Source organism: Nicotiana tabacum, chromosome 7, assembly GCF_000715075.1.
Source record: "Nicotiana tabacum cultivar K326 chromosome 7, ASM71507v2, whole genome shotgun sequence".
In the NCBI taxonomy this organism is placed as follows: Eukaryota; Viridiplantae; Streptophyta; class Magnoliopsida; order Solanales; family Solanaceae; genus Nicotiana; species Nicotiana tabacum.
The window spans coordinates 120,370,981-120,443,069 of NC_134086.1; the positions used below are offsets into that span (position 1 = coordinate 120,370,981).

Sequence of the window (72,089 nt, forward strand, 5' to 3'; positions counted from 1 at the left end):
TCCAGTCATCCAACATTTCTAACATGCGAAGCCGCAAGATTCTATTTTCTTCAGCAGTTGCTGATTCGGAAGTTGGGATGGCCGAGATTGAACTCTCTTCGGAAATAGGAATCGTTGGCAAAGGAATTTCTGAAGACATCTCTACACTTCCCTTTGATCTCGTGAAGTAAGTGTGAATACTTCCTCTCGACTTAGTGACGGGCAACCGAACACTTCCTTTCGACCTCATAAAGTATGAATGTGAGGCCAGACCTCCACAAAACCAAACCACCTTTCTAAAAATCTGAACTTAGCAGCAAGCAAACGGTTAGTTTGAAACAAATAACATACAGGTAATCTCACGTTGGGGTGTGATGCACCTATACAATTAAGTGAGTTTCTACATGTTTGCATCGATGGCATGCGTCATTCCGACTTCTCTTTATGCTCTCTTTTTTTTATATTTTTTTTATTTGAAGTGAAAAACGTGACCGGATCTGATGAGGATTGCCTACGTATCACGACGCCGCGTGAATCAGATCATTACGTAGTTCAAGACAAACAAGTGTAGAAACAAAGAAACATTTTTTTTTATTACTAAAACATTCTATTATAAACTAAACATTTTGAAAAGGGGAGAATAACAGACTTGAAATAAATACAAACTCAAAAACTACTGATACACCCTAATGCGAAAAGACAAACAAAAGACGCCAAGATGGAAAATACTGACTCGACCTATAAATACATTAAAGTTTTAAAAATTGGCGCCCGTGGGGCATCATTCGGCCTCGCCGCGGGCTTAGGTGTGAGGTCCCTTTCAAGTTGTTCCAGCTCATACATGGTTCGCTTGACATAAATCATCACTGCCGAGAAGAAGGTAGTGCGGGTCATATCTTCGCACCGTAGACACCTCCTAATGATGGCATGGGCAACGGTCTTAATCTTATCCCTGGTTTGCCACTTTTCTATGAGTAGGCGCTCTATTTGATCATTACAGGCCTTCAAAACCCGAGAATCCTGGAGATGTTGATTCTACCACTATTGAATTTCTACTTCCATCTGGGCCAGCAAATCATAGCAATGTCTATTTTCAGCTTCAAAGGTTCGGGCTTGCTCAGCCGCTCTGTCCTCAAGAGTGGCCACCTTTCTCTTCAAATTGGCAATGGTTTGCTTGTGATCCCTTTTCAACTGCTGCTGGTACTAGTTGCGCTCCTCTATTCTTTTTGCCCAGTGTGCCTCGAGTCCTGCTATGGTATTCTCAAAATTCTCCGACTCACTCCGGCACTCACTAATTTCCATTTTTAAACCTATTATCAGTCGCTCATCTGACCAGCTCCTTTGTTGGTTATCAGCGGCTATCCTCATTTGTTGGATTTGGGCCCTAAGCGTCTCGTTTTCCTGGGCCAACCTGTTCTTTTCTCCCAGATCAGTAGCAACTTGCACGTTGTTCTCAAATTTTAAACCTTTAATTTGTTGTTTCAGCTTGCTGATTTAAGCCCGATAGCCTTTTTCTTTTGCTAACCAATCTCATTGCTCCTGTAATGACTTGGCAAAATTCAGGATATGAGGTTTTTTAGCCGGCCTTTTGTGCTCAAGTTCCCTTTTGTACCACACAAGTTACCCTGGTGCTACTTCACCTTTGGCCCTATCCTGCACGCAAGTATCTGCTTTTAAACATTGGCATTCATTCCAGATTTGGCGGACTTTTGCTTCAGGAAATTGTCCGTCAGGGCTAATCTCAATTGCTTCAGCACTAAGATCTTCCTCGTGTGGCACTATCTGGCATCTCCTGAGTTGTCTCAAAATTCGATAGGGCGCGTAAGGCTGAATGCTCTTAAGTCCCATCAATAGAAAGTGGGTCCTAGCTGCCGACATATATATGACCTCATCAACAGGCAACCATCCCAGTGTCCACTGTATTTGGCTGGCGGTGAGGGTTCGAAAGAATGACGTCCATGCCGTAACTCCCTCGGGTAGACTGACCTCCTTGATTCTCGTGTAAAACTCTTCTATGCAAGTCTTCTTCAAGGAACCATAACTCAAAAGCTCGGAACGGTGGCAGAGATGTTCAGTCATCCATATTTGTAGCAGCAAATTACACCCCAAGAAAAAATTCCCTCTGGCTTTGTAGGCTGTGAGAGCTCGAAAGATATCAGATACTACCATAGGCGCGAGAGTTCTTTCATTTTGAGTGAGCAAAGTACTGACGATCCCGGATATTTTCAGATCAATGTTTCCGTCTTTCCTTGAAAACACCAAAAGGCCCAAAAATGTTATCATGAAAGCCACTCGTCTATGCTCATCCCACTTCTGACGGTTACCTTTGCTGCATAACTTGTTACCCGGATTGTTGAATCCTCCTACATGACCATATCTATCGTATATGAAGAGCGGATTATAGAAACCTGCGGCCAAATCTGGGTTATGGACCGTCCTGGGTATCTTTAATGAATCTAGAAATCGATGCACAGTGACAGCTCTTGGGGCAATCAGGTATTTTTGCCTTAATGGAACTTCAGCATTTCCGATGTACCCGGCTATTTCTTCCAGAGTCGGGGTGAGTTCAAAATCGGAGAAGTGGAAGACATTGTGTGTCGGGTCCCAGTAGGTGACCAAAGCTCTTATGATATTCCCCCAAGGCTGGATTTCCAATAAACCCGTGAGACCTTTCAGATATTTCTTGACCTCATCTTGCCCTTCACCACCTAGATCATCCCACCATAGCCGCAACTTGACAGGGACTTTAGTCATTATCGAAAAGTGTTCATTTTGTATTGTGCTCATCCTGCACATTTATTTAGGTGATTTAAGCAAAAATTATTTGACTCAAAAATGATTTGACTATATTTTAGAAAGAAAGATCCGATTTTCGAACACGGCCTTTCAGCACTTCAGGGATGAAGATTTTAAGGCTGTGAGGGTTGACCGATCAAAACTCTAAAGGATGATCGAAAGTGGCCGTTTATGCAGAGTCAGCCTTCCGCCGTCCCTTTCGGGAATGTTTGGCTGTTTTTGACAAAACAGCATCACTTGATTTATTTATGACTCTTTTTTTGTTTCAAAATAGTGGTCTGACATTGGGAACATGGCCTCACAGAACCTCAGGGACGAGGATTCTAAGGCTATTGGGCAAATTGGTCAAAATTCAAAAAAAATGACCAAAAGCGACTGTTTATGCAAAGTCAGCTTTCAGGCGCATCTCTTTCGGGAACATTCGGCTACATTTGACAAAAGCGGCATCACCCGACTCATTTATGATGAAATTAAAATTCTGACATTTTGGCTATTTCTGAAAAAGGGAGGTTGGACCCGATGAGGGTTGCCTACGTATCTCACACCCTGTGAGAATCAAACTGGCGTAGTTCGGGCTGATAAAACAAACTTCTTTTGAAAACAAGACTCTTTTTATTGGCAAATAAGACCAACTAAAACCCCTTTTTTCTTTTTCTTTTTCCTTTTTTTTTTCTTTTTCTCAAAAATTCGGCAGAGTTTCGACACTACTAGTTTATCAAAGCAGGTGATTTAACTCTTTTTAACCCTCAAACTTCTATCTCTCTTTCCTCAAAATATTCAAAAGTCGGTCAGCATGCAAGTCCGAAGCAAATAAATGCACAAGTAGCAAGTTGGATGCATCAGGATGGTCTTTTGTCATTTTGGTACATCTATCCTAGACAGACCCAACCCCTGTGTTGAGCCTCCAAAGTAAAATGCACATGATGCAAACAAACGTTCCTACTAGGGATCCGGCATGAAGCTGAGTTATTCTAGGTTCGTAACCTGGGTATTTGTTCTAGATTGTGTACCCGAGCGGACAACTCGAGTCGAGGAGGGGGCTACGTACCGGGGACTCGCGAGATCGTCCGGCTTTGTAACTTGTCTAGCCTCTTTTTTTTATTTCAGGGTATGACACTAACAGAATAGGGAGTCTCGACCAGCAAGCACATCCCCGAAGATGAGAAGAGGAGGGTTTTGACACAGTTTATATACGGTTCAGATAATATCAAAGCGGTAAAAGCGGCATTTAGCACATTAGGCTCAACATGTAAAAATCAGATAAAACAAGCCAACTATAACAGTTATTCTATGCTCGAATTCTTGAACCCTGAACCGAAGTTCTGGGTTTGTATCCCCAGTATAGTCGCCAGAGCTGTCACACCTCCTTTTTTCGCGCCTACCCCGAAGGATAAATGCGTGAGGGAGTTTTTCCAATTTAAGTGACAATATTCGAAATGGGATTATTTATTTAATTCAGAGTCGCCACTTGGGAAAGGTTTAGCTTTTGGTGTCCCAAGTCACCGGTTTATCTTGAATCCCAATTCGAGGAAATATTCGACTTTCCAAATGAAGTCTGCGAACCAGAAATTCTAAGTAAGGAATTCTGTTGACCCGAGGGAAGGTGTTAGGCACCCCCGAATCCCGTGGTTCTAGCACGGTCGCTAGACAATGGTGCGGGATCTAGCTAGAGGTGAGGTAGACCCCAATTACATGATTTGGTTCGGTAAAAGGTTTCTGATTCCCGACAGACCTGCTAAGAGACCCCATGTCCAATAATTCACTAGCGACTCGCAGGAGGAGTGTGGCTGGTTGGCAAAAGAAGAAAGCTATAGGGCCAAGATAAGTAAATTAGAGGGACAAATCAGGGACCTCAAATTTGGCAATAGTATCCAAGCAGTCGCGGATGAAGAGGAAAAGAAGAAGCTAACTCAGGAGACCGAAGCCCTCAAAGCTGAAATCCAGAAAATGAGAATAGCTGCTAGAAACCCGGAAAGAAGCCAAGCAGATGAAAGGCTTATAAGCAGTCTAAGAAAGAAAACACTTGATTTTCAAGACGACCTAGAAAAATCTGAGGCCAGTCTAGCAAAAGTTCAAGCACAATTGGCAAAGAATGCAGAAGGGCGGGCAGAGTTTGTGCGACAAATGAAAAGAAAATATGAGGGTACAATCACTAATCTAAAAGGGAAAGCTAACTACCCTTGAAAATGAGGCGGACAAACAGGCTAGGAACTGTAAAATCGATAGGGAATATTGTTATGCTTTGATGGCCCAGATGGAGGAAGATATGTAACAGTTGCAGAATTAAAATCATCATGACACTCAAGTGTTGGAAGATCGGAATCAGCAAATCGGGCGCCTGCTTCAGGAAAAGGGTATTATATGAGAGAGGGTTAGAGCCATTACCGACTACATCATCATGAAATGTTATACATGTGAGGACATGACTCAGACCACTTTCTTAACTACAGTAATGACATTTGTCCGCCAGATAATGAGTAATTTGGAGCGCCTTCAAGGGGATCTCGCACGTAGGCCCGTGGCAAGACCGAATGATGTCCCACGGTCCCCAAGAGTCGAAGCACTTATGTACTCATGATTTTTCATTTATCGAGTCTGTATTTTAGTTTTTAGTTTAGAATTTATTTTTGAGTCTATTTGTAGTTTTAAAATTCAACGTCGTGAAAATGCATCTCGAACCACGTCACAATCAATGCACCCGTGGTTGTCAATACGTTCCGACTCCGTTGAGATTTGGATTTGGGTCACATAAATGCGCACCTGAATTTTAAACATGTAATTTAATTAAAATCACGTCTAAAGAGTCTAACGCGTTATTATCTTTGGGGAAAGCCGCGAAGTTCGCTAAATGGCCACTCCCGAAACTAAAGTAATTATTAACATCTATTGAGGGCCCCGCAGTTTGTGCGTCTTTGTTTGGCGAGGCTCGCCTCATTTATTTTAAAAGGGCAAGCCTAAAGCAACTATAATTTTTTTTATTTTTATATTTTTTTTTGTTTTATCTCTATAAAAAGGAAAATATCTTAATTAAAATGTTTCATGTCTAATACGGGCCAAGAAATGGTTTTAAAATAAACGTGCCAATGGGCTCAAAAGTAAGCCCGAAGAATATAAATTGAAACAACGATCCATTAACGAAAACTGTTCGAGAGCGGGCCTTAAAATTTGCCCAAAACGAGAAAGGTATTTAATAGGCCTGCTTCAAAGCTTTTAATTAGCTACTGATCCTTGATTCTTAGTAAACAAATTTCAAATAAATAAAAAGAAATGACGGCTTGCTCAGTTATTTCACGCTATTGCAATATGCACTTGATAACTGAACGCAGGGAATAATGATGTGTATTTATTTATTCCTACTGGAGATTGATTACTCAGCACAGGCTAAACTAGTTTGATACTAGCTCTAACTAAACTTACTAATCTAATACTTAACTTGGGCTTGACGTATGATAACATAATGAATTACTTCACGCTATTCTAACTGCCTGCTAATTTATTACTAACCATGCAATCGTTTAATGACGAACTACAAAAGAGGATCTAATACTTAACAATCCAATAATTCACATGATCTAGCTAACTCGAAATACATTTTTTCAGTCCAAATACAATCTCATACAGTTCATTCGAATACACTCAGGAACCTACTAAAATCATGCATTACACTTGTCACACCTCCTTTTTCGCCCGCGCCGCCGCAAAGGGGAGCGGAAGGGAGTTTTTCCAATTAAAGGACAATCGAAACGGGATTTATTTATTTATTTCAGATTCGCCACTTGGGAGATTTATGGTGTCCCAAGTCACTGGTTTTAAATCCCGAATCGAGGAAAAGAATGACTCTGTTTAACAGTTTGCGCACCAGAAATCCGGATAAGGAATTCTGTTAACCCGGGAGAAGGTGTTAGGCATTCCCGAGTTCCGTGGTTCTAGCACGGTCGCTCAACTGTCATATTCGGCTTGATTATCTGATTTTATACAATTATGAACTTATGTGCAGATTTTAACTCTTTAGCCGCTTTTATTATTATAATTTTTTTTAAGAATGTGAACATCGTTTAAAACATGTCTTTGGATTGCGTCACATGAAATGCACCCGCAATCCGGAACACATTCATTTTATTCAATGTTATGTGATTTGGATTTGGGCCGCACGAAAGGCACACCTGAGTTTAAGAAGGTAAAATTATTAGAATGCGTGCCTAAAACGACTAGCGCGTGGTTATTTTTGGAAAAAGCCGTGAATTTCACTAAGCGGCCGATCCCTAGTTCTAAGTAATTAATATATACATTTGTGAGGGCCCCGCAATCTATACGTTTTACTAGGCGAGGCTCATCTCATTTTTATTTAATTTACAATCCTAAAATGACTACATTTTCTATTAAAATTAGTTTCTAAAATAAAGAAAGAAAATCCTAATTAATTAGGAGCTTTCAAAAAAAAATTAAGAAAACGTAACATACTAATTTCTAGATTAAGATAAATATTAATGGAAAGGAATTTTACTAAATAAAAAAAACAAATTCGAAATCATAAATAAAATAAGAAATTCGACAACTAATATTCAAAAGAAATCAAATATAGCTAGATTGAAGCTCGCATTGTTATATAAAAAAACTATTGGAATTAATTATTCACAACCATTTGAAACTAGATTTAACCATAATTACTAAAGTTTATTAGAAAGTTTATTAAACTTAAACATTATCTAGTCTTGTTTGGCCTTTAACAAAATTTAGTTATCCATTCATGATTAACCTACTGTTGACTGTATTAAAAACCTTCATAGCTAATGAATTAACCCGTTTTGTCAAGTTGATTCACTAAAGACCAACTTATGTCATTTTTCTCTTATTCCAATTATTAAACAGTAATACATGAAATAGCCTAAATACAATCAGTAAAAGAAATGAAGAAAAAGCGAAACTAAAGCTTCAAAGTTCCATTCTTCATATGTATTCATGCTTTCACATTTTTCAGCTTACAATATCGACAAGGTTACAGCCATGTACCTGGTATTTAATACAAAAGAAGAGGAAGATGAGAATCAGCAGCAGTAGTAACAATACAGCACAGCAACAACAGTCCAGCAACACAGGAATAGACCAGTAACAGAGTTTACAAACCGGTGTGGTAACCCAAGAAAAGAAACTTCAAGCTTCGATGAAACAATAGCAATTAATGATGATTTCAAACAATGAAGGAAAGTAGAAGATTTTTTTTTTTAGTTTTGTTCTCTCTCTCCCTCCTTGATATTTTCGGAATTGTTCTCTCTCTTCAATATTCAGCTCCCTCTTTTTTTCTCTATCTTTTCTCTGTCCTATCTTTTTTTTTTAATCTGATCAAGTCTCCCTATTTATTACCATCTTTCAGTATTTTTAAACATAAAACCCACTATCTTCCCACTCATCCCCCTTTTAATCCCACTACCTAATATTTTGTCCCCCACTACATTAAACAAATACTCAATTATATCTTGTCCTCCATGCTTATATTAATCAATTGTATTATTCTCCACCATTATATCTTGTCCCCCCATTATTGATTATTTTAATATTATTTTAATCCTAATTGACAGAGCACTCAAAATAAATAATTGTTCAGAATTTTAATTCCAAAAATACCCCTCTGACCTTACTGAAATTACCATTTTGACCCTGAAAATATTGTAATTTACCAATCTACCCCGTCAGCTATAACAAGTTCAACTAATCAATTCTAACCAAAATATAGCAGCTATAACCAATTCCTAATCAGATTTTATGAACAAACTCAAACTATATGATGAACAACAAAGAAACAACTTGAATTATTTTGACTGAACAATGTTTTTACACAACAAACTTATTTTCAGATTCACCAACAATAACAAACAAATATATTCAAAGCATGAGCTCAAATTCAAATTATACTTTAAACAAAATAAATAAACAGATTCAAATCACTAAACTCAAATAATGAATTGATCTTTAAATTAAATCCAACAAAATTATAACAAAGATACATGATTCAAACTAAATCAAAAAATTAAAAACTAAAACATAAACTCACATTAAATTACTGAATTAACATGAACTTTAAACAAAAAATGAACATGAATTATATCTAAATTAAATAACAGAGAACGGATTCAAGCAATTTAAACTAACACTCTTCTATATTAAAATTAAATCCTTTTAAATTAATAAAACAAACTGAAAAATAATTAATTGAATCTTCAACTTAAATCTAACAACATTATAATTAAACTAACAATTTCTATCTAAAAATAAATAAGAAAAAATGAAACAAACTGAAGAAATAATCAAAGTGAAAATAACGAACAAGAAAAGAATCAAACTTATACTAATTTCAAATCTGAAAATATCAAACAAAAATACGGAAGAAATAAAACTTAGAACAACTGACCGTAAATGACCAACGACAACTCGAACAAACTTAAACGAAACCAACGAAACCTTGACATAAACGGACTTGAAGACGACGAAGCAATAGCTGCGACAGCAGCCATGGTGAAAGAAAAGAAGATGAAGAAGCAGCAACAGCGACAGCAGCCATGCTGTTGGTCGCGGGCATGGTGAGCTTTCCGGCGACTTGGGGTGAACTAGGACGAAGAAGAAGGAACAGCAACGCAGCAGCTCGGACGCAGCCATGGCAGCAGTGGCACAATGGAGCAGCGGTGAAGAAGATGCAGCGGGCAGCAACAGGTGGACGCAGCCATGGCAGCAGTGGCACGACGAAGAAGCAGGCAGTAGCAGCAGCATCGAATGGAGAAGACGCAGTGGCAGCCATGGGTGTCGAGCTCAAACTCGACGATGACGAAGCTGGAAGAAGCGGAAGCAGTGGTTGCAGCAGATGCCCATAGAGCAACAGGATCACCTGCTCGTCTTGAAGATCTTGAAGACGCAGCAATGGCGGACAAGAGAGGGAGGTCGACGAGCTGTGTGTGTATGTGTTGTGTATGTGTGCGTATATGTGCTGTGTGTGTGCGTATATGTTGTGTTATGTGCGTATATGTGTGTGTAATCGTGAGGGGGAAGGGCTGCCATGGGAGGAGCTTGGGGTGTTTTGTTTTTTTGGAGAAGAAGAAGATGAGGAAGGGGGGCGGATGGTGTTTTCAACAGTGAAAGAGAAAAATACAATTTTAGGGTTTTGTTTTTTGAAAGATAGGGAAATAGGGGTGTTGGGTTATGGACTGGGTCGACCCGGTTTGGAATGGACCGGATCGTAGAGGAAGGTTGGGTATATTTGGGCCTGTGGTTCGAATTTGAAGAAGAGGCCCAATTCTGATTTTCTTTATATTTTTGCTCTTTTTTCTCCTTTTATTTTTCTAAAACTAAATTCTAAAAATCCTTAAACTATCATATAGAACTAAATTAATTTATAAAAGTGCAAATTAACTCCCAATAACAATTAACACACAATTAAGTAATAATTAAGCATGAAATTGTACAATTGGACATTAAATGCTAAAAATGCAAAAGATGCCTATTTTTTGTAATTTTCATTTTTGTAAAACAAACTTAATTACTAACAATTGTAGAATTAAATCCTAAATGCAAATGCGACATATTTTTGTATTTTTTATTAATTTAACAAATAAACATGCACAGACAAATACAAATAATTATCCAAAATGTCACAAAAATTCTCAAAATTGCACACCAAGGAAAATCGTTTTATTTTGAATTTTTTGGGAGTAATTCTTTCATAGGGAAAAAATCACGTGCTTACAAAACTATCAATGTGAAAACTAAACCAAGCTAATTGTTAACTTAAACCCAAAATCAGCCAAAAACAACCAAAATCAGTCTAGTAGTTCAATATAGTTCTTGACAACATAAGTAATCTAAATGGAGTATTAAAACTACAATAATTCTTAATAGGTTCAGATTAACAAAAGTTCCTTGTCATTGACTTTCTGGATCATTTATACACTTGAACCAAGATGCCACATTCACATGGAGACAAGAGTGTACCTGAATTGGAAAGTGAGAAAAAAGAGAGGTAAATCAGCAGCAGCAGATAACAAATAGCAGTAGTAGCACCACAATCAGCAATATGGGACAAATAAGAAATAGCCCAGTGAAGCTCAGAGATCCAGAAATGTTTTTAGAAAAGAAACCAAAAGAGCTAAACAGGTCGACCCAAAACCAATTGGAAATAGACCAAACACCAACTTGAAGTCAAACTGGGACAAATCTGACAACAAACAGCTCAAAATAAACAAGCCTAGAGTAGCTTTGGTTGGGCCTAAATCTCAAACTGAATGTGAATTTAAACAATGGAACAGTGCCTTTTCTAGAATTTTAGAGTTCTTCCCCAGGGGGTTTTCTTTGCATTTTTCTTTTTGTTTATTGTCTATCTCGGATTGAAGTCAAGAAATGAGCCCTCTTTTTAGTTAAAAAAAAACTCCTTAGGTTCTAAAAACTCTGCCTTTCTTGTCCAAAATCCATTCCATTTAAAGACTAGAATTGGCCATCATCCTTCAAACATTTCACTTTTCAGCCTGTTTTTTATTCCCTCCTCATGTGCATTTCTACCTTTTTTTCATTAAACCCATGCGGTTACTGATTTCCCACTAGTAAAATCACTAAGCCAACTCAAGTAGTACCTTTTTCACTAGTTAATTCAAAAACCTATCAGTCTTTTAACTGGCCATTTCTATTTTAAAATTAAACCCTATGCTATTTCTGATTTCCAGCCACTAAAGGCACTTAACACATTATTACTCCCACTATTGATACCTATTTTATTCATTAGCTTAGTGGTCTATTAGTATTAAACTGACAGACCATTAAAACTGAACAATTTGCAGGTTTCTAACATCCCAATCTGTTAAAACTAATTGACGACATTTATCCAATCGACATATGAATTACAACATATATAGTCAATAGCTAATGATCAGAATCGAACAGCACACATAGGTGATTCAAGTTGTACTGACAAAAACAGGGAATTACCCTGGAAACTAATTAATCGACCAAACTCATTCCAATCGATTATATAATTTAACATATACACTTAACAATGAACAGACGAAAATTTCGACCAATAATAGGTATGATTTGGAGAAGAAGAAGAACAACAAAGCACAGAAATTGGAAATAAAATCATTCTAACCACACAAACGAATAACAAAACAAACAAAAAATAGAACAAACAGAAAGGGAAAAAGAAATACCTCAAGTAAACTAGATGACCCAGGTCTGAACTCAGACTCGACCTTTTTAAGGTCGAATGGACCTTAATCAAGTGTTCTCAATGGCGAACACTTCGACCAAGGTCTATTAGACCCCAAACCTCTGCTAATTTGGACAAATTCCTGGTTCTTGGATTTCTAGGGTTCTTGGGGCTCAGATTAGGGGTTCAAGCTTTTCTAGTTCGATTCAAACCAAACCAGGCTTGGTTTGGTCACGAGGGAGGTCAGGGGAGTAACTGGTGTGCATTTGGGATCGGTTAGTATAAGTTGAGGTTTGGCTCGAATCTTCAGATGAAGATTCGAGACGATGTAGGTTGATTCGAGCCAAACGGTTTGTAGATTCGTGTCCAGGGGGTCGAGGTGTACTAAGGGTGTTAATTTGGTGGTCACCGGCGTCGTTTCTGCCGGGTTTCAGGCTTATGGGTTCAACGGCGGCTAGGGTTTGCGGATGGTTTCGTCTACGAGTTGATAGAGACGAAGGGGTGCAGGGGGTGTTTGGTTACGGGGGCGTGAGGTGAGAGATGAGGGTTTATATACGGGACGGGGGAGTTGAATTTCGGCCATTGGATCATTGATGATCAACGACCTTGATCTTTTCACTTAAGGGGACGGCGTCGTTTGGTCTCGCGTGGAGACCGGGTCGGTCTTTGTGTGAAATGGGTCGGGTTTATGGGAAAGCCTAGAGCCGTTAGATGAAGTGAGATGAACGGATCAGATCAAATACACCTAAACGACGTCGTTTGGAAGCCCAGGTCATGGACTGGGTCAATGTAATGGATTGGGCCTGATTTTCAATTGAATTTTTGGCCCAAATCCGGTATTTTCTTCCCTTTTCATTCTTTTAATTCAAACAAAAATTCCTAATTAAATTAAAAACCAAAATTAAACTACACAAATATTAATTAATATTCAACAACAATTAACACACAAATTAAAATGTTTAGTTAAAATAAAATCACACAATGACGACAGATAGAATAAAAATGCATATTTTGTGATTTTCCCCTTGAAAACCAAATTATGGTTTAATTAATTCCTAAATGCACAATTAAATCCTAAATATGCATGCGACCCGTATTTTTGTATTTTCTAAATTAACTACGACAAGGTAAACATTTACGGACAAAACAATTACCAAAATGTCACGTAAATTCTCAAAATTGTACCCAAAGGTAACTTTTTTTTTTGATTTCTTTTGGAGTAATTTCTGTGAAGCAAAAATCACGTGCTCACACTAACCTTTGGGGAGGGGAATAAATAGACAAAAATAAAACCAAAAGGTAATCAAGTCAGTGGGGATTATAAAAAGTATTGCAGTATTAAAACACATAGTGCGAGAATGTAAAACGTATCCTAATTTGGGAACCTCTTTGTGCCCAAGGTAGGCCTAGGGACAAATTGATTTGGAGAACTTAGAATGCTAAATGCCTCATTTTATTGAGAAAAAATAGACAAATCCCAAAACGACACTAAATAAACAAGAACTGAAAGTCACTAATGGCCATTGGCCTTATTACTTTCATAAAGCGAAAAAGATAAACTCATATCTACTTAGTCCCAGAAGGACCTTTCCCAAATTCGGCATCCTTGGCTCCGTCAAACATTCCCCAACTCGTGAAGTCCCAGCAATAAGTATGCTTTGGCTAGATGTCCTCCTTCAGTCCCTTCAACATTTTGACAATCTTCGACCCTTTTGAGAAATTTTCTCTCCAATTCTACTATGCCTCGCTCCAAGTATCCTAGCCTTTTGTTGGCATTGACAGACATATCCTTCCATTCCTTAATCAGCTTCTGGTTGGACTCTTGTATCTCGCGGTGTTTGGTCTCACACTCACGGATCCTCTTGCAAAGCTGGTTGTACATGACTTGCGCCTCAGCCTTTTCATCTATAATTCTGTGACCTCGAACAAACCCTGGCTGGCCTAGGCCATCATGATTGGCTTCCAACCAACCTAAATAGAAAGGAGCACAACCAGCATGATATATGTCTTGCTTGATGGTGTCTTTCCCCATTATGATCTTGCAGTGCCACATATGTTAGGCTTGGCACTTGTAAGGACTATTATCATTTTGGTAGTCGGCTCTGAAATGGCTCATCTTGTCGACCCTGGGTATAACTTGTTTCCTACCAGTTTGCCTCATAACTCGGAGAGGGACGAAAGGGTAGGTTCCCCTTAGACCAATTAGTATCAGGAAAGGTGCATCTCTGGATCGGGCGATGAACTCCTCGATCGAAAACCACTCGAACATCCATTGAACCTGTTCTTCAGTCAGACTATCAAAGAGCTCAACCTATTCTTTGGCATTTTCCTGCTGAGCAAACATGTCGGGGATGTAATTCATTCGCTTTGGATGGTGGAAAGCGATGTGGTCATCCCAGTCCCTCCACTGAATTTCTTGTCGGTATTCGCCCTTTTGGAGATGTTCCATGAGCCAGAGTTGAAGTAGTAGATTGCAGCCTTCGAAATGTTTTGCTCCTCGTTGACACTTCTCTAAGGCTCTGTATATGTCTGCGATAATCATAGGTACAATACTGAATGTCTGCCCACCAATCCCCTCCATTAGGGTCATGGTTACCATAGCCAGCCTAGTATGGATTCTCCTCTTCTTCATCGAAAACATGATCAGACCCAAGAAGCAAAACATGAAGACGAAAACCCTATGATGGATGTGTCCCAATCATGTGATGGCAAACTCGTCAGAGTAGGTACGGTATGATTTGTTGTGACTGTACCTTTCATACAGGTAGTCAAAAGGAATGCATGATTCCTTCAGGCATGTGAATTCTGCATTTTTCTTCAAACTTATCATTTTAAGGAAACCCCTACCTTTGCGGTTCTCAGGAATTAACAAACCCGAAGTTTCCCATACTAGACCGGCCAACCCTCCTATCTCATCTAGCAAAGGTGTCATTTCGACGTCCCCAAAGCGGAAAATGGCCCTTTCACAATCCCAAAATAATGTAGCAGCTTCTATGATCATGTTGTTTGGTTGGACCAGATATTTTCTGATGAGGGTTTGGTCACTAGAGTGTAAATCTCTCCACCAGCTTAGCAATCTTGGGTTGATGTTGGTGACCATGCCGAATCTGGGGACTTCGTGCCTCATATTTCTGCAAGACAAATATGGTTAGGCCCTTACCCCCACCAGACTCGACTATTTAATATCAACAATTAACATGAAGCATTTAGTTCACCAAATAAATGCATAGAATGTGATGGTGTCCATTTGGGTCTAGGGTAACTCAGTGGACTTTGGACGAGGCTATCTTAAAAGATCATTATGTGGACAACATAACTGACCCGGCTAGGTTTGACCATAATGCATGCAAAATTTAACAGAGTAAGATTTATATGGGGTTTTAGATTGGTACCCTTGAGCGGACAACTCAAAAGGGAAGGCACAGAATTGTCGACCACACCGCTGATCGACTAGTTTTACCGCAAATATGTCTTTCCGAATTTAGGGGGTAATGATATAGGAAGAGCACAACCACTCATCAAGCGTTTCTATAGTATTTGTTTGGCACGATTGGAGTGTGATGTTGAGCATGATTATGCAATAATTAAAAGCATGTTGACATGTATTTGCATATTTAAGAAAGCGATAAATACAACAGTTTCATAAATTTAAAGCAGTTATAAAGGAAGGAAACAAGAAAGATATGTCAGTTTTGTAGTTGAAGAAGAAAATAAATGCTTAAAGAAATTAAATAAATAATTGCACATAAGGAGGTACAAATTCATAAGAACAATCTGAAATGGTAAAAGCCTAAAAGTCCCCAGCAGAGTCGCCATGCTGTCTTGCCCCCTTTTTTCCCTCCGCGGAGAGGAGTCCGGGTTTTGATATTCATGGGGTGTAATGACTCATTTCCTTTTGGGAATTGGGTATTGCATTTTTGAAAAGTCGCCACCTAACGATTTTTAAGGTGTGTTAGGGCACCTACTGGATTTATCTACAACTACGTTTGATAACCAGAGATAGGGTAAGGGCTTGAAATTATCCTAAGGGGAAGGTGTTAGGCATCCCTCAGGATTCACTAGTGTGGTTACCGGCCATACAATTTTTGTGAATTCGTGCAATTAGCAAGTAGGTCTCAAATTATAGGGAATTTAAATACACAAGTGTTAGAAAACAATTAGTGAAAAAGAGGAATTTTGAAAAGAATTACAATCTAAGCAAGCTTATAAATGTAAAGGGGGTGCTCTAGGTTTGTTTGTAATATGGATCACATCAATGCAATACCCGGTATGACACTCCTCAAAAGAGGGGATACACGTGATATTAGCGCACCAGTCATCATATCCATATCTACCCTTTCCCGCCCCGTGAGGGTAATTAAAAAGCGGATTGGTCTCGACTCTTATTGCATGATGTTACCCGTCCCTTCCTATCAGTCCTGGAGGAATTTAGGACTCATATCCTATAAGGAAGTTCTAGGCAGACCCCCAGGCTTAAAGGCAAAATACTAAGGCAACATACAAAATAAGTAGGACTGCATTTAAGGGGGAAAACACAGAAAATAAGCAGAAGACTCAGTTATACCTCCACAAATAATGCACACAGACAGATGACTTATACACAGTTAAGGTCTTAATTTAAAATCCTAAAGCAGGGTGTTTAAGTGGCAACATCAAAACCAGATTTATTACATGACTCAGAAACGAAGTCCGAATCAGGTTTGACTACTGATTTTAATAGTTCATTATTAACAAAGGCAATTCCAGTTTTTACCTAAGGCTTGCCTATGCACAAAGTGAGATGCAGTAGTTGTTCTAGGTCATTAAGACAGTTTGGAGATTATTTTCATTACCTAAAACATGTTGTTCTAGTTATAGAGATTGTTGCCAATTTTATTCAAAAACATCACCATGTGAAAATTATTACTTTACTACCCTTTTCATGAATCAGTAGTTAACTAGGCATTTTTTTAATTAAATGCAAACATGATCCTAGAATATGGTATCTAATATGCACATGCAAATTGCAAGATTGTTGAAAACAGAATTCCTAAGGCATGATTTCTAAATGTACACAAGAGTTGCAGAAATTTTGAAATAACAGCTTATTATACCAGTGTTGTTATTGTCCTAGGAGCAGGATTTCTATGTGATAGACACAAGACATAGATTAATGAATGAAGTGCTGAAGCAAGAAACATAGGTCCTAAGAACATGATTTCTAATGCATGTACGAATCCTAAACATGGTTTCTATTTCACAAATAGGAATATAAACCTAATGATAGGTTTCTACCCTTAATAAATTATAGCATGCATATTTCCTCATCCCTTTTCGCTAACCACCCCAATACTTGTTTACAAATTATTACAGACCATGTGATAGAATTACATAAGAAGTGAAAAATAAGAAGTTACAACTATAGGAAGCCTGATTCTGACTTCCTCTCTGAGTTATGTAATAAAGCACCTCAAATGCCAATATTGTTCCATAGGCTTTCTCATATCTGGGTGTGTCAGAGTTCCTTAAGGACCTCAAGGGATCCCGGGCAGTGCTCGCACCCAGATTGGATAACCAAGAGTAAGTGTAGTATGGAAGGGTCAGCTCTTATGTATCCAGGTTCATAGGGAGCTCAAGGGTTCCAAAGCAAGGCTCACGCAAGAGGGGCAGAACGTAATGATCTAAGAGTGCATGTGAGAGTGCTTGTCATAGATTTAAGAGAGTTGAATTGGAAAACAATTTTGAAAATGATTAGTTTGAAATAAATTAGCAACAACAACAGAAGAGTTGCTTAGGGAAAAACAGTTTTGAAAGGGACAGGGGATAGGAGAAACAATCAACACATACAGAATAAGTTCAGAGAGCAGTACAGCTTCAGCATATACAAACAGGGAAGTAGGGGTTGGGGACATAGAGGATCCAAATTAGAAACACATAATTAGTCATGAATCAAGTACATTAGAAGACATGCTAGTTGAAGGACATAAACAGGAACAAGTAAACATACTGATTACATTTAAACAAAGGAGGGCAGAATTTTAAGCATGCTGAGTAAAGTAGTAAGCAAGAAGAGACAAGGATTGACACACAAGAGAACACATAGAGTTGAGTTTCAGTATTTAAACTAAGAACATACCAGTTGAAGGGCAAAGTGCAGAAAAAGGTAAAGCAATCAGAGCTCCTCAGTCTAGCCTTGGCTTTAAGCCGGCTAGACAAAGTAGTATCACAAGTAGTAGTAGAGAAAGAGAGAGAGTTTGAGTGTGTAAGTGTGTGTTCTGAACTAAATTATTCGTATGCTTAAAGAAGAGAGGGTAGGGTATTTATAGCTTTGAAAAGAAGTGGAAAATAAGGTAACAAGTAAAGGTTTAACACAAATATGGAAATAATCATCATCAGAATCAATTAATACAAGTACTTCCCCTTAATCAAGGAGTTACAGCTCAAACGGATACTACAGGGATAATTAAGGAAAGAGAATCAGTTTGACAAAGATTAATTTTTACCATATAGGGGTGGTAAAAGTATAGAGTATATAATCGAGTCTAAGTACATAATATACTTAATTTGGGAAAAGGATTCAGCAGGGGTGAAACATCACAGCAAATAAAGGAAGGGAATCAATCAACTTAAACAAACGAGTAAAATTAGGGGTTTATAAGAAAACTTTATAATCAAGCTGTAATTTAAGGAAATCAAGATCAATCAAGAGGGAGTCATGATTCTGCACTTTGACATATAAATAGAAAAAAATGACAGGCGTATCAGACATGCAGGGTCAAACATATTGACAAAAGAAGCAAACTAGATGAACACAAACATACCAAGGTGACATGAGTAGGCTAAGGACTACTCGAAGCATGGTAATCAACAAGTCAAGTAGTCACATAGAACTAAAAATGAAGAAACCAGTCTAACACATAGCAACAGGTAAAGGAGACCAGACCAACACACGAAAATAAGTAAAGGAAGTCTTCAAAAACTCACAGTAACAAGTGAGGAAAATTTTAAGAAATTAGGATTTTAGCAAGGTGGGTTAAAATGGTAAGAACTCAGAATCAGTCAAGGCAAACGAGAGAAAGGATATAACCATAAAGAACTCAATCGAAATAGGCACACATACAAAATAAACGAAGGCAGTTTCAGAAACCCAAAAATACCTAAGGTTTTCAACACAATGAACCAGGTAGAAGAAGAACATAAACAAACAGTTTAAATATAGTAAAATCATAAGACAACATTGAAAATCGGAGAAGAAACCTTTTAAAAGAGGTTAAGAAAAACTCTAATTGTTGAAGACGAAGAGTCACTTTGAAAGAAATCAAAAAACTTTTGAGAAAACACCAAGAGGTTCATAACATGCACAGATCTAAGACAGATCTGAAAGAAAATTGGAAAGCTTTTAAAGTTAGGGTTTCAGAGAACCCAGAAAAAGTGAGAAAAACTTCGAAAAGTTACCGATCTAGCGGGAAAGTCACAAATCTGACTCGAACGGCCATGAATGGCCGGAAAAAGACCATGGATAGAAGTTGAGCAACCAGTAGACAAGATCTCATGTGAACTAGATCTCTTCACATGAAATCACGAATACAAGCAACCAGTAGACATAGGAGACCGGTATACATCTCAAACAACCATGGGAGTCCATGGACTAAGTGAGGATCGAAGAGGATTAGGGTTGATTTGGGTGGCGGCGACTAGGGTTTGAGTGAGGTTGCAGAGAGAATTGGAGAGGAAAGGAGATTCAAGGGCGGCGGGTTGGTGGGAAATGAATTAGGTTAGGGGGTTGTTTGGGTTTAGTTATGACAGGTGGAATGGGGACTGTTGATCTGAATGATCAACGGTCCAGATTGAACGGGGTAGGTGGGGATCCGGTTTGAGCTTGGGTTAAAATTGGGTTAGGGTCAGTTTTAATTAAAAATTGGGCTGGGGAATTGGGGTCCGATTTGGGTTATAATTGAAATAAAAAAGGGGTTGTTATTTAAATAGTTATTTTCCCTTTTTAATTTATAAAAAATAGTAAATAGTTTCTGAAAAATAAATTAAAGTACTAAAATAATTTATAATGCATAATTAACAATTTAAAAAATACATGATCCTATTTTATAAATATAAAACCTAATTAAACCTTAAAAGGGCCAATATTGCAATTATGTGAAATTTAGCTTTAAAAATACTAAATAAAATTGTAAAAAATTCCTTAGCCATATTTTGGCATAAATATAAAAATCCAATAGATGAATTATCAAAATAATAATTTTGAAAATAATTATTGGGATTTTATGGATAAAAAGTGGAAATAAATCAATTAAAAATCTTTAATTATGAAATAATAATAAAACCTTATATGCATACATATGCTATTTTGAAGGTATTTTACATATTGAAAATATATAGAAAAAAATTGGGTATCAACAAGCATGCGAGCAAGAATTAGTTGGTGCTTCTGAGATTGCCTTCCAAGCTAGGAGAATCATATGCTCCTTGAAATGACTTGCCTCCTATTTGTGAAATCACCAAAAGCGACGAATCTGCATCCATAGGACGAAAAATAGGCTGGATGGATGAAATTCCCCATTTTTTTTCTTAGTTTTTTATCCGCTGACTTACAAACAAGGGAAAATTCACTGTTAATCCACCAGAGAAAAAAAGGATTGGGTTTACTGTGCAAAACTTGGAAGAAAAAAAGAAGCAGACTTTTCAATACATTAGCTTACTTCTTCTACTCCATACTTTCAGCACTGCCCTTGATTACTCTCCTTAGTTTTAGGCACATGACCTATAGACAAACAAAATACCCAGAATTTGACACCAACAGATTTGCCGGAGCAGTCGCCGGCAGATTCCCCATCGAAGGTTTGTCTCCCTTTTTTCTTACCCATCTTATTACCACCCAGCCAAATTTTTCTTTTCTGACCCATCAGAGGAAGGAGGAAGAAAGGGAAAGGGAAAAGATTAAGAAAAAGAGAAAGTAATGGGTCAAGCAAATAATTGGGCAGGTTTGGTTAATGGGGCGAATATTTGGATTCTGAACAGAGCCACGTGGTCCAATAAAAAAATGACAACACATTAGACGTGGAGCCTATGTGCTGCACCGTTAAAAAGAGGGGTACTTTTAGATATAGAAATAACGTCGTGTGTTTTTTGGACGGATAGATGGACGGAGGGTATTTATAAATCATTAGCAAACGACAGGGGTAATTTTGACTCTTTTTCGTTTATGTTATCAGTATATATAATTCAAAATCGTTTTTTTGGTCACAACCTTTTCCTTATTCATTGTTGTGTCACAAAGACATGTTATCCTGACATTGTAGCATAAACATTGGCCAAAAAGATACGATTTCCCTTAAAAGACATGTTATCCTGACATTGTAACATAAACATAAATCCTGGAAGTTTGATATCTAGTTCGGACTTAAAGGGAAAGAGTTTTTTTTGGTCTGAAAAGATAATATATAAGCATTTAATAACCGCGTACAGATGGCTGGGGCCTAACTGGCATCCTATCACAAACCATTGTTGTATTACAAAATCCTAAACTACTACTAGTATTTATAGTTGTCATGGTCATCCTATTGGAATTATCATCATGACAACTAGTTACACACGGACATAGGCGATTCATATTGCCACTGTAATTTTGCCAAGCAGTGTCTTGGCGTGATTGAGTTCCTTCTAGACAAGCCTTGTCCTGTGCAAAAGTTAGTTCAACAAAATTAGGAACATGTTCAAAAACTCTTGGCAAATATTCCTTTCCAAAATTGTGGCCTGCTTTTGCTAGTCGGTCTGCTACCATGTTTTGCTCTATGTACGCGTGTTTGACTACAGGGTTACCTAGCTGGCCCAGATAGTACCTGCATTCAACAATTAAGTTAGAGAAAGCAATATTTTCAGAATGTAATAATAGTATAAGATCCTTTGCATCCACCTGCACCTACAGAGGTGCAATGTTATTTTCATAAGCTAATTTCAAGTCCTGTGTTAATGCATAGAGCTCTGCAAAAATGGATGAATCATGTAGTGCAGATCCTGAGAAACCTAAAATCCATTCAGCTTTGGAGTTCCTAATTAATCCTCATATGCCTGCCGTATTAGCTGAAAAAGCTCCATTAGTATTAAGTTTATAACAAAGAGCAGTTGGAGGATTCCATTTGATATTCTTAGTTGGTTTTATTATACGATTAGTCTTACAAGTATAAGAAGCCAAGTAAGTAAATTCCGCTACTTGTTGAGTAATATGATTATGGAGAATATTAACTCTAGTCATGTTAAACAGGTTATCGTTTCGTGTAAGCCAAATATTCCATAAACTAATAGGTAAGTAAGTATGAGGGTTGATGTGAAAAGGAAGGTTGGAGTTTTTATTAAAAATGAGTTCACGTACCCAAGTATGTGTGGATGACAGGTTGGTAATGTAACTGTCACGACCCAAATCCCGAACCTGGTCGTGATGGCGCCTCTCGTGAAGACAAGTCCAGTCAGTCTAACCCAATTCGTCCTTTTAAACAGTTATTTAACACAATTATAGTACAACATGGTTTAATAATACCAAATAGCAGAAAATATAGATAAAATGCGGAAACCTAGCCCGACACAGCCCTAACCGGGGTGTCACAAGTCACGAGCATCTACTAGGGTATAAATACAACTAAAAGCCTGGAGTGTACAAATACAGACTAATGAAATGGGGAGAGAGAAGCAGTGTTGCGAACGCCGGCAACAACCTTGCTAAACTCTGATGACTCTGCCTCCGATCAGCCAAAACATACCTGAATCTGCACACAAGGTGTAGGGAGTAATGTGAGTACTTCGACTCAGTGAGTAATAAATATAAATAACGTCTGAAAGCAAGAAAACACGTACAAGCACAAAGCATTCTATACGGAAGTAGTGAAATCACTTAAAACCAGTAAATCACTGAAGTATCAAATGAAATCTCTTTTAAAACAATTAAAATAGGTAATTTGGCAGTAAATAACAAGTAGAAATCTGCCCCTCGGGCTCAGTATCAAAATACAAGTAGAAATCTGCCCCTCGGGCACAGTATCAAAATAACAATTAGAAATCTGCCCCTCGGGCACCGTATCAAAATAACAAGTAGAAATCTGCCCCTCGGGCACAGTATCAGTCACTCAGTACAGTATCAGTCCCTCGGGCTCACTCTCATAACAGTATCAGCCCCGCGGGCTACCTCACAATCACTCATATCAGCCTTTCGGGCATAGTACCAATCACTCAGCATAATGGGTACTCGCGCTCACTGTGGGTGTGCAAACTCCGGAGGGGCCCCTTACGGCCCAAGCGCTATATCAAGCCACCTCGTGGCATCATCACTCAGCATATCCTCACATCACTCAAGCCACCGCATGGCATAAATAGTATCACAGGCCCTCGGCCTCATATCACTCAGTCCAGAAATCATCATAAGCCCTTGCGCGGCGTATAAAGTATCATAGGCCCTCGACCTCATATCACTCGGCCTCACATCACTCAAACCACTGCGTGGCGTATAAAGTATCATAGGCCCTCGGCCTCATATCACTCAGCATATCATCACATATCGCCCTCGACCTCACTCAGTCCAAAAATCATCATAAGCCCCTTGGGCATTTGTAAACAGTAGTTCTCAGCCCAAAATATCATTTAGAAATATCATTTGAGTTTCAAATCTGTATAAAAGTGGTTGAGTTTGTAAAATAATAATCATCAACAGGACTGAGTTTAAATATAAGTCAAAACAGTGAGGAAATAGTGATAAAAATCCCCGAAGGATTCAAATAATTGGCACGAAGACCAAATATGGCAAACAACCCAAATCATGATGATAACAAATAAGTTTCAGTAAAATACGCAGTAAAATCATCAATCGGGACGGACCAAGTCACAATCCCCAGTAGTAAAAGACCCCGCGCTCATCATCCAGCGCGTGTCTCACCTCAATATAGCACTACGATGTGCAATTCGGGGTTTCAAACCCTCAGGGCATCATTTACAATCATTACTCACCTCGAACCGGCTAATTCTCTAGCTCGCGATGCCTTTGCCCCTCGAATTGACCTCTGAATGCCTCGAATCTAGCCATAACGATTCGATTCAGTTAATAAAAATTATAGGAATTAATTCCATATGGAATTCTACATTTTTCATCAAAAATCTGAAATTACACTCAAAATTCGTCCGTGGGGCCCACATCTCAGAACTCGGTAAAAGTTACAAAATATGAAATCCCATCCAACCACGAGTCCAACCATACAAATTTTATCAAAATCCGACAACAATTCGGCCTCCAAATCTAGAATTTTCGTTTTTGAAAGGTTTACAATTTTCTCCAATTTCTTCCATTTGATTCACTATTCATGATGAAAGTAACCATGGAATCATTAAATATAATCACTTTTAGATATAAAACACTTACCCCAATCCATATGGTGAAAATCGCTTCAATCCGAGCTCCAAAGCTCAAAAAATGAGAAAACTCTCGGACTCCCGAATTATACATTGTCCAGGAATTTTCGGGGTACTGTTCATACGTTTTTACTGTGCACGGTACTGTTCACGGGGTACTATTCACGGTACTGTCCACGGTACTATTCACGGTACTGTTCATGGGGTACTGTACACGGTATTGTTTCTGCAATTTTCTGCAATTTTTCCTAAGTCCAAAATCACTCCGAGACACCTCCAAAACACTCCCGAGCCCTCGGGGCTCCTAACCAAACATATACACTAACTCAACAACATCCTACGAACTTAACCGTGCGATCAAATCGCCAAAATAACGTCATATACCACGAATTAAGCTTTAAAATCCAAGAATTTTTTCAAATTTCATAAAACATCAAATTTTCCATTTTGAGTCCGAAACACGTCAAACGACGTCCGTTTTCAACCAAACTTTATAGAAAGTGCTTAAACCATATATAAGACCTTTACCAGGCACCAGAACTAAAATACGGGCCCGATATCATCACTTTCTAATCAAATTTCATTTCCATTTTCCTTAAATATTTTCAGAAAACAATTTTACTCAAAAATTCATTTCTCGGGACTGGGACCTCGGAATTCAATGATTCTTATTCCTATGAGTCACAAATAATGATACAAATATAGCCCTTCAGTCGAAACTTAATTCGGACCTCATTTACTCAGTTCAATACCCATTTCACTCGTTAAACAATTAACTCATGTTTCGTGTCAAAAACCCAATCGTGACTTGATGAAATTAGACCAAACTTTCCAGATCAGTCCTATAATTCATTATCAAAATTCCAGAAGTCTCGAAATCAAATTTTGATCTCTAGAACTAAAAATGGACCTTTGGATCATTACATGTTTATGCTCAAAACGACAAAATCTTCCAAAAAACTCTTCCAAAACTTATCCGAGCCTCATGGGACATCGACCAAAAATGCCAAAATAATTCATAACATCATTCAAACCTGATCCAATCATCAAAATACCTCAAACAATATCAAATTACCCAAAATTCATCGAATTCAAGCCTAAGTTTCCAAAAACTTCCGAAATACTCTTTCGATCAAAAACCTGACCAAACGATGTCAGAATAATCTGAAATTTTGCACACACATCACAAATGACATAATGAAGCTACATCAACTCTCGGAATTCCATTCTGACTACTATATCAAAATCTCGCCTACCAACCGGAATTTGCCGAAATACTAACTTCGCCAATTCAAGCCTAATTCTACACCGGACCTCCAAAGCCAATTCCGATCGCACTCCTAATTCATAAATCACCTAACGGAGCTAATCAAATCATAAAAATTCCAATCCGAGATCAAATACACATAAGTCAAATTTTGGTCAAACCTTTCAAATTTCAAGCTTCAACTGAGAACTGTTCTTCCAAATTCATTCTGATTAACCTGAAACCCAACACTAATGATTTACATAAGTCATAATACACCACATGGGGCAAGTAATGCCCAAGAACTGGCGAGCAAAGTGCAAAAGCTCAAAACAACTGGTCGGGTCGTTACAGTGACTAATAAGGTGCATGAAACCCAATTCTTGCCAATATTTCCTAGCATTTAAGCAATCGAGAAAAATGTGTTTAATAGGTCAATCCTCCCTTTGACAGTAAAAACAAGTAGCATCTCGGATAATATTAGAGTTTTTTAAGTAAAGTCTGGTTGGTAACCTATTATGGCAAAGAAGCCAAATAAAGGTTTTAATTTTTGGATGGATATGGAGTTTCCAAATCCATGAAAAAGTATGGGAGTGAGTCGTAGAAGACTGTGTGTCTACCTCAAGTGTGGTATACATCGAATTAACAGTAAATTTGCTAGTTCGAGTTAGACCCCAGTAGATTAGATCTGCTTGATTGCGAAAGTGGGATACGTAAGTAGCATCCATCAAACGATTAATGTTATGCCCTAGGTCAAAAGGAATTATTTCCCTATTCCATCCTATGGGATTAAGTATTGAGAAATTGTTAGACTTGTTTGTTCCAAAATTAAGGGGCCTTGTATCATAGAGCGCAGCATTGTGCCTGGCTTTAACCAGGGGTCATCTCAAACACTAATATGCTTGCCATCTCCTATTCTCCATTTAATACCCATTTGGCAAAGGTTCCAGCCTCTCAGGATGTTATCCTAAGTTTTGGAATTATTCAACACAGTATTTTTGTGGATGTATTTGTTAATAAGAATCCTTGACCACATTGCTTGAGGAGATTGGAAAATTCTCCAAGCAAGGCCTGCTAGTAAAGCCTTATTTTTTTGCCCTAATTTTTGAATGCCCAGACCACCTATAACTTTTGGGGTTGTTACAACATTCCATTTGAGAAAGTGCATTCTCTTCTTTGTTAAGGTAGTGCCCCAAAGAAAATTCCATTGGTATTGCTCCATTTTTTTGATAATATGTTTGGGAATTTGAATATACTGCATAATATGATTTGGAAGGTTATTCAGAGTAGATTTAATAAGAGTAGTGCGACCTGTCATAGTTAAAAAACTAGTTTTCCATCACGCTAATCTATTCTTAAAATTATCTAGAAGGAATTAAAAGTCCTCATTTTTAGGTCGAGTATTGAACATAGGAAACCCTAAATATTTACCAAACGAAATCCCTTCCTTAATTGAAAAAGTGTCTATAACAAAATTCCGGTCAGATTGGGAGCTATTCTTGGAGAAGTAAGCCTTAGATTTTTCAAAATTAACTTGTTGACCGGAGCAAGAGGTAAAGTGGTCTCGAACATCAACTATTGCATGACAACTCTTAGTAGTAATTTTAGAAAACAAAATAATGTCGTCCGCAAATAAAAGGTGTGAAAGTTGTGGGCTATTTCGAGATAGGCTACTGGGTTGCCATTGTAGGTAATCTACTGATAATGAAATGCTATGTGAGAGCATTTCCATACACATTATGAATAAGTAAGGTGACAAAGGATCACCCTGACGAATGCCTCTTGTCGGAACAAAATATGGAGTCCTAGAACCATTAATTAAAATAGAAACCGAAGTTGTTGTAACACATGACATGATTAAAGTAATCAGTGAAGCAGGAATATTAAAATATATAAGTGTTCTCCGAATAAATGACCATTCTAACTTGTCAAACGCCTTTTCTAGATCTAATTTCAAAAGCATGTAAGAAGTTTTACCTTTAATATTCCTAAAATAGTTTAAAACTTCTTGTACTGTAATAGCATTATCAGAAGCTCGTTTACCTTGTTGAAAACTAGTTTAAGTAGGTCCTATTATCTTAGCAATAATAGGTTTTAGCCTATTTACAATTAGCTTGGTAATCAACTTATACAAAAAGGGAAAGAGTTAAAAATACGGATTGAATAACACTTTCTATATTTTGAGATTCAAACTAATTGTATTTATCTATTTTTAAATATGTAATTTTAATTTTAAAAGATAGTGAATAAATCAATATCTGTTTTTTTTTTAATTCCCATATAGACTCTTCATTCTATTTGAAAGGGGATCGCATGTAAGGAACTTCATTCTTGATCGGAAACTGTAGCTACAATTTCGGACCCAATGTGTCATGAAAAATGACGACTCTAATGGATAAAATCATAATAATGGGATTAAAGGATAAGCTTTCGTTGTCTTTTAATCCGATTTCAACTCTTTCACTAACCCATTCATATTACATATATTCACCAACTATAACTTTTATCTACTAATTTAAGTACACAATTCCACTTGAGTTTTACACAATTCCAGTAATGGCAAACGAAAAACCACCAGTTTGCGTCACTGGAGCCAACGGATTCATTGGTTCATGGGTGGTTCAGACGCTCTTGGACCGTGGCTACACCATCATCCACGCCGCCATCTTCCCCGGTTCCGATCCTTCTCACCTCTACTCTCTCGCCGGCGCGTCTAACGCCGGAATCCGCCTATTGGTGTACGAAGTTAATATACTTGACGCCGACGCAGTTGCCAGAGCAATTGAGGGATGTGCCGGCGGGGGAGTTTTCCACGTGGCGTCGCCGTGTACGCTGGAGGACCCCGTGGACCCGCAGAAGGAGCTGGTGGAGCCGGCTGTACAGGGTACTATCAACGTGCTCACGGCGGCGAAGAGGTTTAATGTTCGGCGCGTGGTGCTCACTTCCTCAATCTCCGCCATCGTGCCTAATCCTGGTTGGCCGGAAAATAAGGTCTTCGATGAGTCGTCATGGACTGATCTTGACTATTGCACGTCTCGCCAGGTGTCATTCTTTACCCATACACGTGCATGTCACGTGATATGTTTATTTATTTATTTTCTTAATTTCACTCAAATGTTTGAGTAAATTGAATATTAATACAATTGCAAAGTAATTACTCCTTCCGTTCTAATTTATGTGAACATGTTTGACTGATTACAAAATTTAAGAAAAAATGAAGACTTTTAAAATTTGTGATCCTAAACAAGTCAAAAGGGTTAGAGTATTTTTGTGGTTATAAAAACTTCTCATTAAGGGTAAAATTATAAGTTTAAGCAAATTTAGAAAGGGGTCATTCTTTTTGGAACGGACCAAAAAGGAAATAGGTTCGCATAAACTTTGAATTTTTTATTTATTAATTTTTTTAATAAAGATAAAGTTTATGCATTCACGTTTTGAGAAACAAACCTATGTTCATTCCGATTCAGATGTCTTAATCTTTAAAAATAAAAATTTACTCATTCATCACATCAACACGTGTCTTTCACCTAAGTTTTAGAGTATTTTTCAAACATAGTTAATTAATAGTATGTAAAATTACATGCTTTATCAATTAATCATGGTAAAAAAACACGGTTTCATGGTTAAGTTTATTCTCGTGTATGATTGACTATGCTCCCAAATCTGCATCACTCTCATTAAGATCGTTATTGCACCATATTTAATTTAGATATCCAATTAACCTGTAGTGCTCAAAAACAGAAAAATATGCAGGAGTTTTGCGTGCAACTATGCAGCTTAGTGTCTTAAACTATGCAGCTTACTATTATGTGTACTCTACTACTAGTATTTGTTTCCCAATTTAGTTTTACGAGGTATAAGTATACAACATGTATAATAATTTTACTATTAATTAAAATGAAAATATAAAAAAACATTATTTTCAATTTGATGTTGTAAGGAATTATTTCTATTAATAATAGATGATACCATTCGGTTTTAATTTGAGTTGGTTTATGATAATTGAATGCTTGATGAAATAACATAAAGAGAAGATGGAGCAAAAATAATTGACATTCCAAGAGAGGAACACTGCTTAATATGTATTTCACTTGCCCTTCAACATAACGCTTGTAACTTTGTAAATAGTAGTATAATCGTCTGAAGTTATATAATGTTTATTAATTATATAGCTTAGTTATTTACTTATTCCAGAGCTTTAGGCTTATATAGAGATTGTTGCTTGCATATCCACTACTCTAAACTCTAATACTCTTGTATACTCGAATTTTATCGAGGGTGATGTACTCAATTATTTACCATGTCCTAATATACAGACCTTTCTTTTTGATTTCCTTAACTTCTAAGTTTACTGTTATTTAAAACTTGACAGTTCCTGATTCTGCGATGACCATATATGATAAAACTATCACTCATCCATGCCACTTCAATTATTTGATTACATGGTGAAGTGTTCTTAAACACAATAATCATAATCGAGTTTGATGACAGAAATGGTACCCAGTCTCAAAGACACTTGCTGAGAAGGCTGCATGGGAATTTGCTGAGAAGAATAGACTGGATGTGGTAGCAATTAATCCAGCTACATGTCTTGGCCAACTCTTGCAACCTGGACTGAATGCAAGCTGCGCTGTTTTGCAACAGCTGCTTCAGGGATCAACAGACACTCAAGAGTATCATTGGTTGGGGGCTGTGCACGTCAAAGATGTGGCGAAGGCACAGATTTTGTTGTTCGAGTCCCCTCATGCTTCTGGAAGACACCTGTGTACCAATGGCATTTACCAGTTCGGTGATTTTGCTGAAAGAGTCTCGAAACTTTACCCTGAATTCCCTATCCACAGGTTTGTTGTCATATCTTTTAGTTCATCTTTTGCCCCTCTCTAGTAAGTAATTTCTTTTTAAAATTCTTTTCGCATTCACTTCAAAGATAATATGCCATCCTCAAGTTTAATCTTCTCTGACTGCTTCTCCCTGCTGTTGGCAAAAATAGCATGTATATCATTATATGGATTCTGTATCAGACTTTTGAAACGCCTGGAGTAAATCTGATGACAATCCATGAATTCACATATGTTAATCCAGTCCTATATTCTTCCCAACAAATAAAATTCTAAGTTCTATCACACTGAATTTTTATATAGCCAACTAGTTACTTGTTTACCGCATAAGTCAAAAGCACAGATGCAGCTATGCTTCCTTTGACTAGATAATGATAAAACTGAAATTCTGTGTTGTTTTACATTTGAACGGTATGAAATGAGCAGGTTTGAATCCTTAACAACTGATAGTTGATATCTAGCTGGAAAACTTGGGGAAGAGGACTTTAGTAGTTACTTAAAGGTTGTAGTTGCTAGATTTTCTTCAGCACTACGTATAGACAATCACTTTTATCACCACACTACTTCCTCCATCTCAATGGAAATCACTTACTTTTGCTCTGTCTTGTCCTGAAATGTTTGACCTTTTCTTTTAAAAGGACTTCTTTTGTGCACCAACATCTCCAAATAATAATTATATTAACACTAGTTTATTTTATTTCAAAATTGATAAAATTACTTCACTTTTACATTTCAAGCTACTTCCTATGTCCCTTTAATCGGCCACCATTTAAGCTTTGGAGAGATTACGAGTAAAATGTCTGAATGCTATATTACTGAATAGGGTTAAATGTTTAAAACATTATTTTGAGGTGTGAAAAAGGTAGAGCTTTCAATCACCCACAGCAATAGTATAGACTACTATACTATACTATACTCATTAGAAGAACCTATTAGCATTGTGTTCGTACACTTCCCACAAAATTGGTAAGTGATAATGGAGTGACTACTAAATAATTGTAGGGCAATAATACTTTCATTTTAGTGTAGAATCAACTACTACATGGTTTATAGTAGTGGGGTGGTTGGAACTTGGAGGGGGGCAACAGGAGCTGCTCTGTCACCACTTTGGCATGAACTAAATTTTGCAGTAAGAACCTAACTTCTAGGAGTATAGGTATATATTGCTCTCATTTGATGCATTGACCCCCACCTTCAGTATTAGCTTAAAGGATTTCCAATTGCTCACACATGCAAAAGTCACAACTGTCGAGAATCAAGACCACCTTTATGATATCTAGGCCTTAATAACCCCACTACAAAACTGTTAGGCTACCCAAAGAAACCCCACTATGAACTGCTAGCTACCTCTATAGCCATTCCAAGTCCCATTGGTCTCCTTTCATGTTTCCCATTGAGCTTATCCTTCCTTTTGGAGATTCTATTCTTGTTATCCTGAATAGCTTTTCGATTGAGATATGTTGCTGAAGTTCTGCCTCAGCATTTGTTTAGTTATGTAAAGTTCGTTAACATGTTTCAAGGTCGACATTTTCATAATTTGTACCAGGGTCTGCTTAATCAGCTTAACTTTATTTGATAAGGGTCATAGTCAATCCATAAGCAAGAAACTGGCTTTATAAACTCCTCATATCCGAATTTTATTTCAGTACAATCCACTTTGTCTGTTTGTGCTAGAGTATCTGGATTTTCATGGAATGGAAATGATCTATTAACCATCGGTTTGCTCCTAACTACCATGTGCCTCATATTGAAATGTCTCCTAACTGCATTTATTTAGCCAATGACTCATTACCAAGTTGACTGTGGACTGCATTTTCATGAGCATTGAATGTGCTTTTCTACAAATTCATGTGCAAAACTAGTGCCACTTTACTAACGATTTCCTTTATTCTATGCTTTTATTTACTCCTTGAAATATTATTTAGTCAAATTGGAAGTTTGACAGTAATTCTGCTAGAATACTAGTTGTAACTTGTAAGAGACCATAAATCTAGGTGATGGAATCAGGCAAGACACATAAAGTTGAATAAAAAAATAAGCTTTTATATTTCCCTTTTGAGAATTTCTCTCTTGTCTTAGTTTCGATTGCATAATTTACCATATTTTTATAAGAAAAAAGATTCCTTTTCTTATGATAGGTCTGGTCTTGTCTCAAATAATGCTGAATAAAATTTTGAAAACAGGTTCGCAGGCGAAACCCAGCCAGGCTTGGTGGGTTGCGAAGATGCTGCTAAAAGATTGATTGATTTGGGACTAACTTTCACCCCAGTTGAAGATGCTGTTCGGGACACAGTGGATAGCCTTAAAGCCAAAGGCTTCCTCAAGCAACAGCAGAATTAATTATCTTGAACCCACTTGCTTTTAGAAATTCACATGATTCTTTTTTTTTTTTTTGCTTAGATGGATTCATAATTACCATTAAATGAATGATTTCTATCTGTTTTTTTGGGTAATTTAATTGACTTTTTTAATTCATTTATGATTATCCCTGTGATGATAATTATTATACCTGCACACATGGTGACATCCATTGTTGCTTTAGTTTTCCAATGAGATTAACGGATCATGACCTTTTTTTTGTTTTTAATCCACTGTGATGATTAAAACAATGGATTACCTCTCGTTTTGATTAATATAATGGACACTTGTTAGAATTCATGACCTTTATTTTCTCCATCTATTAGGATCCGGAGCTGATTATTACTGCGATAATTTAATTTTATGATAATGAGTTTTCTTTTTACATTGAACAAAATGATAGGGTATCCAAATCCAATTCTCTACAGTCGAATGTTTAGTTTTGCTTTTGAAAAGATTGATTCGTGATGCTTTCTTGAATTCCTTACAACTCCATGCTCTGTTACTGTGTGAGAATCAGAATTCAGCATAATAGCTCCAAAACTGATTTTTTTTCGATCACCGGAAGATAAGTTATAAAATACCATAAAAGTAATAAGTGAAACTGTTTTACTTTTCAAGTACTGAGAACTGATCTAGCTGGTTTAGCCAGGTACTGTTACTGGAATTATTCTAGTACTTTGATTGGATTTATATTTATTATTTTAAAAACAAGAAAAAAAAATCGTAAAGCAAATAATACTCTAATTCTTTTTCAGTAAGAAAGTAATTTAACTTTTGTCTATTAGGTATTTGTTGTGTTACATTTTTGTGAGTTAGCTTAAGTGGCACGTGATTGAGGGGACCAAAGTTAAAAGATGGAACCTTTTGTGTATGTTGTTGTCACCCATAACCAAGCAAGTTTAGGTAGAAAATAAATGAATTGTGAGCAATATTAGTCTGGCTTTAGTTGTTAGTCTTTTTCTTCATTTCATTTTTTTTTTGGTAGATAAAAAGAAAGATGCTTTTATTCGAAAAAGAGGTATAAAGGGGCTAAGGGAGTGGGGAAGATGATGCACATGGTATGTTTCCTAGCTTCTTTTATGTTAGAAGAAGAAAAAAAGAGAGAGAAAGAACTAAGATAAGACATGAAAAACAAAGATGAAGAATTAACGTAAATGAACACTCATCCAATCGCATAAATTAAAAATAGCCGGTTGATATATAATATATGTATAATTTCTATTGTAATTATGTATAATCCGTACATAATCTATATATATCAGCAAGGAAAAATAAATAGTAAATCCGACCGGTTATTACGATAAAGGGAATTGATGAAATAAGAGTGAAGATAATGACTAGCAGTAGTCTGTTCTAATTATGGAGGTTTTCTCTGGCATTCCATGTGCATCAATCACCTCTTCCCACTTCTTATTATTTTAAAGATTTATAAATTATATAACTTCCCCAGTCTTTTCTTTCAAAACAATCTAAGATTGTACTTTGATGTAACAACTACCCACCCCACCACTACTCCCCTACCCCCTCTCAGCCATATATATCCTTCTTAAATTCATCTATCTTCTCCCCTGAGTCTGAGGAACAAAACTAAACAACACCATTCTTAAACTCTCACTATAAGTTTTGTACAACTATTCAAGATGAGTAATACTTCCAGTCCTACACCTTGTAGTAGATCGTGGTAAGTTAATTTAAATGAATATAGTGGTTTGTTACTCTATTTTTCAGATTATCATATCGGACTTGCTATGAAAAGTTGTCTGTTATAGTAAACGGGAGTTAAATTAGAGATTAATTTCTGTTTTTGTAGGTCAATTAGTGAGGACTCGTTGAGAAGATATGTGTTCTATGCAAGTGAGAATTGCATCCAAGAGTTGTTATCAGCTTCCGATTCAAAATGTGGGAATAATGACGGCTGGAAAATACTTGGGTTAGATAACGGCGTGGAGATATCGAAACGCCGTTCAGGTTCACTTCACACTTTCCGTAGCCGTTGGTTGCTGAAATCTGTATCTCCTCAACAGTTTATTACTGTGGCTAATGCCATTGATGCTGCTAGGGTGAGTTCAAATTATCAAGTTGGCCTTTATCTATTCTTAAGAATTGTTACAATCAAACCTTCCTATAACAACCTCGTTTATTCCGATAGTTTTTGATACTATAGTGAAATCCTGTTACAAAGTATATGTCTGACTATATATGTATTTATTTATTTTTGGATGAATGGACGAAATTACAGCAATGGGACAGAGATTTAGTAGAAGCAAGATACATAAAGGATCTAGAAGATAACCTGAGTATTATACGGCTCAGATTTGGGGAAAATTCAAAGCCTCTCTTCAGAAACAGAGAATTTATCGTCTATGAACGTCGTGAAACTATGGATGATGGAACCCTGGTATATATACTTCTAATTTATTAAATGATTTTTTTTTTTTTTTGAAAGATTATGTGGAGGAATTAAAATTTGAAAATTTCCAGGTAGTAGCAGTAGCTTCTCTGCCTAAAGAAATAGCAGCAGGTTTGCACCCAAAGCAAAACAATGCAATTCGAGGCCTATTGTTACAATCTGGATGGGTTGTTGAGAAACTTCACGATGATTCTTGCATGGTCACTTACGTTGTCCAGGTAATTTTTTTGAAAATTTTCAATAAAAAAAATACCAAATTACTTTTTATAACCGCGATGTGTGGACCAACTACTCATAACTTTGTCTGTTGAGGTTTAGGCGGATGGAATAAATCATGTCTTCGAGAGAATTTGAATCACAGTTTCTTCCTATTTTTATCCACTTAATTGGCCGTTAGCGCAAATTACATTTTAATTTCACAAAATGCAAATTCCAAATGAAACTAATCCTTTTGTTTTTTGTTTATTGATTAAATTTCAGCTGGATCCAGCAGGATGGTTACCAAAATGCTTCGTGAATCGTTTCAACACAAAATTGGTTATGATCATTGATAACCTTAAAAAGCAAGTTCTCTCAGCTAGCCCTATTAACAGTGATGATAGTACATGATTACTACTCTGTACAAAAAAAAAAAAAAAACACAAAAAATGGGATGAAAAGTGAGTAATATTTATAGTTTTGAATATATAAATATGAACTTCTTTGATCAATAGTGAAATCCCTCATCCTCCTTACCCCAATCCACCACCACTACGAAAAGGAAAAGGAAAAATAATCTATTGCACCTTTAGTTAGGGAGTGGGGAATGAGAGGGGAGGACCATGCATAAAGTTTTGAAATTTTGAATCATAACAGTTGTAAATAGCCATTGATAGCTACTACTCCTATAGCATGAATTAATTGGTGGAGAATGAATTGGTGGAGTTTCCAATATCATAAGTATATGCGAATATTGTTGAAAGTTGAAAAGACAATATGATGGCAGGAGCATCTTTATATATAAGGATCCATTCATTAATTTCCCAAGTGGTTGCTGCTATGATTATAAACTTCTTGTTTCGATCGAACTAGCATGATTAATTGGGCATTTGCATTTCGTTGAGTACTCGTCATGACCTTCTCTTGCACCAAAAAGAGAACATAAATTTAACTTCTATTCATCGATTGCATATATATTTTATTAGGTCATTTAAAAAAATAATTATAAGTAATTATTCATAATAAATGGGATTAATTGGCTGGAAAGTAAGGCATACAACATAGTATGACATATTAAATACACCGAAAAGTAAATATTTATTTACCCTATTACTTTCTCTGATCCACAATAAGTGATTTTTTGGCTATTTTCACACAGATTAAGAAATTCATCTTTTAATATTAAATAGCATTGAAATTAAGACAAGACGGGTTGCTCTGATGGTAAGCAACCTCCACTTCCAACCAAGAGATTGTGAGTTCGTGTCTCCCCAAGAGCAAGGTGGGAAGTTCTTGGAGGGAAGGATGCCGGGGGTCTATTTGGAAACAGTCTCTCTACCCCAGGGTAGGGGTAAGGTCTGCGTACACACTACCCTCCCCAGACCCCACTAAGTGGGATTATACTGGGTTGTCTCTTCATATAAACACTCCTAACACATATTCCAACACTATTTACTCCAATGACAATGTAAGAAAAAAATAATTAATTCATTCTTAAAATTTGGAAAAATCAGATATTTTGGACCACAAAAAATGATCAAAAATCACTTATTATGGACCGGAAGGGAGTAAAATATATATATATATATATAAGCTGAACCCCTTAACATATTTGAAATTTTTAGGAGCAAAACTAGTTAGTTTGGCTATTCAACTTGTCTTTGCCCGATTTGTTGGTTCCAGCCACAAAATCTCTCTTTTAGATTAATGGCGTCGATGTCAAATGATCAAATGATTTTTTTTCTTCTGTGGCGAAATTGAAAAAAATATGAAAACTCGTGCAGTTGTATTGTGATTAACACTGAATAACATCTTTTTGCTCTCTCAATAAACACATTCCTCGTAAACGGTTCTATCTATCGTATGTGACATATCTTTCAATAACCCATAATCTACGTATATGGCTAGAAAAAGTAAATAATGAATATGTCCGGCTATTTGCGAAAAGATCCCTCAAAAAATTAACCTTTTCCTGCCAGCCAACACCATTAAACTATTGGTCAGTCGTCGAAAAAGAAGAACACAATAACTGCCAATACTGGCCAACAAAATTAGATTTTGCCTATAGGGAAGTCATGTGTTAGGCATTAGGAATTTACGATTTGGTTAAAAATGAGAGATTCAGCACTTTCTTTCAAAGATTGGTCAAGTCGGACAGCTTTATATGTTGCACCTTTACCTAATTGGAGTAAATGGACTAGCTGTACACATTAATTATGTCAATGCAAAGTGGAGGTCCAATGTTTAATCCCTTCAACTTTGAGGGTTACAATGGATCTAATTACATTAACAATGATGATTATGCCAATTTGGTTTATTTTTCTGAGGAAACAGCATAGACATCAGAGACACAATTTTCAGCGGGCAAAATTCAAAAACAACCAGATATATAAGTGGTAATTCAAAAAATAACTACAGTTTTAAAAATAATCGAAATTTAGCCACTTTTCATGTAAAGATAAATCTGAACAAAAACACTATTCAAAATTAGAAAAATATTCCAGCATAATATATTGGAGTTCGAATTTTTATATGTGAACTTCCAACATAATATACTGGGTTCCAGCATAATATGCTGGAAGTTCATACACAGGTGCTTCAATCTTCAGTATATTATGCTGGAACTTTCCATGTGCTGGAGTTCCAACATATTATGCTAGAAATTCATACACATGTGCTCCAATCTCCAGTATATTATGCTGGAACTTTCTGTGTTGCAGCAAAATAATGGCTAATTTTCAATGACTTTGCAAATGTTGGCTATTTTTTAACTACCGGTCTGAAAACTGGTTAGCCCGTGCTATATTTACATTTTCAGCACAAAGGAGGCCCAAAGGCATGCAAGGAAATGAATATTTCCAAACATTTAAGCATATAAAGTCGGAGAGGAGATACTAGATTGATATGAATTCACAATCATACTTGAACTTTTGGATCAGTTCTAGTATAAGGCTGTTCACTGCTCTTAATACTCTACGCGAAATCACCCACAGAGAATGTACACAAGGACGCGATTTTCAATGTACATTATCACTTTCCATTTCTCTAGCATGTACAGGTAGTGCAATGCCAAAGCACATTTGGTAGAAGCCGCTGGCTCCAGGAGAAAAGTTTGTATACTTATTACGAATTGGTGCCCCCGCTGTAGCGAACTAGGCTTTCTTCGCTGTAAGGATGGTCACAGGCTATGCTGGTTCCTTCACAGCTAGCAGAAGTTGATCCTGATTCAGCATTCGTGTTCATTCCATCTATTTCCATGATATTCTCAATCTCTTTCACGACCTCACACATTGTTGGCCTATGAACTCCTGCTTCTTCGACGCACCTTAAAGCTAGATCCACAAACTTCCTGAAGCTTATAGGTGTCATGCTTGAGGGGATATTGGGATCAACGAAACCATCAATGTTGTACATGTCTTTAGACTTATCTATTGCTTGCTTCAATTCCTTCACAATGTATTTTCCTTTCACGATAGGACTCCTCGCTGTTATAAGCTCTAGTAACACAACTCCGAAGCTATAGACATCACTCTTCTCAGTCAACTGTTGTGATGTGTAATACTCTGGATCCATGTAGCCCTAAGCAGATAAATGTACACAGCAGCTCATTGAAAATGTTCAGATACAAATTCTTCAACAATGTTGAAATCAAGAGTTCAGGTTTTAAGCTTCCAAATTTTTATACTCTTATGTAAAGCTCGCAAAGAAATTGCATACAAAGAATTATGAGTATTGTCACGTTATCAAGCAGAAAATGCAACCGCACATCCGTTTTCTGCGTGCTTGTTCTGGACACGCGTCCAGCTTTAACTTTTAGGAATCGAACTAAGACGATCACCAGTCTATATCTATTGATGGACAAGAATTTCAAGAGACTAAGAAATATAGGAAACAGTGATCTTGGAAAATGAGAAATACTAACATATGATAACATCAAACTCACGTATCAGCTGTAGCATTTAGTAAAGTCTGCACTTACCATTGTTCCTTTAACCTGAGTGCTGACGTAACCCTTTTCTGGCTCAATCATTGACTTGGAGAGACCAAAATCAGCAACTTTCGCATTCAAGCGCTCATCCAGCAAGATGTTATTTGATTTGATATCACGGTGGATGATAGGAGGGTCAACATGATCATGAAGATATTGCAAGCCTCTGGCTGCTCCAAGAGCTATCCGAAGTCTCCTCTTCCAATCTAACTTAGTCCCAGACTTCCCTGCAAAAATTGACATTAGTCATGGGTCATGTAACCCCCCTCGGTGTAGTTGAACCTACAGCTGATTTTCAAAACAACAGTCAATAGGAGTTCACATACCTGAAAGACTTTCTTTCAAGGAGCCATTTGGTATATATTCATAGATCAGCATCTGTTCACGTTGCTTGAAACAAAAGCCTAAAAGGCTGACAACATTTTTGTGATGAAACCTAGAGAGAATCTCAATCTCAGTTTTAAACTCATGGGCACCCTGCTTTGATCCTTGCTCTGCTCTTTTAATTGCAACAAGTTGTCCATCTGGAAGTGTGCCTCTGTATACCTGTATGTTTGCAAAAAGTTTTAAGTGATCAACTAGCATTGTTTTGGAAATATTTTTTGAGTCATAACTTTTGCTGGTTGTAGGGGGAGAGTAAGTTATGGACTGGGACTGCTAATGTCCAAAGATAGTGCAGATAGTATGGATAGAATCTGCTCTAGCTAATTATTCACTATGCTTCTTGCTCTCTATGAGTTCCTTTAACTAATGCAGTGTCAGCTGGTAATGTTACACATCAAATTGAACTCATTCTCGATGAAAATGCTATAGTTCTCAAATTTAAATACTCAACCAGACATCAGCTGTAATAATCCAGTGGAATCCTCAACATAAAAAGTAAAAGGTAAGACAGACCAGGACTGTAGACGCAACGGACAAAAGTTCTATCGTTCCCCATCTCTTTTCCCCTTACCCTAAAGTAGTGTAATAACATAAAGTTATTATGGATCCAAACATTTCATAGGTTCCAACTTCCAAGTAGGCAATACTGATAGCACGAGGCATAATGCAGTTTTAAATGCCAATATACTACAGAAATATTAGTCTTCACGTGTCCTATGGACTGAACATTATTGCACAAAATGATTATTCAACAGCAAGGGGCAATTATGCGAGTGTTGGAAAATAGTCTCCACAACTAAATTAAAACAACAGTTTCTTAATCAGTCATCAGGATATAACATTGTATTATCAAAAGTCAATAGAAAACAACCTTTCCATATCCACCAGATCCGATGTAATTGATTTCCGAAAAATTCTTGGTGTATTTTTTCAGCTCCTCATATGAGAAAGATTTTACACCTTTTAACTGTGGAACAGCACTATTGTTTTTATTTGAATCCCATGTAGCTGGATAGATTAAAAAAGGGATGGTAATCAGCAGCAAAAATAATAACAAATAGAAGCAAACTGAAGAACAGTCAGACAACTCACCAAAAGGATCACTCTTTCTAGCAGTTTCTGTAGCTCTTTTTTTTTGGCAAGCATAAACTCCTATAATAAGTGATAAAATTAAAAGGATAACACCACCAGCAGCTGCTCCAATGATAATTTCTTTAGCAATTGACTTGTGAGATCCTCTTGATCCAACTGTAAAGCACAATACCTGTACAGTCAAATCTCTAGCAACAGATATATAAAATAAATTTAATTATCATTCATTAACTGCATTCAGTGCAACAAGCATGATATCCAACAAGCTAATAATTACTACTAGTTTAGTTATAACACCAGCATTAAAGTATCCTTTAAAATTTGTTAATTCATAAACTTCGCTAGAATACAGTGGAGCAAAGTATTTGCAACATGTTAACGAGTGATTATCAGGAAAAGCTCCTAATGTTAGATCAATTTATTGCCTTCGCCATCAGAGGCGGAGCTAGGATTTCAAGCTTATGAGTTCGGGATTATAATCGTTTTAAGTTAATGGGTTCTAAATTAATATTTGTACATAATTAATGAATTTTCAAAAGATAAATACAAGGTTTGAACCAAAGCTATTGGGTTCGGCCGAACCCGTAGCCGGCTCTGTGGCTCCGTCCCTGTTCACCATTGCAATGATAGAAACATAGTGGAAAGAAAAGACAAATATTGTCTTCCCTTTGCACCAGACCAAACATAAGCAAATAGATGCATCCTCCCCTAATAGTTTGATCTTTTAGATGATGTGCTCACACGCTCTAACATGATACCAAAGCAGGTAATGCTTCCGAGTTCAAGTCTCACCAACACCCCTTATCAAAAAGAATGTTCACTGAATGTGTCCCTTCTCTAACAGCATACACAGAAACTTGAGCACAACAACTTCTCTTTGTTATTAGCTTTTCATCAGAAATAATACCACAAATAGATGAAACTTATGCATAAGAAATATTTATATATCAGTGAAATGTTCTTTCACCTTCAAAGTAGTTGTAGCTTTCACCAATGAAAAAGAATGGTCCAAAATTTGGTGGGGGTTTGAAAGTCTGATTGCTAAGTTCAAATCCGATTGTGGTAATCCCTGTACGGTTGAAATGATCTTGGCCAAATGGAAAAACTTGCAGGCGTAACACAAGGTAGTCATCTGAATTCTTTTTCGGATTACTCAAGGAAAATGAATCTACTAGCACCTGATGTCGGCGAAAAGACGATATCATAGACTGTTGAAGTGACACATAAATGCTCGTGTTTCTCAAGTCAGAAAAGGAAGGAGCTCTGAAAAGCAGGTCGCCTGTGTACGGATAGGCACATTTACAGGTAGGGCTAGGAATTTGATCAGAACTGCATTGAGTTCTGAAGCAATTATCTTGTGGGGTTGAATATCCAAAGTTCTCTTGGGGGTTGCCACAATAGTTTTCTGATCCTCCTTCTTGACAAACTGGATTATGCATAAGTCTGCCAAGTGAACAAGTCGAAAACCGAGATTGTTAAAATTATAAAATGGGATTCAGAAGAATCAATTGTCTTAACAGGAATTATCCAGTGTTTCTCTTCTCATTGCTAAAGTGAAGAAAAAGTGGCTTGAGGACAGCTTACATGATTTGAAAACGATATCCAGGTCTTTCTGTAAATGAATCGATGTAATTGTTCTGCAAATCAATCAATTTTAACTGGCTTCCATAGTTGGACGCAATATCCAAGGTTCCATTGATTTTGTTTCCCCTCAAGATGCTGTCATAAGGAACCACCTCATGGTCATAAAATTGAAATGCAAAATACAGAATCATATACTAGATCACTTCATGCTCATTAAAAACTTTGTTACATTACTATCACATAGCGGGAAAAGGGAATAGTTGCAAGACATGCACCATGGTCTAAAGGTAAAAGGACACTCACACTGTCTGCAACTGAAAAAGATTGAAGAGAGTTGCCGGAATTTCTCCTTGAAGTTGAGTGTTTTCCATTACCCTGTGAGCAGTTTAACTTATGAGGTGCATAACAAATTCTATGAACCAACTCCATTAGGATAAAACAGACGCTCAGATGGATCTGAGTTCTGCGGGGCCACGCCGCAACGAGCCTTATGGATATATATATATATATATATATATATATATATATATATATATATATAGAGAGAGAGAGAGAGAGAGAGAGAGAGAGGGAGAGGGAGAGAAGTGTACAGAGTCGTCAATGACTGCAAGGTTGAAAACCACAGTGGAAAATCAGCTGAGCTAAATGTATTATTGCTCATATCTCTGCAAAACATGACCATAGGACACTAATGAAAACTAAAGTAATCTAAAGACATAATGTGTAACATGACAACATGAAGATTGATGTATTTTCTTAACAGAGTAGAGTTTCAATCAAAATGTCAGCACTCCCAAGGCATTGTAAGTCAAGGAACTTACAAGTAGTTGAGGGCACTCATGCCAGCAAGATCGGGCAAGGGGCCAGTGAATTCATTGTTTGATAAGAAGCTGCAAGTGATATGGAAAATTTATAGTGGGTCTGATACACTCATAAAAAAAGAGACCATACCAAGGTTATATTAGCATGTCTTTTGTCTACTCACAGTTCACTCGTACGCGTGAGATTATTGAGGGTTGATGGAATCGATCCATCTAATGAATTCCTGTCAAGACGACTACAGCATACATGGATATCCAATTAATAAATTTTCCGAAGTAATGAAAAGAAAGAAAGATGGCACATCTATTAAAATTCTTTAAGAGCATGATGGATTCTGGAAATACTTACACCACCTCCAGAGTTTTCACAAGTCCTAATGTAGGGGGTATTTTTCCGGTAAGCTGGTTTCGCTCGAGCAGCCTATGAAATTACAAGACACAAATAGAAGAAACCATTAGCCAAATGGAAGTAGTTTGCTTAAAGTGTCAGAGCTAGCACTGTAGCATAGGGGTGGGACAACAATGTAGATGGAAGACAAGCCAATATTTATGAAATTAGGGGGAGGGGAATATGTCAAGTTTAAGATAGCTGTCGAAGTATTCACAAAGCTTTTTGAAAAATGGATTCCAAAACCATAAGGAGGAATTAAGCTATGGTCCCTGCCCTTGCCATTAGCTAGGGTAGAACACTATCCCTTTCTTTTGTGCATGTGTGCATGGTTGCACACTCACATTTCTAATCCTAGTCTTGGGATTACCAAGCACCTATTTGGTTTGTTATATGTGTGGTTGAACATTGTAGATTGAGAAATGTTTAAAGACAGAAAGACTTTAAAGCTTGAGAAAGGAAAAGGAAAAAAAAATTAATAGGATAGAAACAAAGCTAACACATGCTCCCAATTATTTTGACAACAACGAAAAGAAAGTTTGGATAGTACATAAATGAGGAAGGTAGATAGTAAGTGATTGCGGGACAAGAAAGTTATAGAAAAATGACAAAGAGTGTTCAATAACAGAGGAATTAAAAATGAAACCAAGAGCAAATTCAATATGTTGAAAGATTGAGGAGATCAAAGCTAAGTTTATCTTATAGGCTTGATTGGTGCGAGCACTCGAAGACAAGAAATATGCAAGTATTTAAACATTATCACATTTTAGACAATACATGATAGGTTGTGTTTACATAAGATTAAGATTTTGCTTGCCTTCAGTAATGATGAATGATAAGTTATTTGATCACACCTACTACTGAAAGATTTCTCCACTATGAATTTAGAATTGATACAACATTTTCCATGACCAATGTGGGACTCTAATACCCCCCCTCCTCCGGCATGACCATGCCGGACACTTTGAGCATGTATACCATAACATAGGAGCCCAACACTGGGTAACACAACAATAAAGATGAGTCTGATTCTGATGCTATGAAAGGAAAATGGATGTTGGGCCCTAACTCAACTTCAAAGCTAGCTCAAGAGGTGGGGATTGTCCAGGACTATACAATAGCCCGTATATTTGACCAATGTGGAACTCTGACAAATTGTTATATCTTTTCTAATTTCAGGGAGGGAGAAATCTGTCTCAAGCACCAGGGAGATCTATGCTATCTCACCAGATACCAAAGACATAACTACATACTCTCTATCCAGTTGCCTTTCCTCTAAGAAGAAACAAAATAGGTCAACGAGAGGATTCAAACATAACTTCATCAGTCAACACATGTGTGGCTACACTATTGTTGATCGATCAAATAACTTTCAAAATATATACACTTCCAGTTTAGTGGAACTTACAAATGTTTGAGAGTCATATTTGAGCTGAATAGCTGAGCTGGAATCTCACCTGAGAGCAGATTTCCCCCCAGGTGACTGCGAGGTAAGTGGTATGTCAGATGAAAATGAGAGACAAAGTTATTACTTAAGAAACAGACAGTATTACTCACAAATGCTTTGTATGAACAAGCATGTCCAGACCAGGTGTGCTTCCATGGGAAACTGGAAGAGGTCCACTGAGCCTATTATCAGCTAAGTCCAGCCAATATAACTTTGATAAATTGCCAATAGAAGCTGGTATTGGTCCAATAAAGTTGTTAACATTTAAAGATCTGCATGTTTCAGATTAGTGTTTTAGAGATGTAGCCAAGAAGAAGCAACAGGAAAAGATTTAGAGAACATGTTACTATGCTTAGAGTACCACATGTCTAAGACTGCATAGATTGACTATGCAAAGGGATAGAGGAATTACAACAACAGCAACAATTACCGCCACTGTCCCAGACAAGCTGGTGTCCGCTATATGAATGCTCACCACCCATGTTACTCCATTTAAACTCATCTCAAGCCAATATCATACAAAATAAAAAGTACTAGAAGAATTTTATATTTTCTGCTGACATATAAATATCTGAAAAGGCTGATGGATAATTCACTTCATCATGTACAACCAGGGTAACAGAGCTATGGTCAGTAGCAAAAGTACATGCACTCGCCCTTGATACCTTCGGAAATGACAAAGTAGAGGAGATTACTAAACTGTAAGCATCCAAAACTCAATTTAGGCAGCGGATGTGATATTATAGATTCTTCCTTGTACTAAAATGTCAGCATATTCTGCATAATCTCAATAATCTGAATTCATTAAGCATTGAGCTTATAGACATTTGTAATAAGCAAGTTAATGCCATGAAGATCACTCAAATGATCAATTTGTGGGAACAAAACAATCCAAACCATGTAATCAATTCTGACATAGTTTTTAGATCCATCTATATAATCGGAGTAGAGGATTATGAATGTTAATTCACCATCATTCCTTCTTTTTTTTTCCAATTCAAGCAAGTCATATAAATAAGACTGACACAGGATACATTCCATATAGTTGGTAAACTTTATAAATCGAACAAATTTGATATCCTTACAGAAAAACCAGCTGACTAAGGGATCCAACTGTGTCCGGTATCAGTCCATTAAATCCACAACCAACAAGGATCCTGCGATGCAGCTAAGATCAATTACTCTCTGAAAATATGAAATACAGAAATCAGCTGGTGAATTAACATTTCTTGTATTATCATGTAATTCCCTTACAGAATTGATAAGCTCTTCAAACTTCCAATTGATTGTGGGAGTGAACCTGTCAAGCCTTTGTTGTATGATAGATCCCTATAAGAGGAAGCACATAATTAGAACAGAATCTAAAAGCTTTCAACAGGCAAGGAAATTTCTATGCATGCATGCATGAGCACAAGCACAAGCACAAGCACAAGCACAGTACATTGGGGAAAAATAGCAATGTATATACGATACTTCCTCTGTCCCAATTTATGTGATGAACTTTCCTTTTTATTCGGTTCCAAAAAAATTGATACCTTTTTATATTTTGAAATAATTTAACTTCAAACTTCTTATTTTACTCTTAGTGAGATCATTCATAACCGCACATAATATATATGGCTAGTTTCAAACTACAAGTTCCAAAAATCTTTTCCTTCTTTCTTAAACTTTGTATCCCGTCCTAATACTCTCTTTTTGTAATTTCTGAGTATTTAGATTAGTCTAATTTAACCTCAAATTTTGGTTAAGTTAACTATCAATAAGCAAAGAGTGTCAAACAAATTGAGATAACATTTCAAATTTCTCTCACTAAATTATTAGAGTACTTGTAGCTCAGGGAAACGAAACTAGGAATTATAAATAAATTGATCCATAAAAAGTTGATTTTTACCCCTTATTTAGTTAGTACCAAGTAAAGGTTCAGATGATTCTTAAATTTTAATCAACTAATATGATTAATGCGGCGAGGACTCTCAATTATGAGTAGAAGACATACAGTATCTGCAATTCAGACAAGGCCTCGATGTCTCCAGACAGCTGCCCTTTCAGATTCATGCTTGATAATTTTCTGAAATTTCAGAATGATTAGTACCTCAAACTTAAATACAATACACTTTAATATGTTGGAAAGCCTCAAATTGCAAAGAGAAGTAAACTTTAAGTTAGATATGCGTCATATAATAAAATATTTTTTTGATTTTGGCCTAGTTTCATCAGATAAAATAATAAAATAAAATACTCCATCCGTCCCAAATTAATAGTCATTTAAGTTCAAAAAATTGGAAGAAATTGGTAATTAGCCACTTTTAACCCCTTCTATTAGAGTTTAGCCGGTTATTTAAAAAGCTTAAACTTTAGGCACTCGTTTCATGCACGGAAATATTTTGGACAACAATACCACCAACTGAACTACGGAATAACTCCAGTAATTGGTGCTGAATTTTGAATATTATAACTGAGCGGGAGATGCGGAGCAGATATCCTCACCTGTTTGAGGCTTCAGGTATGTTTCTTGACGCGTTCGAGGACGAACATTTGTTTAAGAGGGGGAGGATGTAACGACCCGACCGGTCGTTTCATGAGTTCCCACTCTGTTTCCCCTATTTCAGCTTGTTATTGCCCCTTCAGCTGTATTATGTGTTATCAGGTTGGTTGGCTTGGGTTCGGAGAGGTTTTGGTAAGGTTTGAGACACTTAGTCTCTTTTGAGTAAGCTTAAGTTGGAAATAGTCAACCGGATGTTGACTTATATGGTAAAGGGCTCGGACATGAGTTTCGATGGTTCGGATAGCTTCGGGAGGTGATTTGGGACTTAGGAGCGTGATCAGAATGTGTTTTGGAGGTCCGGAATAGATTTAGGCGTGAATTAGCGAAAAGAATTTTGGCGTTTTCCGGGTGATCGGTGAGATTTTAATATCGGGGTCGGAATGGAATTCCGGGAGCTGCAGTAGGTCTGTTGTGTCATTTGGGATGTGTGTGCAAAATTTCAGGTCATTCGTACGTGGTTTGATAGACTTTTTGATCGAAAGGGGAATTTGGAAGTTTTTAGAATTTTTAAGCTTGAATCCGATGCAAATTTGGTGTTTTGATGTTGTTTTGAGTGTCCCGAAGGTTGGAACAATTTTGAATGATGTTATGGAATATGTTGGCATGTTTAGTTCAGGTCTCGAGGGCCTCGGGTGAGTTTCTGGTGGTTAAACGGATTATTTCAAGTTGAGAAAAATTGCAAAAATCTACTGTGTGTGTTGTAGACCTTTTGCCCTCGCGTTCGCGAGTGCTTAGGATGTGAGGTTGGAAGATTGGTATTTGCATTCGCGAAGGAGGTCCCGCGTTCACGAAGGGCTGGGATCATTGAGCTACGCATTCGCGAAAGGGAAGTCGCGGTTGCGATGGGCTGTGAAGCTGAGCCTTCGCGTTCTCGAGAGGGGAGCCGCATTCGCGAAGAAGGAAAATTTGGTCAACTCAAATTTGTGCTTCGCGAACGCGAGGCATTGACCGCATTCGCGATGAAAGATTTTTAAGTGCTGGCAGAATGTTTAGAAGACCCATTTCCGCAATTTTTAGCCTAAGTTCCTCCATTTTTGGGCGATTTTGAAGCTTTTTGAAGAGGATTGAAGAGGGAATCAAGGGGGAACATTTGGAGGTAAGATTTATGGACTTAATACTCAATCCTAATGAGATTTCTACCTAATTAATCATGAAATTTGTAGAATTTAAGCCTAAATATTGAAGAACTAGGGCTTGTAATTGGAGACCTAGAATTTGGGATTTGGAGGGTCGTTTGTGGTTGGATTTTGGTGCTTTTGATATGAATGAACTCGGGGAATGATAAGGAGTCTGTTGATGTAAATTTTATCGGAGACGTAGGCTCGGAGGTCGGATTTGGCCAATTTTGGGATTTGTGTTGTAATTTAATTTTTTTCGAGTGGGCTTTGTTCCCTTAGCATATTTTGATGGTTTTGCACTGATTTTGGTTAGATTTGGAGCATCTGGAGGCCGATTCGAGAGGCAAAGGCATCGCGGGCTAGAATTTGGACCGGATAGAGGTGAGTAATGATTGTAAACGTTGTCCTGAGGGTATGAAACCCTAGATTTCACATCGTTAAGCTATTTTGAGGTGACACACATGCTAGATAACGAGCGTGGGGTCGTGCACTGTTGGGGATTGTGACTTAGTCCGTCCCGAATGACTGTTTTACTACATATTTGATTGAAAACTATTTGTTATCATCATGTTTTGGGCTGAATGTCATATTTGGGCCTCGTGCCAACTATTTTGGACCCTTAAGGGATTTTTACTGTTTTGACTTTATACTTGTACTCAATCATGCTATTTTATTGTTTTCATAACTCAGTCATGTTTACTCTGTTTTGACATCTTAAATGATAATTTGGGCTAGGCATTATATTTTTACTATGTCCGAGTAACTTTTAGAGATTTCTGACTGAGTAGGGCCGAGGGTCTGTGTTGTGAGGTTATTATGGGACTGGGTTGTGCGCCGCAGCAGTGTTGTACTGATTTATAATTATAAGGCTGAGGGCCTGAGTTGTTATGCCACGAGGTGACTTGATATGAGGCCGATAGCCTATTGATTATGCCACGGGATGACTTGATATTGCGCTTGGGCCATAAGGAGCCCCTCCTAGACTCTGTACACCCCTAGTGAGCGGGGGTACCCAGTGAGATATGTGATATAGACCGAGGGGCTGAGGTTGTTCCATGTTATTGCCCGAGGGGCTGATTTCTGTTGGTATTGTGCCCGAGGGGCGGATTTTATGTGTTTATCTTTTCTCGCTGTTTTTCATTCACCTGTTTAACTGTTAAAAGATGTTTTAAAAAGGTATTTACCGAACAGAGGTATTTTTACAAGTTTTCACTATTTTGTTGCATTGTATTGATTTCATACTGCCTCTTTATAGCATGTTGTTGTGCTTTACATGATTTCTTATCTCTCAGATGCTTTTACTTTTATTACTCACTGAGTTGGAGTACTCACTTTACTCCCTTCACCCTATGTGCAGATTCAGGAGCTTCGGGTTCCGCCAGTGAGGGTTGATTACTCCCAGCAGGCTATTCGTAGTCCACTAGGTAGTTGCTCGGCGTTTGCAGCCCAGTGTTTCTCCCTCCTATTTTACTTCCCTTGTTCTAGTTCTATAATAGATTGTATAAACTCTTTCATACTCTTAAACTTATGTTAGATACTTATGACTGATGACACCCCGATGTCGGGCTGTGTTGGTTTCCGTAATTGTACTAGTTCACTTTTATTTTGGGATTATTAGCATGTTAATGACTTAAATTGTGTTATCATAATTGTTTAAAATGAATTGGGTGTTGCGTCGGCTGGCCTTGTCTCACGATAGGCACCATCACGATCGGGTACAGATTTAGGGTCGTTCTATGCCAAGGTTCCTTCTTTACAATATTTATGAGTGTTTGGTAGCTTGTTCTATGCCACCACTGTTAGAAAATTAGACAAATTCAGTCTCAGGGTTGTTCCAGCTGTTCATTTGGGTTATTCCTATATGTAGAAAATCTATATTTTGTATGATGTTCACTCTAAAATGTTCGTTGTCAGCAGGAACACTGTCTTTAAGGAAGACATTTTTCCTTTCAAGCATATCACATCTATTTCCTCTCCTCTATTTTCCATTTTGGATTTTTTAGAAGTTAAGTGCTCTTCTATGATATCTAGTTCTGAACTTAGGCAATCTGCAATTGGGTCTTCTTCTCTTGACACTAGTAAGCATGTTGCAGATTCTCCTGCACAGTCCAGATCCTCAAGTATAGCTGATACTTCTCCACCACTCAGAAAGTCTTCTAGGACTTCTATTCCTCCTATATGGCGGAAGGATTACATTGTTCCTTCCAAAAAAGCAACATGCAATTACTCTATCTCCTAGTATGTTTGTTATGGTAAGCTATCTCCTGCTTATCAGGCCTGCCTTGTTGCTTACTCGATTGTGTTTGAGCCCATAACCTATGCGGAAGCCAGTTCTGATCCTAAATGGATAGAAGCTATGCAGACTGAAATTGCAGCCCTTGAAGAGAACCATACCTAGTCCATTGCAGACCTGCCTCAAGGCAAAGTCCTTATTAGCTGCTAGTGTGTATTGAAAGAAAAATATAAGCCAAAAGTAGAGGTTGAAAGATCTAAAGCTCGACTGGTTGCTAAAAGATACAGTCAGCTTGAATGCTTGGATTACAAAGAGACCTTTTCACTTGTGGCTAAAATGGTAATTGTGAGGTCTGTAGTGGCTTTGACTGCAGCATATGATCGGTATATCTTCCAAATGAATGTGCATAATGCATTTATTCAGGGAGATCTTCTTGAAGAAGTGTATACGCAAATCCCAGATGGCTTTGCCAGCCAAGGGGAGTTACATCATCAGAAGGTGTGTAGGCTTCATAAGTCCTTGTATAGACTTAAGCAGACCCCTAGGCAGTAGAACCTAAAATTGACCTTTGCACTAAAGGACATGAGATTTGTGCAATTTTACTACGACTACTCTCTTTTACACAAAGAGTGGGGAGTGATATGATGGTAGTGCTAGTATACGTAGATGACCTCTTAGTCACCGGAAATAATTTAGATCTTGTTCAGCAAGTAAGGACAGACCTGCAAGCAAGATTCAAGATGAAGGACTTGGGAAAATTTTTAAAAAAAATTGGGAATTGAGTTCTCCGGATCTAAAGAAGGGATTCTAATGAACCAAAAAAATATGCTCTTGAATTGGTCTCTGAGATGGGCTTAGCTGGTGGAAAATCTATTGCTACACTCCTTGAGTTTAATCATAAACTTACTTCTGTGAAATTTGACAGTTTCATGAGTAATGGTGAAGCTTCTACTGACAGACAACTTAAGGATGCTGGCAACTATCAAAGATTGGTTGACAGACTACTATACTTAGCAATGACAAGGCCGGATATTGCCTTTGTTGTTCAAGTACTTAGTCAATATATGCATGTCCCCAAACAGTCTCATATGAAAGCAGCTATGAGAGTGGTCAGATATATCAAGGGAACAACATGATTGGGACTGTTCATGCCGGTAAAAGGAAGTGATCATCTGGTCGCCTACTATGATTCGATTTGGGGGTCATGTGTTGAGACAAGGAGATCAATCACTGGTTATATAGTTAAGTTTAGTGAAGCATTAATCTCTTGGAAGTCTAGAAGCAGAGTACATTCTCTAGAAGTTTTGTTGAGGCAAAACTCATAAGATGTTCTATGATAGCAAAGCTGCTATACAGATTGCAGCTCATCCAATATTCCATGAGATGACAAAGCACTTTGATATTGATTGCCACTTTGTAAGAGTGAAGATTCAAGATGGACAGATTTAAACTCAACATATTGGCACCAAGGAACATCCTAATGATCTGCTTACCAAGAGCTTATGCAAGCCACAACATGACTATCTGGTTAGCAAGCTGGGAATGAAGAATCTCTTCTATTCCTTAGCTTGAGGGGGAGTGTTGAGAGGTTAATGTACTGTGGGAGATGGGAAAACTGTTAGGAGTTAGTTAATTAGTTAGAAATATAGTTGTCAACAACTGTTAGATTATTTAGTGAAGAGTAGTTAGTTGTTTTGTATATTAATAGATACAGTACACTACATATCAGAACATATCCGATATTTCAAAGTAGCATCTCATTTTCTCTCTTCTTCTTCCTCTGCTTCACCTTTGCTCTTCCATGGCTGAGCTTCTTCAACATGTATGGTTAAGGTTTTTTCATCTGAAATCAGTTTGAACTCCAACAATGTGTGCTGGAGTTTTTCTTTCAAAGGCCCAAAAGTCGAGCATACGTTATTGGAGTTTCACCTGTAGTTAATTTTTGAAACTCATGAATGGTTACCGGATTCTTAAATTTATAAAGGTTAAACCCCATGAATCATTGATGGGGTTTAAACTCCAATACATTGTCTCGGAGTTCCACTTGTAAAATTTTTTAACTCCATTATCCATTGCTGGAGTTGTTTTTTGTTTTAGTTAGGGGCAAAAATGTCAATTTGGTAGGACAATGATTATTTTGTCATTATAATTTAAATATGACTAAACTCTAATAATCAGTGCAAAAAGTGGCCAACCCCACTAATTTTTACAAAATATTTGTCCCGGATTAATTGTTACTCTAGAAATTCAAATTTGTTACTCCCTCTAGTCTACAATAAGCGACCATTTTACCTTTTTATTTTGGTCCAAAATAAGTGTTTATTTACATAATCAAGAAGGAATTAATTTTATTTTTCCTTAATTTGTCCTTATTTACATATTTCAATGTATCAAGGTAACAATTAATTAAGGTTAATTTAGTGAATATTTTCTTTAGGAGTTTGTACGTCCTTAATGGGTGTGCCAAAGATAAAATGGTCACTTATTGCGGATCGGTGGGAGTAATTGTTTCCAACGGTGGGAGTAATTGTTTCCAACTATACCTTTAATATTAAAGATGTTGTAAGTTCTTTTTAATACTACTCACAACAACAACAACAACAACAACAACCCAGTGTAATCCCACAATTATCAAAAAATATTTAATCGGGGTAATGTAGTAAATCATACTTTATATTTATTAGTTTTTCAGTATATGTGAAAAGAGCTAAAGTGGCGGTTAAAATAGGACGGAGGGAATAATATTTTTACCTAAACAAGAACAGACCAAAACGTAATAGCAAATATAGTGCCAGTTGTATAATTGTCTCAAATTTGCTGATTTTTTTAAAATAATTCTGTTATTTATCCTAGTAAATTAAAAAGAAAAAAAAACAGACAAATTTCTAAACTAACAAACAGATTTTTTACAATCTCAAACGAGTGTAAACTGACTCCGGTTGGGGGAAAATAATTAATGCGAAAAAGAATTATTAGAATAGCTGCCACAATATATGAGGTGGGGTGCCCATTAAATTAGCATGTGACATTGTCTCGAGCTAAAATGCTAAATATGTAAGTGTTAGTGCACTTGTGTTTTCATTTCTTAATTTCAAATTTGTTCCTAAATTTTAGAATATTTTAAAGAGTGTTAATATATGATTCTCATTAAACAACTTTTACTTATTAATCAACAAAAGAGAAACTTACATAGTAACAACACGTGAATTGTTGCACTCGATGCCTTCCCATGGATCCCCACAAGGATCTGTACCACTCCAACTTGGAGGTACATTCTCCCACTCTTCCTTAAGTGACTCAAGAACACCATCTGCACCAACATATATTTTACGATACTTAAATTGTTTAATTTTTCGTCTCCATTGAAATATTGATTTTATAGATCTGTTTTCAAAATAAAACTTTCATGCGAAAAACTATGTATGCAAATTTTTATAATTAGGGCAGCCGAGTGGACTAAGCTTCCGCTATGCAGGGGCGAAGTTAGGTTGGCCCAAGGGTAGTCAACTGATCACTCTTCGCCGAAAAATTATACTATGTATAAGATAAAATATTACTTGTTATTGATAAAAAATAGATTTTGAACACCCTTGCGTAGCACACTGACAAAAGCTGTTCAAAATTTGAACACCCTTATTGAATTTTCTGACTTCGTCACTACCGCTATGCGTGTGGTCAGGCGACAAGAGTTTGCGGAAATGACCAGTATATACATAAGTTAAACCCTTAAGTGAAAAGCTTAAATACTAAAAAATGAACTAAAGAAATGGATTAAATAAGACTTACAGTCACCAGGATTGGTCAAAGCTTGCAGCACCAAAACCTGCATAGAAATAACCAGCCAAGTGATCAGTTGGATTCTTGATCTTGTTTGGACCATTGTTCAAATTAAGGAACCAACACCATGCAAGCTAATTAAGCTTTCTTCTTCTTCTTCTTCTCTAAGGGGTCAGAGAAAGAAAGAATATGGTTTTTTGAAAAGAAATGGGAAGAGGCTCAAACCACAAGTGGTTGAGGACTCTAGTCTCTTAACCTCAAGAGGATAATATCTATCTCTGGAGAAGACTTGAGTCAGGTCTTCTCTATGCCAACTCGTTCTAAACAATAAGATATATACACCATGCTATCGTCTAAAAACAGTTCCCTCTATCTATGTACTAATGTTGTAATGTTGTTGGACCCCATAGAACCTGTACTGAACTACTTGATCGAATCATGACTTTGTTCTATTTAGGTGAAATAGTCCATCCCAATACAAAATTCTTTATTTAATGCTCCCTATATAATATTTGTACCGTCCTACTTTATATATGTTGCACTATTTTTCTTTTTATTAGTCTATTTCGAACATATTTTGATATTTATATTCAATTTAACTTTAAATTTTATATTGTATCCTTAATGAATAGTAATTTATTCTCACACGAAGGTCTATAACTTAGTTTAGACTATAAATTTCAAATTTATTAATTCTTTCTTAAATTTTGTGTCCAATAACTTTGGTGTTCACGGAGGGAGCGTAATACTTTGGTGTCTTTGTAGCCGCCAGCTAGTTTGGTTGCAAGTGACCAAGTCAAAATAACAATATATGTGTCGGCTTGAGAAAGGAATTCCATCTAAGCATCAAATAACAAAACCTTAATTCCAAGCTACTAATAAAAGGATTGGTTTATATAAACTTTCACTATCCATGCTTACTGTATTCTACATTTATCTTAAATTGATAAATTTTACGTCGATTTATTCAGATGTTGGGACCGATTATGAGTAAGCTCACACATGCATAATTAATGTATACCTGATTATTCAATCAGCAGGATTTTTATGCTCACTCTATTCTTTTTATGTGATCATCCACAGCGAGGGGTCCATTCTTGTTGACTGAGGCATCTTGCTCTTAATGAGGTGTGGTCAGTCTGTACGCATTATTGGTTGTCCAAACCCAAGGAGAAAATTTGGGAGGGGTGTTATCTTGGTCACTTTTGTTTAGCTCTCACTTAAACTTTAAGTGTTTTTTTAATACCTTTTGAACTTGGCAAATTTATAGCTTGACTACCCTAGCACTGACAATCCGTGAAAGTGTGACACGATATATATATATATATATATATATATATTATTTTAAGTCAATTAACTATTTAAATTATTTTTTTCGTGCCAAAATATGTACAATTTTTTTTTTGAAACAACGTCATTTTAGCTATAAGTTTTTTTTACTAAAGAATATTTTAATCAAGTTACTTTTACATATTTAGTAAGGAAAAGAAGGAATACAAAGTTAGAACATATTATCATTGCATCTCAAAAGAAATATGTTGTTGGAGCTCCATATATTGGCCAAGTAAATAGTTTAGCTAAAAATAATATAATTCAGACCAAATATTTGCGAATTTGACTTGAAAAAGAAAATTGCATAGTTTAAGTAAATAGTTATTACATGAATATACAAATAAAAATATATAGTATTTTTTTGGCAGAAAATACACCGTTTGAACTTCATTACCTTGGCTAAATCTTCTTTTTATTTGGCTAAAATAAATGGAGTTTCAACTAATTTTTGTGGATTTGGACCGAAAAAAAGATAAGAAATACATAACTGAAACATATATTCATTGTACCTGTAAAAATACAATTGCGATAAAATACAATGTAAATTAAGAAGTGATCACATTATGCATATGCCTTCAAGACCGTTCACCAGGTGTAAAACCAAGGACCTTCAAGTAATTGGGATGCCTTTGATGAAATTGAAAGATTTGAATGATCTTTTGGAAAAACCTAATAAAGTCTAAAATTTCATCCAAATGGTATTCAACGATAGTGGCCCAAGTTCCTGTGAAGAGGCCCAACTATAAGTGGAGATGTCACGACCCGGAATTCTCACTGTCGGGACCGTGATGACGCCTAATATTTCACTTGCTAGGTAAGCCAACATTAGAATATTTATCCATTTTTAATAGTTTAAAATTAATTAATGAGAAAGAACTGAAATAACTACAATAATCCAAAGTAAAAATATGGAAGCTAAATAAAGCCAAACGTCTAATACAACCCTAGATCCGGTGTCACAAGTGCACGAGCTACTAAAATAGTACAAACAAGGGTCTGAAATAACATAAAGTTGTCTGAAAAGAAGGTACACATTTAAATAAAAAGGGAATGGGACTCCAGGAGCTGCGAGCGCTGAGCAGCTGTACTGCAAGTCTCCGCAAGCTGTCCAATCCGAGCTCGCTAATAACCGTCGATGGGGCCGACTCCAAAATATGCACAAGAAGTGCAGAGTGTAGTATGAGTACAACCGACCCCATGCACTCTGTAAGTGCCGAGCCTAACCTCGACGAAGTAGTGACGAGGCTAAGTCAGGTCACTTACAATAACCTGTAAGCAGTATAATAATAATAACATGAAAGAAATATACGAAATGAAATAAAACTGTCAACTGAAAATAATAGCTACAGCCTCAAGAAATAAGCCAATGGTGATCAGAATTACCAATACTTAGAGTTCTAAGTAAGAATACTAAAAACCAATACAGGTCAAGGAAATAGAAATACATAGGTTGTTGCGGCATGCAACCCGAACCCACTGTACAATATAGAATCTTCCCTTATTTCAAGTAACAACATCAACAATAATAAATAAATAATATATATATATATTACGGTGCGCAACCCGATCCCACCATATATCAACATTAGTATCATAATTCATCCTTATTTTACCGTATCAATCCACTCTTATTCTACTTGTTGCGGCGTGAAACCCGATCCCACCGTATCAGTACAAATTTACCTTTATTCCACCATATCAATTCACCATTATTTCACCTGTTGCGGCGTGCAACTCGATCCCACCATATCAGTATCAAATACTCAATGTGCACAGTCAAATCAATAATTCAAATCACAAGAATCTTTGCGATCAATAAATACCAAGCTAAACCCAAAAGAAAATCTTGTACAACATAGGAAATCATATAGGTAATATTATACAGCAAGTCAAGTTCAGTAAATGACAATTAGAAGGTGCAAGTAAGTCAGCCAAAGCAAGTAGCAGTGAATCATGAAAATACGAAAGGATCTAACATTATTAACAGAAGAAAATAAAATATTGATTAACATGTAGCAAATAAGCATGGAAGTAGAGCATATAACATTTAATATATGGAAGGAGACAATTAAAGGAAAACTGAAAAACATCAGGGAAAACAGGCAATTCGGCGGTGTATAAGCACTCCTCACTTTGCATATACGCTGCAACACATGAAATTCACAAAACACATAGCTCAAGGGTTCCTAATTCCCTCAAGTCAAGGTTAGACTCAACACTTACCTCACTCCACAGTCAATTTAGATCTCTCCCAGGCATTTTCTTTAGAATCCGCCTCCAAACCATTCGTATCAAGTGACAATTGACTCAATAATATCAAATATTGCTAAAGAAATCAATTACAATGCATAAATTTAGAATTTTCAAACTTTCCCCCCAAAAGTCAAAAATCAACCTCGGGCCCGCTTGGTCAAAACCCAAAATTTAGACCAAAACCCGATTACCCATTCACCCCGAGCCCGGTTATGTAATTTGTTTCGAAATCCGACATCAATTTGAGGTCTAAATTCTAATTTTACAAAAAATTTTAATTCTGCCCAAACCCTCAATTTCTACCATGAAAATCCTAGATTTTAAGTGAAAACTGATGATAGGCTATAATTACATATTTTAGTCGCTTATTACACTCTAATTTACTGCACTTTAATTGAGTTTGAGATTTAATCGCTAGTGTTTTGCACTAATTGTATTTTTTATGCCTTGTAGGAGGGATTCCGAGCTATGTAGATGTTATGGCATGAATTAAAGTGATTTGGAGATTTGAATTTTGAATAAAAGCCTAAGGAATTAAGCTGGGATCGTGTTCGGGGATCAACTGATGATAATTAAGAGCGAACGAAGAATCGAGTAGGCATATTGCGCACTGTCTAGTAAAATATACATAACTTTTTGTTCAGAACTCCATTTGGACTCCACAATATATAGTTTGAAAGTTAAATCAAAGGTTTACAATGTTTATGTTTTACGTTTTTCCAAATTCCCAACAAAACAGGTTGAAAACTACGCGTCAAGTGCGCAGTCGCGCTGGTCAGGCAGAATCAAAGTGGATATGCGCGATCTTAGCGCGGTCCAAGTGCGGCCGCGCACGTCCTGTCCGGAAAATGTGTCCTTTTTCATATACGAGAAGGTGTAATTGTTTGGGCCCAACCCTACTTGGTATATATACATGAAAAAATGATATTTTGAAGACTTTTGACATACTTTTGACATAATTTAGAACTAATGAGGCTAAGGAGACCGAGGATTCGACCTAAGGAGGCAAGAACACACTAGGAGCAAGGCGGAGAATTCTTCTATGAGTTTTTCATTTCCTTCTTCCTATTTTTTGTTATTTATGAATTCTTGTATTGTAGTTACGCATACTATTATGAATAGCTAATTTATTATCTAGGGATTTGATGGAACCTATTGAAGGATGATTTTCTTGTTACAATAATATAGATTTGCCATTGTATTTTCTCTATTTGTTCAACTATATTATTATTGTGCTTGGTTGAAGAGCTCTCAATTGACTGTGCCTATTTAGTGTGTATTACTCGGAAGAGAGTGAATATTTAGGTAGTTGTTGAACAACATCACTCCTAACGTATATGAGGGATTGATACGGAGGGTTTAAAGGTGGGATTAGGGATAACGAAACCTTGGGTGCGATCCGAGTGAGCCGTACTTAATGCCAACTAGCATAATTTGGGAGAATATGCCTAGTAAATTGTGGTAATTACTCGGGAGAGAGTTACGACAGTCAGAGCGCTCATGATCGGTAGAGAATAGTTAGGCGAATTTGTAGAAAACATAGCGGGAAGGATTCCGACAATAGGGAAAATCATAACTCTAGACCTCCTTAATCTTGTCACTAACCCTTAGTATCTTTAGTTGTTAATTTATAATTTAATTTATTAGTTAATTAGATACAAGAATCTTAATATTTATAACATAGGAATTGTTCGAGCTTGTCTTCTTAGAAATATTGAACAACTGTAGCTAAGCCTTAGTTTTCTGTGGGATTCGACTCCGGATTTGTAAACCGGATTATATTTGCAACGACCGTTTAGTCCTTTTTATAAGGCATAATTGAGCGTGATCAAATTTTGGCACCGTTGTCAGAGAACTAACGGTGTAGTTGTATATATTGCTAGGTTTCGAGTTTGAACTTTTATTTTGTTTTATTTTTTATATTTTTATTTTTATTTTATTATAACTGTTGATTTGAGAAACATGACATCTTGGAATTATGAAAATTTAGGTGTAGATAATTCTACTATTGATCCTCATACATATTGTGAAGGAAACCACCCGTATCAAAATTATCAAAATAATCCCGAGAGCGAGTTATGTGCACCAACTCAATCTTATTTGTGGAATGTGTGTGATGTATGTGGTGGTAAAAATGTTCACTTTCACGGTTGTGGTTATATTTCTTATCTTCCCCCATCCCCTTACTATGATTGTTCTACCTTTTTATGTGAAGTTAATAGAAACAAAGAACCTGAGAATGCGGACCTGAAAGAGATTAAGGATATGTTAAAGTGCCTTCTGGAATAAAATAATGAGAAACAATTTCAGATAGAAAGGCAAGAGGCAACTATTCGCAAATTGGAAGCTCAAGTAAGTCAAGTGGTTGAAGCTTTTAATGCGCAATAAGCCAATTTTGGGGATAGGAGGCAAGAAGAGCATGAATATAAGGTACTAATTGAGGAGGTCATAGTAGAACATCAACAACCTAGCCAACTACAATTTGAGGATGTCGATGTTATAGAAGTGAGACTAGAGTCAGCCAAATACATTGGCGATATAAATTTTGTTGACTCTAGTATCATTGATGTTGAGGATGCGAAAGTCCTAAAGTTCATGTGTGTGAGCGCATTGGTTCTCACTCCAAACATTTTTCTACATTATGCTTGGATGACGATATGGAAATAAAGTCATCCGAGCCGATTGAGAAGTCAAGGAATGAGGAACAAGGTGCCTACATTCTGGAATTTTTCTTGCCAGAAAGACAGGACTACATACCTCATCTAAAAGCCAAGAAGTGTAGAGTAGTACAATGGTTGCTTGGGCCAATTTGTTCCTCCACCCCTGGAGCATAGACGAAAACTTGATGCCAAATTGGGGGTTCAATTCATAAGCTCGAGGTGGAGGCAAAAAGTGATTTGTGTCATGCCGCGACGTTAAATCAAGCGCTTATTGGGAGGCAACCCAGCTTTATTGCTTTCTTTTATTTTATTTTCTTTAATCGTATTATGTTTGTAGTGTCAATTTTTGATTTTCCATGAGCATGGAAAGCAAAGCTATTGGATGGATGTAACATCAAACCAGATGATTGGAACTAAGTGTGAGGTACCCGCATGAAGGACCAAGCCTGGGAGAAGTCTGAGTACCCCATGAGCTACTAGTGCTTCGGCCTTTGGCCTACCAAAGAGTTTCTTTTACCCTCTTATTAGTTATAGTGTGCATTGGGGACAATGCACAATTTTAAGTGTAGGATGAGGAGATTGTCTGGTTGACGTTCTATGCTACTTTAACTGTGTTAGTTTAATTGAATAATATTTATTTTTTGTTTTTTTAAAAGATTGGACTTTTCCCGACGATGGATCTATTAGACAATTTTCTTGAGGGATTTAAGTCTAAAGAAAAAAATGACAAAAAGATTTTCTTTTTAGGTAGTATAGTAATTCCCCTTGGTTTTTCTTTGTGTCGCGGTTCTTTTCAAAAGGTGTTACTTGAACCGGGTATAGTTAGTTTTATTTTTTTAGGAGTAGGAGCTAGTGTGAGATGAATTGTATTGCAGCGATATCTCTTGACTTTGTTGTACCTTGAGAATAGTGAGTACTTTGGCTGTGACGCTTAGGCTCAGTTTTTAACTCTTGTAGAAGTACCTTAAATTGTATGATCTTAACTTTGCTTAACTGCTTTGACTAGAGTGTCTTGATGAGCCCAATCTTGAGTGAGTTATGTGCCATGTGTGTGTAAGGTTTTGTGTTATTCTATGCATTGCATTTGATGTCTAGAACTTGCCCCGTGTGTTTGCAAAGAGAAATAGTAGTTTTGTTCAGTCTTGGAAGTGATATAGGCATTTCTTTGTTGAGCCAGTTATATTCTATTACCCACCTAATTGTTATGTGTATCATAGTTAACCCCTTTGAGCCTATAATCCTGTTTCTTTGGCAACCACATTACAAGCTTTACTCAATTGTTTGAATTAACCATCTATTTGAACCTTTTAACCTCTCATGAGCACTTGGATAGTTATGAACTTTGTAAAGTTAAAATGTGGGGTAGTTGGTTTGGCTTTTGAGTGGAACTAATGAAATAAGGAGAAAGGTGCATTGTTTTGAAAAAGTAAGAGCCACTTGATTTGAAAAAAAGAGTTGTATTGTTGTGAAGAGTATTCCTTGATGATGTTGGCATTTGATATAATTGTTCTTAAAGAAGTATGGGGTAATATACATTAAGGTGAAGGTGGAGTTTTGGTTTGACATAAGTAAGGGCTTGAATGTTAAAGTATATGTATTAAAGTGCTTAGGGAGGTGTAGTCACTCTAATATACAAATGTATCCTACCCGATCCGTAGCCTACATTACAACCAAGTAAAGTCCTACTTGATCCTAGACTAAATGAGCTCGATTAGTAGAGTAGTACACTAAAGGCAGGCCTATGGTGCATCTTTTGTGGCATATGGATGTTATTTCTGAGAGTGAGTGAATTCTTTCGATCTTGAGTTCCTAAGTATTCTTAAATTTTATTGTGTGGAACTTCTCTCTTTTGTTGTGTGAGACCACTTGATTCATGAAGGAAAGGTAATATCAATGACCTCTATATTAGTGTAAGTGAGTGAGTTATGAATAATGTTTGGTACTTGTGAGTCAAATCTTGACGTTAAGTTGTTACGCTTTTGTGCTTAGTCTTTTTTAAATATTCTTGATGTGATGAGTTAGGAGATTTGTTTTAAAAAAGGTCGTGTCTATATAAAGTGTAGTTTGATTGCTCGAGGACGAGCAATGGTTTAAGTGTGGGGTATTGATGATAGGCTATAATTACGTATTTTAGTCGCTTATTACACTCTAATTTACTGCACTTTAATTGAGTTTGAGCTTTAATCGCAAGTGTTTTGCACTAATTGTGTGTTTTATGCCTTGTAGGAGGGATTCCGAGCATTGTAAATGTTATGGAATGAATTCAAGTGATATGAAGCTTTGAGGTATGAGTAAAATCCTAGGGAATTAAGCCAGGATCGTCTTCGGGGATCAACGAATGATAATTAAGAGCGAAGGAAGAATCAAGTAGGCATATTGCGCACTGTCTAGTAAAATACATATACCTTTTCGCTCCAAACTACATTTGCGCTCCACAATATATGGTTGGAAATCTAACCCAAAGGGATACAACTTTCATGTTTTATATTTTTCCAAATTCCCAACAGAACATGATGAAAACTACGATCAAGTGCGTGGCTGTTCTCAGGCCGCGCTCGTCAGGCAGAATCAAAGTGGATATGCCCGGTCTGAGCGCGGTCGCGCACGTCCTCTTCGGAAAATGTGCCCTTTTTCGCGTAGGAGAAGCTGTAATTGTTTGGGCCTAACCCTACTTGGTATATATACATGGAAAAACAGTATTTTGAGGACTTTTGACATAAATTAGACCTAATGAGGCTAAGGAGACCGAGGATTCGACCTAAGGAGGCAAGAACACACTAGGAGCAAGGCGGTGAATTCTTCTATGAGTTTTTCACTTCCTTCTTCCTATTTTTTTATTATTGGTTATGAATTCTAGTATTGTAGTTATGCATACTATTATGAATAGCTAATTTGTTATCTAGGATTTTTATGGAACCAATTGAAGGATGATTTTCTTGTTACGTTAATATAGATTTGCCATACTATTTTCTCTATTTGTTCAACTATATTATTATTGTGCTTGGTTGAAGAGCCCTCAATTGACTGTGCCTATTTAGTGTGTATTACTCGGGAGAGAGTGTATATTTAGGTAGTTGTTTAACAGCATCATTCCTAACGTATATGAGGGATCAATAATGATGGTTTAAATGTGGGATTAGGGATAACGAAACCTTGGGTGCGATCCGAGTGAGCCATACTTAATGCCAGCTAGCATAATTTGGGATAATATGTCTAGTAAATTGTGGTAATTACTCGGGAGAGAGTTATGACAGTCAGAGTGCTCATGATCGGTAGAGAATACTTAGGTGAATTTATAGAAAACATAGCGGGAAAGATTCCGATAATAGGGGAAATCATAACTCTAGTCCTCCTTAACTTTGTCTCTAATCCTTAGAATCTTTAGTTGTTAATTTACTAGTTTAATTTATTAGTTAATTAGATACAAGAATCTTAATATTTATAACATAGGAATTGTTCGATCTTGTCTTCTTAGCAATATTGAACAACTCTAGTTAAGCCTTAGTTCTTTGTGAGATTCGATTCCGGACTTGTAAACCAGATTATATTTGTAACGACCGCTTAGTCATTTTATAAGGCATAGTTGGGCGTGATCATAAACCTTATGAACTATAATGGGTAATTGAAGAAAGTAGGTTAGAATTACTTACCAACAAATTAAGGAAGAAAAACTCTTGGGAATATCGCCTCTAGGGTTTTCTAGTTTTGAAATTTTGAAAGATTGGGAAAATCCCGTAATTGGTCTATTTTAATCACTAGGCGTCAGGCCTTCTTCGCGTCTGCGAAGTGCCTGCTGCGATCGCGAAGCAGCGGCTCAAATAGCCTATGCATTCATGAGATACCCTTCGCGTTCGCGAAGGCTTATACCCACCAGCCTATGCATTCACGAGCCTTGTGTCGTGTTCGTGAATAGTATTGATCAGTTTTCCCTCCCCCAGTCCCATGCCTACACGTTCGCGAGAGGCTGGCCACGTTCGCGAAGGGTAATGCCCCCATTCCTCTGCGTTCATGGCCTAGCTTTCACATCGCAAAGAAGAAAATCCTACTTAGCTTAGTTCACTCTTCACGTTCGTGAGAGTACCTTCACGAACGCAAAGAAGGAAACACCAGAAACCAGCTGAAGCACAAAAACCAAATTTTCTAAGTTTCAAAACATCCGTAGCCTATCCGAAATTCACCGAAGCCCTCGGTGCTCCAAACCAATTATGCACACAAGTCCAAAAACCTTATACGAACTCGCTAGCGCGATCAAAACCCCAAAATAATGCCCAAATCTAATGAAATTTTCAAGAAAACTTTTAAACTTCCATTTTAACAACCGGACATCCGAATCACATCAAACCAATTTTGTTTCTCACCAAATCTGACAGAAAAGTCATAAATATGGTAATGGACATATACCGGGTTCTAAACCAAAATACGAACCCGCATAACAAAATCAAACATCGGTCAATTCTTATAAATAATTAAACCTTTAAACTTTCAATTTTTAACAAAAATCAATAACTCGAGCTAGGGACTTCCGAATTCGGTTCGGGGCATTCGCCTAGGTCCCAAATCACGATACGGACCCACCGAGACCATCAAAATATGGATCCGGGTCCGTTTTCTCATAATGTTGACCGAAGTCAACTCAAATGGATTTTTGAAGCAAAATTTCATATTTTATCAGTTTTTAACAGAAAAGCCTTCGGAAAAACATTCAATTGCGCACGCAAATCAAGAAAGGCTTAAAGAAGCTATTGGAGGCTTCGAAACACAGAATTAGATTCTAAAACTCTAGATGACCTATCGGGCCATCACATTCTCCACCTCTTAAACAATCGTTCCTCCTCGAACGGACATAGAAAAGTACATGGGTTGGTGAAAAAGTGTGGATATCTACTCCGCATGTCTGTCTTGGACTCCTAAGTAGCTTCTTTGACCAGCTGGCCTCTCCAATGCACTCGAACTGAAGGATAACTCTTAGATCTCAACTATCGAATATGCTGGGCTATAATAGTTGCCAGCTCCTCCTCATAAGTCAAATTCTTGTCCAACTGGATTGAGCTGAAATCTAGCACATGGGAGGGATCACCGTGATACTTCCAGAGCATAGACACATGGAACACCGGATGGACTGCTGATAAACTAGGTGGCAATGCAAGCATGTAAGCCACCTCTCCACTCTCTCAAGAATCTCAAAAGGTCTGATATACCTAGGGCTCAACTTGCCCTTCTTTTCGAACCTCATCACACCCTTCATGGGTGAAACTCAGAGCAATAACCTCTCTCTGACCATGAATGCAGCATCACGAACCTTATAGTCGACATAACTCTTCTACCTAGACTGAGTTGTGTGAAGTCGATCCTGAATAATCTTGACCTTATCCAAGGCATCTTGTATCAAATCGGTACCCAACAATCGAGCCTCTCCCAGCTTGAACCATCCAACTGGCGAACGACACCGCCTCCCGTATAATGCCTCATAGGGAGCCATCTGAATGCTCGACTGGTAGCTGTTGTTGTAGGCAAACTCTGCAAGTGAAAAGAACGGTTCCCAAGAACTTCAGAAGTCTATAACACAAGCGCAAAGCATATCCTCCAATATCTGAATAGTGCGTTCGGACTGTCCGTCCGTCTGAGGATAAAATGTTGTGCTCACTTCAACCTGCGTGCCCAACACATGTTGTACTACTCTCTAGAAGTGCTAGGTGATTTTCATACCTCGATCAGAAATGATAGACACAGGCACGCCGTGAAGACGAATGATCTCGCGGATGTAAATTTCAGCCAACCGCTCTGAAGAATAGGTAACTGCCACATGAATGAAATATGCTGACTTGGTCAGCCTATCCATAATGACTCATACTGCATCAAACTTCCTCTGAGTCCATGGGAGTCCAACAAAAAATTCCATAGTGATGCACTCCAACTTCCACTCAGGAATCTCTATCTTCTGAAGCAAACCACCAGGTCTCTGATGCTCATATTTTACTTGCTAACAATTTAGACACCGAGCTACATATGCAACTATGTCATTCTTAATCCTCCTCCACCAATAAGGCTTTCACAAGTCCTGATACATCTTGGCGGCTCCCGAATGAGTAGAATACCAGAAACTGTGGGCCTCCTCAAAGATCAACTCACGAAGTCCATCTATATTGGGTATACAAACACGACCTGCATCCTCAAAACTCCATCATTTCCAACAGTGACCTGCTTGGCACCTCCGTGTCGCACTGTATCTCTAAGGACAAGCAAATGAGGGTCATCATACTGCCACTCCCTGATGCGCTTAAACAAGGAATACCAAGCGACTATACAAGCTAAAACACGACTGGGCTCTGAAATATCCAACCTCAAGAATTGATTGGCCAAAGCCTGAACATCTAATGCAAGCGGTCTCTTACCAACTAGAATGTACGTGAGGCTGCCCATACTCACTGACTTTCTACTCAAGGCATCGGCCACCACATTGGCCTTCCCGGAATGATACAAGATGGTGATATCATAGTCCTTCAATAGCTCCAACCACCTCCTCTGCCTCAAATTGAGCTCATTTTGTTTGAACAAATACTACAAGCTCCGATGATCTGTGAATACCTCACATGACACGCCATAAAGATAGTGCCTCCAAATCTTCAACGCATGAACAATGGATGCCAAATCTAAGTCATGAATGTCACACCTCCATTTTTACCACCCGCCCGAGGGGCGGATATAAGAGAGTTTTTCCAATTAAAGTGACATAAATTGAAATGTGATTATTTTATTTATTTCAGAGTCACCACTGGGATATTTATGGTGTCCCAAGTAACCATTTTATTTTAAAAATCCTATTTCGAGGAAATTTGACTTTATTTAAAGTCTGCGAACCAGAAATTCTAGATAAGGAATTCTGTTAACCCGGGAGAAAGTGTTAGGCATTCCCGAGATCCGTGGTTCGAGCACGGTCGCTTAAACTATTAAAATTGACCTAATTATCTGATTAATTACATATTTTGAACCCATTGTGCATTTTTAACTTTATAACTGCTTTTAATTATGTTTAACTGCTTTTGGGATTTATGGAATTATTTCTTGAACAAGTTACGATTGTCGTACACTTGCCGTTTTGGGAGACACCGCAAACCACGCTACAGGAAATGCACCTGTGATCCGCGATATATTTATTTTATTAATATTCGAAGTTGTTATGATCGGGTCACATGAAATGCACACTTGAATTTGGGAATTAGGTATCATGACTATGCCACGGGGACCGTACCCATAGTCACGATAATTTATTATAAAACGCACCTAAAGCAAGCTACATATGTTCAAAGGGGTTTTCTATACTAAGTTAATGTGAGGGCCATAGCTTATGGATTTTTGTTTGTGTATGGCACACCTTGATTTATTTTACAAGATTTGTTTTTTCAATAAACAAAACTAAGGATACTCATATTTTAATCCTAATTTGAAATTCACTAAGAAGCTTTTAATCATGGACATGCTTAAGGTGAATGGATAGGATTTTTAATCACTTTTGAAAAAGGGGTTTGGGCCAGCAGTAGCCTATTAATTATTTATTTAAGGAGAATCAACAATCTTAAAGCTGTATTGGGCTGGAGTTTGGCCCAAAAGAAAGGGACTCAGAGTCGTCTTGTTGAGTCTGAATCAAACGACCCACATTGGGATTATATTTAGGTGGTCCCTGTTGCTACATGTTTTCTAACTGGGCCTATCCACCTGTACCTTTAACCATACTTGTACATTTATAACAATTATATTTTTCAAGTCGTTGTTTAAGTAGAAACAGAATTTAAAGATTAAAACACAATTCCAGTCTGAAAATTAATCGTATAATTTGCAAGGTAAAGGAAAGCATACATTAATACTATTATTCACAAAGGACGTCCATAATTAAAAAAATCAAAACTGCTAGGTTTAATGCCCAGGCTCATTCGCCTGGGCCCAGACTTGCTCAGGTGATTCCCACATTGGGCCTTGTTGCAAGTCTGACCCAATTGTGCTATGTTATGCAGTAATAGGCTGTGTTTATTACAAAGAAATTCTACTATTGTGAACCTAACTAATAATCAAACTCAATAAATTTTGAAACCAAAACAATTTTCTAACAACACATTTTTACTGTCAAAAGTCCATGAATTTACAATATATTCCTAAGTATAACTAAGCATCTAAAGAAGAAAAGAAAAGGAATTTTTTTAAAGTAAAGATCAAAATTCTTCCTAGCTCCAAGCCTTTCTACTGCCACTAAATCCTTCAACCTAGCTTCAACTTGCATGAAATCAGCTATAGAGCTCTTTCTCACAAATCAGCATTTCAAACTCCAGCCCTAAGGTTGCTTGGCCTTAATTGCCACTCTCATACAAAAACAACAAAGATAAAGTGCAGGTTTCAGCATTCATTGAGATCTATTGACTAGTGTATCTTTGACTTAAATGGTAAAACAATCAGAAAGAGAGAAAGGAGTCCACTTCAACAATTGAAGATCCATGTTCAAATAGTCAAATCCACTACATTCATACCAAAACAGCCAAGTATCACATGAAAGCTCATTAATTATACATATTTTTGCAAACTTACTGATGCTATATTACCTCAAAAACAAACAGTACATGAGCAAAGAGAAACAAACTTAGTTATATATTAAATGAATCAAGAGAAAAACAGATAAGATCAGCAAGGTTTGCTTAGGATGAACAATCATGCTTAAAAGAAGGTAGACATTGAGATAGTTCACACAAATGCCATTCTTAGAACATCAGATAAAATTTTCAAAGCAAAAATGGGTATGAAGATCAGATTTGAACAAGATAATTCATTCAATATAGGGTGTAATTACATACCTAATAGTGATCCAAAAATAGCAACAAATGGACCAAGAAAAGGTCAATAAATAGAAGTGATTTGGAGATTAACCCAACAACAACCAGACAACAACAACAACTCAGAAATACCAACTAGAAATCAGCAAAACCCCACTAGTTTTACCCAGAAAACCAACAGCTAAAGAAACTAGTTTTTTTCCAAAAAAATCCACTGCTAAAAGAAACCAGTTTTTTAGAGTATTTTTGTATCCATCTTGGTATTTTCAGAATCAGTATGTATTTTTCAAAGCAATATATCTTTGTGTTTTCAGAACCTTTTTGTGCAGAAAATGCTGATGATTGTGTGTGTGAATGAGGGAATGCTTTCCTTTTATAGAGTGTTCAAAGATGGCATCAATAGGGCATATTCTAACCTAAATTCTAAATTTTCAGGATAGTACAACATCTTTGACAGCTGTATGTCCTTTTCCCACCCAATTTCAACATCTTTTGCTAAAAATGGGGGCAACTGTCCAAAGACCTAGAACCTTCTGATATTTAACCTATGTAAAAACCAATTTTACCCTTCCATTACTATTTATTTCAATTATATCCTAAGTCCTGATCCTGATTTGATTTCAGAGACCCTTTTAGGATTTTCTAGAACCAACTAAGTGATTCTACATTAGGGTTCCTAGACTTGTTCCAATTGTCCCTTTAATTTTGAAATGAGTCTTAGGCTTAAGGGTATCTAAGGTTTAATTCAAATAATTTAAACCTAACTTAGTAAATTAACAAGTTCACCTAATTAACCTTAAACAAAACTGAATTTAAACAACCAACACATCCAAATGGTAGACAAACAAGAACTAGAATGAAGATGCAAAGAAACCCTAGAAATTGACCTAATTAATTTATAAATCAAAACAAAAATAATCAACTAAATTACCATTTGGAAATCTGACTGAGACTAAGCTAATCACTGCATCTAAAACAAAGAATACCATAGAGGAACAATTATAAGAATGGAAACAAAAAACGGAATAACCATGCAATTATAACAACAAACTAAAAACTAACCCTAATTAGCCTAAATTTTATGCCCTCGAAACCATCCTTTAGATAATTGTAAGATTCAGCATGCTTCATAAACAAATGAAACAAATAGACAGTACCAAGCAAGAGGACAAGAACTAAAACTGTGATTACCTAAGTCATACAGGCTAAAAGAAGAAAGAAGATAAAAATAAAAAGAAGACGGAAAAGAATTTTACCTATGGCTCATTTTGGAGGGGACCATTCACGAACTCGACCAATTTTTACGGGGTAAAAATGAAATTTAGACGGCCATCATTCAATTGCTCTTATCAAAATCAGTCGATTAATGGAAGTCTTGGGTCCAAATGACCCAAAAATTGCCTAAAATTGGAAGTGAAAAAGTTAGGGTTTTGGATCTTAGATCCGAGATTCGAGAAGTTCTAGGCTTGTTTGAAATTAATGGTTGGGATATATGGAAAGAGGAGGGTGAGGTGATTATATGGTGTTAATTTGAGGCGGTTTTGAGGTGGTCCGCTACCGTGAGGCGATTTTCGGTCGGCGGGCCACATCGGAGACGACGAAGTATATAAGGGCGGCTATGGTTTCGTATCTCTGAGGTTGAGAAATGGAAGTGAGAAGGGTTTTAGGGTTTGGGGGCAGATTCAGACAGTTATATGGATAGGAGTGGTTAGTTCCCAACCGTTGAATCTGTGATGATCAACAGTTGGGATTAGGAAGGGGCACAACAGGGTCGTTTTGGTAAATGGGGAATTGGACTGGGTAGGTTTGGCTTTGGGATTGGGGCTTGAACAGGGTAAATAGGCAATTGGGCCACTAGATTTGGTCTCTGGTTGGCCCAAATTCGAATAACCAGCCACCTTTTCCTTTTTCCAAATTTCTTTTCTTATTTCTTTTTTTCTTTTTTTTTAATTAAAATCCTAAATTAATATAATTTGAAAAATTAAACTAATTATCTAATTATAAAATTTATAACAATGACTTAATCCTAAATTAAAAGAGAAAAATCATTAATCTAAGAATTAAAAACAACAATGCAAAAATGAGCCATTTTTTGTGATTTTCATTTTCAATAAAACAAATAATTAATTAATCCTAAAAATATAAAAACAAAATCTAAATGCAATGCATGATATTTGTGATATTTTTTTAGGATTTTAATAAAAGTAAACATGCACAGAAATGCAAACAATTAACGAAAAATCCTACAAAAAGGT

At 37.0% G+C, this 72,089-nt stretch overlaps 3 protein-coding genes across 3 annotated transcripts; 2 read left to right on the forward strand and 1 right to left on the reverse strand.

The window, feature by feature from the left end:
* The first annotated feature begins 27,916 nt into the window (after window positions 1-27,916).
* On the forward strand, window positions 27,917-32,880 carry LOC107790487 (cinnamoyl-CoA reductase 1-like). The gene is made up of 3 exons (XM_016612409.2): window positions 27,917-28,631; window positions 30,081-30,430; window positions 32,611-32,880. Exons 1-3 carry the CDS (start codon window positions 28,146-28,148, stop codon window positions 32,765-32,767), a joined length of 993 nt encoding a protein of 330 aa, XP_016467895.1. The 5' UTR covers window positions 27,917-28,145; the 3' UTR covers window positions 32,768-32,880.
* Window positions 32,881-34,266: 1,386 nt separating this feature from the next.
* On the forward strand, window positions 34,267-35,908 carry LOC107772781 (uncharacterized). Its single transcript, XM_075217547.1, has 5 exons — window positions 34,267-34,469; window positions 34,599-34,848; window positions 35,028-35,186; window positions 35,270-35,416; window positions 35,679-35,908. The coding sequence occupies exons 1-5, from the start codon at window positions 34,429-34,431 to the stop codon at window positions 35,805-35,807; spliced, it is 726 nt and encodes a 241-aa protein (XP_075073648.1). The 5' UTR covers window positions 34,267-34,428; the 3' UTR covers window positions 35,808-35,908.
* A 2,327-nt stretch (window positions 35,909-38,235) lies between these two features.
* LOC107790489 (leucine-rich repeat receptor protein kinase HPCA1-like) lies at window positions 38,236-55,276 on the reverse strand. Its single transcript, XM_075217546.1, has 19 exons — window positions 54,783-55,276; window positions 54,186-54,306; window positions 47,097-47,168; window positions 46,355-46,429; window positions 46,186-46,257; window positions 45,211-45,372; window positions 45,062-45,136; window positions 43,615-43,686; window positions 43,430-43,501; window positions 43,266-43,334; window positions 43,035-43,109; window positions 42,748-42,819; window positions 42,445-42,579; window positions 41,828-42,303; window positions 40,861-41,016; window positions 40,640-40,776; window positions 39,711-39,930; window positions 39,376-39,611; window positions 38,236-38,975 (listed from the first exon to the last, which is right to left on the reverse strand). The coding sequence occupies exons 1-19, from the start codon at window positions 54,874-54,876 to the stop codon at window positions 38,520-38,522; spliced, it is 2,847 nt and encodes a 948-aa protein (XP_075073647.1). The 5' UTR covers window positions 54,877-55,276; the 3' UTR covers window positions 38,236-38,519.
* Between the last annotated feature and the right edge of the window lie 16,813 nt (window positions 55,277-72,089).

Bases quoted from the DNA above. Each gene is read 5' to 3' on its own strand.
- LOC107790487 (XM_016612409.2), top strand. From the start codon at position 28,146: ATGGCAAACGAAAAACCACCAGTTTGCGTCACTGGAGCCAACGGATTC. The intron at 28,632-30,080 runs GTGTCATTCTTT...GTTTGATGACAG, and splicing joins ACTATTGCACGTCTCGCCAG to AAATGGTACCCAGTCTCAAA. The intron at 30,431-32,610 runs GTTTGTTGTCAT...TTTTGAAAACAG, and splicing joins CCTGAATTCCCTATCCACAG to GTTCGCAGGCGAAACCCAGC.
- LOC107772781 (XM_075217547.1), top strand. From the start codon at position 34,429: ATGAGTAATACTTCCAGTCCTACACCTTGTAGTAGATCGTG. The intron at 34,470-34,598 runs GTAAGTTAATTT...CTGTTTTTGTAG, and splicing joins ACACCTTGTAGTAGATCGTG to GTCAATTAGTGAGGACTCGT. The intron at 34,849-35,027 runs GTGAGTTCAAAT...ACGAAATTACAG, and splicing joins ATGCCATTGATGCTGCTAGG to CAATGGGACAGAGATTTAGT.
- LOC107790489 (XM_075217546.1), bottom strand. From the start codon at position 54,876: ATGGTCCAAACAAGATCAAGAATCCAACTGATCACTTGGCTGGTTATT. The intron at 43,335-43,429 runs GTGAGTAGACAA...TATCACTTGCAG, and splicing joins CTCACGCGTACGAGTGAACT to CTTCTTATCAAACAATGAAT. The intron at 41,017-41,827 runs GTGAAAGAACAT...TGTGCTTTACAG, and splicing joins AAGCTACAACTACTTTGAAG to TTGGATCAAGAGGATCTCAC.